This window comes from Schistocerca piceifrons, chromosome 6 (genome assembly GCF_021461385.2).
Source record: "Schistocerca piceifrons isolate TAMUIC-IGC-003096 chromosome 6, iqSchPice1.1, whole genome shotgun sequence".
NCBI classification, from domain to species: domain Eukaryota; kingdom Metazoa; phylum Arthropoda; class Insecta; order Orthoptera; family Acrididae; genus Schistocerca; species Schistocerca piceifrons.
Window position 1 is genome coordinate 27,291,179 of NC_060143.1, and position 72,089 is coordinate 27,363,267.

The 72,089-nt window shown below is 43.1% G+C and overlaps 1 protein-coding gene across 2 annotated transcripts; it reads right to left on the bottom strand.

Annotated features, from left to right (window-relative positions):
• Window positions 1-31,961: 31,961 nt before the first annotated feature.
• On the bottom strand, window positions 31,962-55,866 carry LOC124802462 (NF-kappa-B inhibitor cactus). Of its 2 annotated transcripts, none has more exons than XM_047263246.1 (6): window positions 54,798-55,866; window positions 54,588-54,693; window positions 54,054-54,306; window positions 34,835-34,926; window positions 33,987-34,244; window positions 31,962-33,183 (listed from the first exon to the last, which is right to left on the bottom strand). In XM_047263246.1, the coding sequence occupies exons 1-6, from the start codon at window positions 55,502-55,504 to the stop codon at window positions 33,106-33,108; spliced, it is 1,494 nt and encodes a 497-aa protein (XP_047119202.1). In that variant the 5' UTR covers window positions 55,505-55,866; the 3' UTR covers window positions 31,962-33,105. The 2 variants fall into 2 exon arrangements, with proteins under 2 accessions (XP_047119202.1, XP_047119203.1); XM_047263247.1 differs by having other exon boundaries at window positions 31,962-33,180; window positions 54,798-55,865.
• Window positions 55,867-72,089: the final 16,223 nt, after the last annotated feature.

Genomic DNA, 72,089 nt, shown 5'->3' on the forward strand with positions numbered 1-72,089 from the left:
CTCTAAACATCCTTCCACGCTAATGATTCCTTAATTCAGATACCACCAGAAGGTGCAGACAGTTCACACACTGGACTCGCTTTACGGGCGAGCGAGACTAAATTCCCCGTTCTGCCATCCAGGATTATGTTTTCCGTGGTTTCCCTTCTCTATTTCACGGGGAATGCCATGATGATTTCTTTGATAAAACTTTGGTCTGCCTTCCGTCGCCATCCTATTCATCGCGACGACGCATGGTTATGGTCTTCAGATCTGTGAAGGTAGATATACGGAAAAAAGTGTTTTCGAAGCAGCTTCTTTTATTTTCTGATTTGTTAGGACATGAATGGCTCCATTATTAAATGCATATCCATATTTTAATGTACTTGCCCGTTGCCAATTGACCCATTTTAAAAATTGTAATATGTTCGTTGATTAGTTCAAGAACGATGCTATGCATTTCATAATGGAACATACGTTCTGAAACCTTTTACGCTCTAAGAGATGTGAAACTAAGTTAGCGCTTGTGGTAAAAATTTTCACTTGTCACGATATATTCTTTACAACGAAAATTTGAATATGCAAGTTTTGAAAAAAGACAATGATAATGGACAATTAAATGCAAATATGACAATAATTGTAATTAAGATGTATAAGACATAGGCCGAGTCATAAAGTGAATTTTTGAAAGCCAAGAACGAAGCTCAGAGACCGGGAAGTGGCAGCTGTTGTCTATCAGCAGGAACAATCCCAGCATTTATCCGGAAGTACTAAAAAATAGTAACACCCAATCGGAGAAACGCAAGAGCACTTGTTGTGTGGGAAACAAAGATAATTTGACCATGCACTAGGTCAGCATACCACCAAATTCAATTCAAAGGTCTAAACATTATCACGTAAGAACCTTCAAAGAGTCAATGTTAATCCATGAAGATGAGCACAATTACAGCAAAATAGAAGAAGGATGCAGATACGTTGAATGACATCGTGTGTTGAGAATAATGTTGCGAACTAGATTCTTACTGTGCAAGTATGCACTGATGTCAGCTGTTTGCGACACTTAAACTTTTGTGCTGGTCTGGGGCTCGAACCCGGATTCCTGGTTAAACATGAATAGTCGACTTAACCATGCATTCCTGTCTGGTGGACATTGTATTGCGAAGATACAGGCAGTGCATAAACACAGACATTGTAACTATCATGAGCTATTCGTTCCTCAATGGCCTAAAGCAGGGTCGTCCAAACCGTGCCCCTGGGGCGCTAGCGCCCGCGATCGCCCGCGGCCACCGCCCCGAGCGAATTCGTATGTTGCTGCAGTGGCCCAGCCCTGCCGCTTAGCTGGCCGTGCGGACCGCCAGAACGCCAGCCGATAGATACACTCCTGGAAATGGAAAAAAGAACACATTGACACCGGTGTGTCAGACCCACCATACTTGCTCCGGACACTGCGAGAGGGCTGTACAAGCAATGATCACACGCACGGCACAGCGGACACACCAGGAACCGCGGTGTTGGCCGTCGAATGGCGCTAGCTGCGCAGCATTTGTGCACCGCCGCCGTCAGTGTCAGCCAGTTTGCCGTGGCATACGGAGCTCCATCGCAGTCTTTAACACTGGTAGCATGCCGCGACAGCGTGGACGTGAACCGTATGTGCAGTTGACGGACTTTGAGCGAGGGCGTATAGTGGGCATGCGGGAGGCCGGGTGGACGTACCGCCGAATTGCTCAACACGTGGGGCGTGAGGTCTCCACAGTACATCGATGTTGTCGCTAGTGGTCGGCGGAAGGTGCACGTGCCCGTCGACCTGGGACCGGACCGCAGCGACGCACGGATGCACGCCAAGACCGTAGGATCCTACGCAGTGCCGTAGGGGACCGCACCGCCACTTCCCAGCAAATTAGGGACACTGTTGCTCCTGGGGTATCGGCGAGGACCATTCGCAACCGTCTCCATGAAGCTGGGCTACGGTCCCGCACACCGTTAGGCCGTCTTCCGCTCACGCCCCAACATCGTGCAGCCCGCCTCCAGTGGTGTCGCGACAGGCGTGAATGGAGGGACGAATGGAGACGTGTCGTCTTCAGCGATGAGAGTCGCTTCTGCCTTGGTGCCAATGATGGTCGTATGCGTGTTTGGCACCGTGCAGGTGAGCGACACAATCAGGACTGCATACGACCGAGGCACACAGGGCCAACACCCGGCATCATGGTGTGGGGAGCGATCTCCTACACTGGCCCTACACCACTGGTGATCGTCGAGGGGACACTGAATAGTGCACGGTACATCCAAACCGTCATCGAACCCATCGTTCTACCATTCCTAGACCGGCAAGGGAACTTGCTGTTCCAACAGGACAATGCACGTCCGCATGTATCCCGTGCCACCCAACGTGCTCTAGAAGGTGTAAGTCAACTACCCTGGCCAGCAAGATCTCCGGATCTGTCCCCCATTGAGCATGTTTGGGACTGGATCAAGCGTCGTCTCACGCGGTCTGCACGTCCAGCACGAACGCTGGTCCAACTGAGGCGCCAGGTGGAAATGGCATGGCAAGCCGTTCCACAGGACTACATCCAGCATCTCTACGATCGTCTCCATGGGAGAATAGCAGCCTGCATTGCTGCGAAAGGTGGATATACACTGTACTAGTGCCGACATTGTGCATGCTCTGTTGCCTGTGTCTATGTGCCTGTGGTTCTGTCAGTGTGATCATGTGATGTATCTGACCCCAGGAATGTGTCAATAAAGTTTCCCCTTCCTGGGACAATGAATTCACGGTGTTCTTATTTCAATTTCCAGGAGTGTATATTTGTTCGCCCGTTTTCCCTTCGGGCAGAGGGCGTCTCACAAGTGCTTCAACTAGAGCTGATTGACCTACAGTGCCATATCCGCCTGAAGGACCGCTTTCTTTTGTGTAAAACTTTGGATGACTTTTACAGCTGTCTTCCAGGAGAGAAATATCCTGTATTGCGCAAGCACGCTGCCAAAGTTCTCTCAATGTTTGGTTCCACGTATATTTGTGAGGGCTTTTTCTCTCTTTTAAAGCTTGCTAAAACTAAGAACCGTTCATTCCTTGGCGATAAAAATTTGACCAATTCTTTGAGGTTAGCAGTCTCACAGAATATTGTACCAAGCCTAGACTAAATCGTTTCCTCGAGAAAGAAAAACGTGTAAAATGTTAATTGTCTTTTTTAACAACGTTGATTGTAAGAATTACGGAGCTTTATAACCTTAATTCTATTTTAATAAGATTTCAAACTTAGTCAGTTGAAATTATTACTTACAAAACAGCAAACTAAGGATCCGATTTCTAAACTCTGAAATGGGTTACAAAAAATTGTAGCACGAAGTACAACAAAAAATACTTACTTGTAATTACTAACAGTAAGAATGAGGCTCTATATCCCTTACATAAAATTAATTCTAAACTAGAATATTTTGTTTACGTTAGATCTGACCGCGGGACAGTCCAGCACAGAGCAGTGCTGTGCAGTCTCACTCGCTCTGCATCTATGTCTCCCTCTCTCTCTCTCTCTCTCTCTCTCTCTCTCTCTCTCTCTCTCTCTCTCTCCTATGTCGACACTAGCGACACACAGTCGCGGACGAGGCGCTGAATTACACTGTCTTGGAACAAAAAGGTTGTGACTACATGACATGTGGAAGTTTGGATCAGTCCTGGAAGTATGCTCGGATAGCTGAAGTAGTTAAACTGACTGCTTGTGATAAGTGGGAAATCTGGGTTCAAGTTCCGCTCCAGCACAAACAGTTGAGGTCAGTTCTTAGTCGCATAACGCGAATCTGTTTCGTGATGTTTATTACAGCTATGACAGTGGCTGTGTATGCTCCTTCAGTCGTGGATGGTTGTCTGAAAGACATTGTATTGTGAAGATACGGACACTGTGCAAACACAGACGTTGTAGTCATTGTAGGCCTCCCAGATCACTGTCGGCATTGTCCCCTCAGGTGGACTGTGGTGTTGGATGCTGGGTAGTCGTGCCGAATGCTGAACCTTGTCCGCCGGTACAGTCGGCTTTCAGGCCAGTGTGACACTGGAGTGTGGGCATCTTCAACCTGGACCAGAATTGCGTCGGTAAACTCTCGGACAACTACCATGTGGATGTCAGTGCTGGATGCTGGTCTCCATCAGCCATGGCTTCGGATCGGGGATTGTCTCGTCGGGGCTGCAAGTGCAAGCCCAACACTCGAACACTTCCACACACAAGATGTTACCATACCATGACGATAGACTCGAGTTTCAAACGACATGAACGCTATCAACCCTTTTGATAGAGTGCCAAAAGCTAGTGGGGATGGAGTATTTGTGTCGCCGAGGAAAGGCCCTGCTCTACAACATCATTCGTCTCGAGTCGTCAGCGGTCTTGAGTTCCGCTACATTTGCTTGACAAATTTGTTACTGGGTCTATACTGCGTAGTCAAACTCCTGCTCGACGTAGTTGCATCCCACCTAGTGTCTCTTATGTAATGTTACAGGAGTAGCGAACCTGGCTCAGTCGGCACTGTTGTAACCATATTCTGCTCAGTTGCTCGCAGTCTTCCTGACCCAATAACCGTACTGAAATGTGTACGTTTCCCATCTGCCGGCTGGTGACACTTGCACAGGATTGAGTAAAACTTGCTGTTCGAAAGTGGAAGAAATTGTACTCTCAAGTTTCCTTACTAATGTCTTGTAATGACAGAGAATAACCAGATGGTTATGCAATGGTGTGTTCTATCATTTAGACTGAAGTCCAATGTAGCTGAAATAGATGAATATGTAGCGCAACGACCATATTTGGTCATAATCGTGAGAGGTTGGAAGTGAATTGCAGCAGCACTAACCACAGGCAAATGTAGGTGTTATGCTTTACGAAATATAACACTGCAATGTTGCGATGAAAGCTGGACTGGAAGGGTGTGGAAACAGCTGAAACATCAGTACCCAAGCAATAGATGCTATAAGCCTTTCAACACCGGTGGCCGTCAGAATGTTTAGTATATATGCCGCAAGCCCAAACAGGTGCAGCTCGGAAGCACGTAAATACCTACCCTTTTATATTAGTCACTTCTGTTATTATCACAGATCTATCACCACAGGGCTGAGTCACCTGGCCACGGTTTGAAATGCTATGCGTGGAGCACAGTTCGACTCTCCATCAGGGTACACTACCCTGAGACTGCAGAACCTGGAACCACCACCACAACGGACCAGCACTGCCCATGGAAAGCAGCTTCCCAGCCATCAACTCGGGGGCAGTGGGTCACTGCTATTTTGTCATCAGCCTGCGGCCTTCTGAACAGAGATGGGTGTGTGAGCCACGCCACAACGCACATCATCGCAGCTAGTCAAGACTGCCTGCGGCTGAAGCCACCACTGACGGAAGGAGTTGTGTCATGGGCCACTGCCAAGCCAATACCGCACTCTTATCAGCATTGCAAGGCAGTAACACACATGAGGCTATTGAATACTGCTGCCAGGCTGTCGTTTCCTGCACTGAGCTATGGTGGGGCGCTGCATTAATGCAATTGGAATTACAGGTTGTTTAATTGGCGCTGTAACGCTTCCCTGCCCCAACGCATCTCCACGAATCCACTTACAGCTCTTGTCAGAAATAGGATACGGCATCCTATTTCTGCGCTGTAATACGCATCTGGAGCTGCAGGCTGTTTAATTCATCTGCATCTACATACATACTCCGCAATCCACCATACGGTGCGTGGCAGAGGGTACCTCGTACCACAACTAGCATCTTCTCTCCCTGTTCCACTCCCAAACAGAACGAGGGAAAAATGACTGCCTATATGCCTCTGTACGAGCCTTAATCTCTCTTATCTTATCTTTGTGGTCTTTCCGCGAAATGTAAGTTGGCGGCAGTAAAATTGTACTGCAGTCAGCCTCAAATGCTGGTTCTCTAAATTTCCTCAGTAGCGATTCACGAAAAGAATGCCTCCTTTCCTCTAGAGGAGGAGGAGGAGGAGATTAGTGTTTAACGTCCCATCGACAACGAGGTCACTAGAGATGGAGCGCAAGCTCGGGTGAGCGAAGGATGGGGAAGGAAATCGACCGTGCCCTTTCAAAGGAACCATCCCGGCATTTGCCTGAAGCGATTTAGGGAAATCACGGAAAACCTAAATCAGGATGGCCGGAGACGGGATTGAACTGTCGTCCTCCCGAATGCGAGTCCAGTGCCTTTCCTCTAGAGACTCCCACCCGAGTTTCTGAAGCATTTCCGTAACACTCGCGTGATGATCAAACCTACCAGTAACAAATCTAGCAGCCCGTCTCTGAATTGCTTCTATGTCCTCCCTCAATCCGACCTGATAGGGATCCCAAACGCTCGAGCAATACTCAAGAATAGGTCGTATTAGTGTTTTATAAGCGGTCTCCTTTACAGATGAACCACATCTTCCCAAAATTCTACCAATGAACCGAAGACGACTATCCGCCTTCCCCACAACTGCCATAACATGCTTGTCCCACTTCATATCGCTGTGCAATGTTACGCCCAAATATTTAATCGACGTGACTGTGTCAAGCGCTACACTACTAATGGAGTATTCAAACATTACAGGATTCTTTTTCCTATTCATCTGCATTAATTTACATTTATCTATATTTAGAGTTAGCTGCCATTCTTTACACCAATCACAAAGCCTGTCCAAGTCATCTTGTATCCTCCTACAGTCACTCAACGACGACACTTTCCCGTACACCACAGCATCATTAGCAAACAGCCGCACATTGCTGTCCACCCTATCCAAAAGATCATTTATGTAGATAGAAAACAACAGCGAACCTACCACACTTCCCTGGTGCACTCCAGATGATACCCTCACCTCCGATGAACACTCACCATCGAGGACAACGTACTGGGTTCTATTACCTAAGAAGTCTTCGGGCCACTCACATACTTGGGAACCAATCCCATATGCTCGTACCTTAGTTAGGAGTCTGCAGTGGGGCACCAAGTCAAACGCTTTCCGGAAGTCAAGGAATATGGCATCCGTCTGATACCCTTCATCCATGGTTCGCAAGATATCATGTGAAAAAAGGGCGAGTTGCGTTTCGCAGGAGCGATGCTTCCTCAAGCCGTGCTGATGCATGGACAGCAACTTCTCTGTCTCAAGGAAATTCATTATATTCGAACTGAGAATATGTTCTAGAATCCTGCAACAAACCGATGTTAAGGATATTGGTCTGCAATTTTGAGGATCCGTCCTTCTACCCTTCTTATATACAGGCGTCACCTGCGCTTTTTTCCAGTCGCTCGGGACTTTACGTTGGGCAAGAGATTCGCGATAAATGCAAGCTAAGTAAGGAGCCAATGCAGTAGAGTACTCTCTCTGAAATCGAATTGGAATCCCATCAGGACCTGACGATTTATTTATTTTCAACGCATTCAGCTGCTTCACAACCCCAGGGATGTCTATCACTATGTCCTCGATACAGGAATCTGTACGAGACACAAACGGCGGTATGTTTGTACGATCCTTCTGCGTGAAAGATTTCTCAAATGCCAAATTTAAAATTTCAGCTTTCGTTTTGCTGTCTTCCGTTGCCAGGCCAGATTGATCGGCGAGTGACTGGATGGAAGCCTTCGACCCGCTTACCGATTTTACATAAGACCAGAATTTCCTTTGGTTTTCAGCAAGATCGTTTGCTAAGGTATGACGGTGGTAGTGGTTGAATGCTTCGCGCATCGCTCTTTTTACAGCAGCACGAATCTCTACTAACTTTTGCCTGTCCTCATTCTCCCGATATTTCTCGTACCGCGAGTGCAACTGCCTTTGCTTCCTGAGCATTCTCCGAATTGCGCTGTTAAACCACGGTTGGTCTTTTCCGTCCGTAACCCACTTTTTCGGCACATACTTGTCCAATGCGTGATTTACAATGTGTTTAAAATTTGCCCATAATTCTTCCACGTCCATCGTACCGGAAGTAAATGAAGTCGATTCATTTACTAAGTGGGATGCTAACAACTGCTTATCTGCTCTTTCTAGTAAGAATATTCTCCTAGCCTTCTTGACCGACTTTTTAACTTTCGTAACCATAGTCGTAATGACAACATCATGATCACTAATCCCTGTCTCAACTCTGACAGTGTCAATGAGGTCTGGTCTGTTCGTGGCCACCAGATCTAAAATATTTCCATTACGCGTTGGCTGTCGATTTAGCTGCTCAAGACAGTTTTCGGATAATGTGTTCAAAAGTAATTCATACGACGGCTTGTCTGTACCACCTGTAATGAATCCATAGACATCCCAGTCTATACTAGGTAGGCTGAAGTCGCCTCCGGGTACTTCTGCGATACTGAATGTAGACTCCCTTTGAATGATTCTAGAACTGTCACGGTGGAACCTGGTGGCCGGTAATAACACCCAACAATTAACTATATTTCCCCTAGCCCTGTTAAACGTGTCCAGATAACTTCAAAATCACACTATACTTCGACCTCAGTAGACACAATATTTTTGTCAACTGCAATAAAGACACCACCTCCTACGGTGTCTAACCTGTCTCTCCGATACACGTTCCAACCCTCACTAAATATTTCAGAACTTCCTATGTCAGGGCTCAGTCAGGTCTCAGTCCCGAGAATAATTTGCGCGCCACACGCTTCCTGGAGGGCAGTAAATTCAGGAACTTTATTCCGAACACTCTGATAATTTACTGCTAATATCTTGATAGCTGAAGAGTCTTTACACTGAGCGCGTCCTGATTTCCCTGCCTGCACGTCGACTGGTGAGTGTTCATCAGGACACCTCGCACTACTGCCTAGCCTAAAAAAAAAACCATGTGCACGCCACAAGTACTCTGCTACCCGAGTAGCCGCTTCCTTTGTGTAGCGCACCGTTGACCTATCTAGGGGCGTCCTACAATTCCCCACTCAATAGTGCAAGTCTAGAAATCTGCAGCCAAGACCGCCACAGCGTCGACGAAGCCTCTGGTTGAGACCCTCCACTCGGCTCCAAACCAAAGGACCCCGATCCATTCTGGGAACGATGCTGCAGATAGAGAGCTCTGCTTGCACCCCGCGTGCGAGGCCAGCGGTCTTCACCAAATGCGCCAGCCGCCTGTACGAAATGAGGATCGCCTCAGAACCCAAGTGACAGGCATCATTGGTGCCGACGTGAGCAACTACTTGCAGACGACTGCACCCCGTATGCTCGATAGCCGCAGGCAAGGCCGCCTCCACATCTTGGATGAGGCCCCCCGGCAGACAAACCGAGTGCACGTTGGATTTCTTTCCAGCCCTGTACGCTATTTCCCTAAGGGGCTCCATCACCCACCCAACGTTGGAGCTCCAAATAACCAGCAAGCCTTTGCCCCCGTGTGCCTGCTCGGGCCCTGCTGAAGGAGCGGCCACCTGCCCACTGACAGGATGAACGGGCGAGGCCAGCCAGCCAGCCTCCACATTGGCCCTCCGCCTGGAGCGATGCGAACGCGTTGCAGTCCGCCACTCACCCTGAGGTGAGGGCGGCTCCAACGCGCCGGGTACACTAGAAGGTGCCTCGGCGGCTGAGTCAGCGGACGCACCAAGCGACACCTGCGGTGTCTCAAGCGATGCGCCAGACCCTCGGCCGTCGCTGCACCTCGAGGCAGCAGCCTGAAGGCGGCTGACCGTGGCCAACAGCACGCTCAGCTGATCGCGAACCGCGGCCAGTTCCTCCTGCGACCGCACACAGCACGCACACACCATATCCATCCTACTGCTAATATCTAACGACTCCGCGAATTTATACTGTACAGCTATCAATAAGCAATATTACTCCTCTCAAATACGAGAATACGCAAGGATTTTATGTAATTAAATATGCAAGCGCACAAACACTCGGAAAGACATTAAGAATCAAACTACAAAACAAATATGAAAGCTAAATATGCGACTCGCTACTGCACTGCTGCTGCACTGATACTTCACCAGCGGCTGCTCAAGGCCGCTTGGTGCCTTACAGAATTCCTCTCCCGACCTGTCTCCAACATTTCACTTATGATCAGTGCCAGAATATTGGCGTTGCCTTCTCAGCACAACATTTGAAGTTACAGCCTACAGTGCAGTGAGTCAAGAAATTTAATTGTTGTCAGAGTATGTTTGACATGGAAAAGAAGTTTGATTGCCCTGCTTTATGTAAATTATATTTTGTTAACGGTAAGAAGCCGGTGGATTTGTCACAATTTAAAGGCACTGAGGGACACAACTGGCCAGTACCTGTCAGATGTATGCAGCGTAACTTAGATGGTTTTGTACAGGATAGGGAGGAAGCTATCGTGTTCACAATATCTAATAAATCAAATTCAACAACTGATCCGCACACCCCAGGCAATGGTGGCAGAAAGCCTTATGATTTCATTTCGACATATAATGATTTATCAGGTATATGCAGAGATGTCGCCTCAAAAAAACAGTGATCTGTCTATCGATATGACTATTTCACCTAGTACACTTTTCTATTTCAAGCTATAGACAGAAAAACTGTATTTTTCGACAAAGCCACACCATTGGACAGGTGAATGAAATAAACTGGCTAATCCACATAAACACAGACAGTTGAAAGACAGCAGAAGAAAACACCACAGCATGATCTAGATTCAGATCCCAACAGCAGAAAGCGCAAAAATTTAGATTATCAGCAAATACCCCTATTTGTCTTGTTGAGACCATTGCAGTCTCAATGCGATACAATGTTGAATGAATAAGAAGTACACTGTTGCAATGTTATCAGACTCTAAAAGTGTACTACGAGCGGTATCTATTATAGAAGCCAAAAATCACCAATGAGTGCATGTTCCTAGTTCGTTTTTTGTAATATGAATGCCTAAGAAGATGGAGGCAAATCACATTTATAAGGATGAATCGTCGGCAATGAAGAAGCAGATGAATTGTGAAAGCAGGCTGCAAGCAGTGGAACATTACTAGACACAACGCATCCCTACGCGGAATACGAACAACTCATTCTCAAAAGAGCATTCGACTCACGGCGAGATGAATGACTTCAGAGATTCCGAAAAGACGTTGTATTCCCAGAGTACTTATGCTGATTACACATAAACCATCACCTGTCCGCGACTGTGAAGGTACCGCACAGGAAGATAAGAAAACCAAATCTTATTACAATGCCCAAAATATCTGGTAGTGAGTAACGGGTTTTATAGCACCGCAATCAACGTAAGTTATTTGCAACCAATATGAAAATCTATAGCAACATAAACAAATTCTTATGTGATGCAAATTCTGGACTAAAGGGACAATAATAAACTAAAATGGGCATTAAATGTTAATTTATATCAAAAGAAGTGAATTTTGTGGGCACAATGTATTTATTACGAGGGTGAGTCAGATGAAAACGTTAAATATTTTTTAAAAATATTATTTATTGTGCAGAAGTGCTTACAGAACTGTATCACTTTTCAACATAATCTCCCCCACGCTCAATGCAAGTCCTCCAGCACTTAGAAAGTGCATAAATTCCTTTAGAAAAAAATTCTTTTGGTAGTCCGCGCAAACACTCATGCACCGCGTGGTGTACCTCTTCACCACAGAACGGAACTTCTTTCCTCCCATTGCGTATTTGAGTCGTCCAAACAAATGGAAATCACATGGGGCAAGGTCTGGTGAGTATGGTGGATGAGAAAGACACTCAAAATGTAGGTCTGTGATTGCTGCAACTGTTGTACGGGCAGTGTGGGGCCTTGCATTGTCATATTGCAAAAGTACACCTGCTGACAGCAATCCACGTCGCTTTGATTTGATTGCAGGCCGCAGATGATTTTTTACGAGATCTGTGTATGATACACTGGTGACAGTGGTCCCTCTAAGCATGTAATGCTCCAAAATGACACCTTTTTCGTCCCAAAAGAGAGGCAGCATAACCTTTCGTGATGAGGAATGGCGCCATTCCTTGCTCGCTCTCTTCGTTTCCCGTTGGTGGAAGTGAACCCAGGTTTCGTCCCCAGTAACGATTCTTGCAAGGAAGCCATCACCTTCTCGTTCAAAGAGCCGAAGAAGTTCTTCACAAACATCAACGCGTCGTTCTCTCATTTCAGGAGTCAGCTGCCATGGCACCCATCTTGCAGACACTTTGTAAAACTGGAGCACATCATACACAATGTGGTGTGCTGAACCATGACTAATCTGTAAACATGCTGCAATGTCATTCAGTGTCACTCGGCGGTTTTCCTTCACTATGGCTTCAACTGCTGCAATGTTCTGTGGAGTCACAACTCGTTGTGCCTGACCTGGACGAGGAGCATCTCCCACTGAAGTCACACCATTTGCGAACTTCCTACTCCACTCGTAGACTTGCTGCTGTCACAAACATGCACATGAACCTTCGTTCCTCGATGAATTTCAGTAGGTTTCACACCTTCACTACGCAAAAACCGAATAACAGAACGCTGTTCTTCCCTGGTGCAAGTCGCAAGTGGGGCGGCCATCTTTATACTGATACTGCAACGGTATGTGTGCATCTGCACTATGCTGCCACCTACAGGCCATTCTGCACGCTGTTTGTAGCACACTTACCAACTTACAGGATAACGGCGTGAAATTTCGATTTGTTATTAAAAATTTAAGGTTTTCAGTTGACTCACCGTCATATTACATAAGAATGACTGAATGGTATATAACCAAAGTGAGACAAAAAAAAATAAAAAAAACGTGTCCTACAATCTCTGAACTGTTTGCATTTTGTTTCGTGTCTGTGTGCCATTTAAAGACGCAAATGTAGACTTATAATGACCCTCGGGGTTCTTTTTGCTGGAAAATCTCGTAAGCAACTTTGTTATTCTTTAAAATTTATAATTTCGGTCCTATTTACGGTAACACGTGACAAATCATACCTTATTTCTAGTGACATGAGGTTCAAAACGGACAGCTGTCTGCATCCAGCAATGAGTCCCTTACATGAGTCTGGTACAACTAGCGTTCGGCTGAAATCGGTCAATTTGGTCGTTGTGGCAGAACGACTAATATATACCGTAGCCCAAGGTCTAGGTTAGGTTGTAAGGTGATACTCTGTGAGTTGGAGAAGCCTAGGAATATGAACGCTAAATAAAGGTTGTGGTAACAGATTGACCTGTAGCATAGTCTAGAGTTTAGGTTCACGCCATATTTAATCCGTCTATTTCAGCCGAATGATATTTGTACTATACTGTCTTTAGTTGCTTGTCATCCAGGAAACTAAACCGTAACATAATCCACTCATCCACATGAGACAAGGGTTTAAGCCCTCGAAACGCATTGTGGATGTATTTTGCGTCTTACGTAACGGAGAGTTGCAGTTTACAAACCGCAGTCTAACATCAACGACAGAAGATGGTTGATGTTGCTACGTTTCATATAGTTTATTTTCAGCACAGCCTAACAACAAATGCACTCGCGACACTTCTGCTCGTTTTTGTTACACACTGCCATAGCGGAACGCCAAGCAGACAGTAAGCTATACGGTTGATCATGATGTCAGATGTTGCGTGTACTGTTGTTTGCATATAGTTTGATATGATTTGTACAAAATGGAGCGTATGTAACGCAACAAAGTGTTGCAATAACAAAACAGAATAGCGAAATTTTATGTTCTATAGGTTTTCTGAAGACCACGAAAGCTACGTAACCCTCAGATATTTACTAAAAAGATAGCGTATCTATTCACGAACATGAAGCAAATAGTAAATAAAACATGATATACAGGGCTATTACAAATGATTGAAGCGATTTCATAAATTCACTGTAGCTCCATTCATTGACATATGGTCACGACACACTACAGATACGTAGAAAAACTCATAAAGTTTTGTTCGGCTGAAGCCGCACTTCAGGATTCTGCCGCCAGAGCGCTCGAGAGCGCAGTGAGACAAAATGGCGACAGGAGCCGAGAAAGCGTATGTCGTGCTTGAAATGCACTCACATCAGTCAGTCATAACAGTGCAACGACACTTCAGGACGAAGTTCAACAAAGATCCATCAACTGCTAACTCCATTCGGCGATGGTATGTGCAGTTTAAAGCTTCTGGATGCCTCTGCAAGGGGAAATCAACGGGTCGGCCTGCAGTGAGCGAAGAAACGGTTGAACGCGTGCGGGCAAGTTTCACGCGTAGCCCGCGGAAGTCGACGAATAAAGCAAGCAGGGAGCTAAACGTACAACAGCCGACGGTTTGGAAAATCTTACGGAAAAGGCTAAAGCAGAAGCCTTACCGTTTACAATTGCTACAAGCCCTGACACCCGATGACAAAGTCAAACGCTTTGAATTTTCGGCGCGGTTGCAACAGCTCATGGAAGAGGATGCATTCAATGCCAAACTTGTTTTCAGTGACGAAGCAACATTTTTTCTTAATGGTGAAGTGAACAGACACAATGTGCGAATCTGGGCGGTAGAGAATCCTCACGCATTCGTGCAGCAAATTCTTCTGCGAAAAAAACGTTACAGGACATGCTGGAAAATTGGCTCATGCCACAACTGGAGACCAACAGCGCCGACTTCATCTTTCAACAGGATGGTGCTCCACCGCACTTCCATCACGATGTTCGGCATTTCTTAAACAGGAGATTGGAAAACCGATGGATCGGTCGTGGTGGAGATCATGATCAGCAATTCATGTCATGGCCTCCACGCTCTCCCGACTTAACCCCATGCGATTTCTTTCTGTAGGGTTATGTGAAAGATTCAGTGTTTAAACCTCCTCTACCAAGAAATGTGCCAGAACTGCGAGCTCGCATCAACAATGCTTTCAAACTCATTGATGGGGACATGCTGTGCCGAGTGTGGGAGGAACTTGATTTTCAGCTTGATGTCTGCCGAATCACTAAAGGGGCACATATCGAACATTGGTGAATGCCTAAAAAAACTTTTTGAGTTTTTGTATGTGTGTGCAAATCATTGTGAAAATATCTCAAATAATAAAGTTATTGTAGAGCTGTGAAATCGCTTCAATCATTTGTAATAACCCTGTATTGCTGGAAAACGTATACTACACAATAAAATGGAGATTTTTTCACAATACTTCGAAACAGACAAGTTTATGGGCGCGTAAAATAGGAAACTGGCGTGGAAAGCAGTACTCGGGCAAGGCACTTTCATGAGACATAAAAGAACACGTTTTTATACATATGTTACAGCTCATCATCTTTCTGCAATATACCATGTTTTCTGTTTCCTATGTATTTCTTGTTCATAAATAGACACTTTATTTCTTAGTAGATATCGGTAGGTTACATACCTTTTGTGGTCCTTGGGAAACCTACGGAATGACAAATTTCGGGAATCTGTTTTGTTATTGCAACACTTGAGCTGTGACATCCACCACATTGTGCCAAGCTTTAATACTAGTTGAAATGGTTCAAATGGCTCTAAGCCCTATGGGACTTAACATCTGAGGTCACACAAACGTGTGGTTCCTGAAGAGGGGCAGCAGCCTTTTCAGTAGTTGCAAGGGCAACAGTCTGGATGATTGAATGATTTGGCCTTGTAACACTAACCAAAATGGCCTTGCTGTGCTGGTACTATGAACGGCTGAAAGCAAGGGGAAACTACAGTCATAATTTTTCCCTAGGGCATTCAGCTTTCCTCTATGGTTTAATGATGATGGCCTCCTCTTGGGTAAAATATTCCGGAGGTAAAATAGTCCCCCATTCAGATCTCTGGGCGGGGACTACACAGGAGGACGTCGTTATCAGGAGAAAGAAAACTGGCGTTCTACGGATCGGAGCGTAGAATGTCAGATCCCTTAATCGGGCAGGTAGGTAAGAAAATTTAAAAAGAGAAATTGATAGGTTAAAGTTAGATATAGTCGGAATTAGTGAAGTTCGGTGGCAGGAAGAACAAGACTTCCGGTTAGGTGAATACGGGGTTATAAATACAAAATCAAATAGGGGTAATGCAGGAGTAGGTTTAATAATGAATAAAAAATAGGAATGCGAGTAAGCTACTACAAACAGCATAGTGAACGCATTATTGTGGCCAAGATAGATACGAAGCCCATGCCTACCACAGTAGTACAAGTTTATATGCCAACTAGCTCTGCAGATGACGAAGAGATTGATGAAATGTATGATGAGATAAAAGAAACTATTCAGATGGGAGACGAAAATTTAATAGTCATGGGTGACTGGAACTCGATAGTAGGAAAAGGAAGAGAAGGAAACGCAGTAGGTGATTATGGATTGGGGGGAAGAAATGAAAAAGGAAGCCGCCCGGTAGAATTTTGCACAGAGCATAACTTAATCATAGCTAACACTTGGTTCAAGAATCATAAACGAAGGTTGTATGCATGGAAGAAGCCTGGAGATACTGGAAGGTTTCAGATAGATTATATAATGGTAAGACACAGATTCAGGAACCAGGTTTTAAATTGTAAGACATTTCCAGGGGCAGATGTGGACTCTGACCACCATCTATTGGTTATGAACTGTAGATTAAAACTGAAGAAACTGCAGAAAGGTAGGAATTTGAGGAGATGGGACCTGGATAAACTGAAAGAACCAGAGGTTGTACACAGCTTCAGGGAGAGCATTACGGAACGATTGAGAAGAATGGGGGAAAGAAATACAGTAGAAGAAGAATGGGAAGCTTTGAGAGATGAAACAGTGAAGGTACCAGAGGATCAATTGTTAAAAAGACGAGGGGTAGTAGAAATCCTTGGGTAACCGAAGAAATATCGAATTTAATTGATGAAAGGAGAAAATATAGAAATGCCTTAAATGAAGCAGGCAAAAGATATACAAACGTCTCAAAAATGAGATCGACAGGAAGTGCAAAATGGCTAAGCGGGGATGGCTAGAGGGAAAATGTAAGGATGTAGAGGCACATATCACTAGGGGTAAGATAGATACTGCCTACAGGAAAATTAAAGAAACCTTTGGAGAAAAGAGAACCACTTGCAATAATATCAAGAGCTCAGATGAAAACCCAGTTCTAGGCAAAGAAGGCAAAGCAGAAAAGTGGAAGTAATATATAGAGTGTCTATACAAGGGCGATGTTCTGGAGGACAATACTATAGAAATGGAAGAGAACGTAGATGAAGATGAAATAGGAGATATGATACTGCGTGAAGAGTTTGACAGAGCACTGAAAGACCTAAGTCGAAACAAGGCCCCGGGAGTAGACAACATTCCACTAGAACTACTGACAGCCTTGAGAGAGCCAGGCCTAACAAAACTCTGCCATCTAGTGAGCAAGATGTATCAGACAGGCGAAATACAACCAGACTTCAAGGAGAATATAATCATTCCACTCCCAAAGAAAGCAGGTGTTGACAGGTGTGAAAATTACCGAATTATCAGTTTTACAAGCCACGGCTGCAAAATACTGACACGAATTCTTTGCAGACGAATGGAAATATTGTTGAAGCTGAAATCGGGGAAGAAAAGCTTGGATTCCGTAGAAATGTTGGAGCACGTGAGGCAGTACTGACCCTACGACTTATCTTGGAAGATAGACTAAGGAAAGGCAAACCTACGTTTCTAGCATTTGTAGACTTAGAGAAAGCTTTTGACATGTTGACTGGAATACTCTCTTTCAAATTCTGAAGGTGGGAGGGGCCAAATACAGGGAGCGAAAGGCTGTTTACAGAAACCAGATGGCAGTTATGTGAGTCGAGGGGCATGAAAGGGAAGCATGGTTGAGAAGGGAGTGAGAAAAGCCGTAGCTTATCCTCGATGTGATTCAATGTGTATAATGAACAAGCAGTAAAGGAAACAAAAGGAAAATTAGGAGTAGGAATTAAAATCCACGGAGAATAAATAAAAAGTTGAGGTTCGCCGATGACGTAATTGTGTCAGAGACAGCAAAGGACCTGGAAGAGCAGCTGAACGGAATGGACAGTGTCTTGAAAGGAGGGTATAAGATGAACATCAACAAAAGCAAGACGAGGATAATGGACTGTAGTCGAATTAAATCCGGTGATGCTGCGGGAATTAGATTAGGAAATGAGACACTTAAAGTAGTAAAGGAGTTTTGCTATTTGGGGAGCAAAATAACTGATGATGGTCGAAGTAGAGAGGATATAAAATGTAGACTAGCAATGGCAAGGAAAGCGTTTCTGAAGAACATAAATTTGTTAACATCGAGTACAGATTTAAGTGTCAGGAAATCGTTTCTGAAAGTATTTGTATGGAGCGTAGCCATGTATGGAAGTGAAAGGTGGATGATAAGTAGTTTAGACAAGAAGAGAATAGAAGCTTTCTAAATGTGGTGCTACAAAAGAATGCTGAAGATCAGATGGGTAGACACATGACTAACGAGGAGGTGTTGAATAGACTTGGAGAGAAGAGAAATTTGTGGCACAACTTGACTAGAAGAAGGGATCGGTTGGTAGGGCATATTCTGAGGCATCAAGGGATCACCAATTTAGTATTGGAGGGCGGCGTGGAGGGTAAAAATCATAGCGGGAGACCAAGAGATGAATACGCTAAACAGATTCAGAAGGATGTAGGTTGCAGTAGGTACTGGGAGATGAAGAAGCTTGCACTGGATAGAGTAGCATGGAGAGCTGTATCAAACCAGTCTCTCGACTGAAGACCACACACACACTGAAATGACTCGCCATACTCCATTTATTCTCGTAATGTGTTCCTACAAGTCAATAAAGCTATGAAAAGTGTCACGCCACTTCAGATTTCTGTTTTACTTTCACTTAAAATTTCCAGGCTTGTTTAAATTTAGCCACTGCGAGGCAAATACTGTCGAAAAACTTGTTAAGTCTTTAGGGACCCTTTGGCGAGAGTAATAACACACAGATTTGTTTAAGACATGTTATAAATGTTTGCATTCATTTTTAGGTTGTAATTGCCCTCAAGAAATCTGATGATATACATAAACTTGTTAGCCTACTAGCAATTATATAACTAATTACACTTTATAAAATCAAGAAAACGGAGAAGATGTGTGTAAAGTAGCCCCGGCTGACGGTATCTTGGAAATGTACAAACGTTTGGAACGCAAATATATAAATATTTTTTAAATTAAGTAGAGGGATTAACAATAAACAATCTTAACAGTCGCGACACTTCCTCTCGCTTTTTTTACTCAGTATGATAGCAGCGCCCCAGGCGACCAGCCACTTACCCTGTGGGTTCGGCGTGATCTTGTGAACGAGAATCGCAATTGTTTATATTGGCTTGTAGAATCGTTTTCACAAACAATAGTGCCCTCAGCGCAATAAGTTGCAGCAGCAACAGGAAGGTACCACATTTGTCGTTTTTTTTTCTTTTCTTTGTTTTTGCTTTCGTAAGGAGCGAGAGAGGTATGTAATATCATATTAATGAGCTGTATCATCAGGATTAACCTGCAACCTACATGCCTTTATTAATGATTAATGTTTATCTTTAGGAATGGAAAATGGCTAATGAATAGCAGAAGAGAAGACATCGCGAAGAAAGACTGTGTTTACTTATACAGGGTGATTCAAAAAGAATACCACAACTTTAGGAATTTAAAACTCTGCAACGACAAAAGGCAGAGCTAAGCACTATCTGTCGGCGAATTAAGGGAGCTATAAAGTTTCATTTAGTTGTACATTTGTTCGCTTGAGGCGCTGTTGACTAGGCGTCAGCGTCAGTTGATGCTAAGATGGCGACCGCTCAACAGAATGCTTTTTCTGTTATTGAGTACGGCAGAAGTGAATCGACGACAGTTCTTCAGCGTGCATTTCGAACGAAGTATGGTGTTAAACCTCCTCATAGGTGGTGTATTAAACGTTGGTATAAACAGTTTACAGAGAATGGGTGTTTTTGCAAAGGGAAAAGTTCTGGACGGCCGAGAACGAGTGATGAAAGCCTCCAAGAAGCCCTGATCTTACCCCCTGCGATTTTTTCTTATGGGGGTATGTTAAGGATATGGTGTTTCGGCCACCTCTCCCAGCCACCATTGATGATTTGAAACGAGAAATAACAGCAGCTATCCAAACTGTTACGCCTGATATGCTACAGAGAGTGTGGAACGAGTTGGAGTATCGGGTTGATATTGCTCGAGTGTCTGGAGGGGGCCATATTGAACATCTCTGAACTTGTTTTTGAGTGAAAAAAAACCTTTTTAAGTACTCTTTGTAATGATGTATAACAGAAGGTTATATTATGTTTCTTTCATTAAATACACATTTTTAAAGTTGTGGTATTCTTTTTGAATCACCCTGTATAACAATGTGAAGTTGTGTTCTCTACACTTCGAAACAAACCATTTTGTGAATGCAGAAAATAAACTCGTATGGAATGTAGTACCCATGTCATTTGACATACCAAATAAGCTACCGCAACAGACAGCAACGGAAAATGTATGAGAAGGAGGTACATGTAGGTACTTCTTATGTGTCAATCTGGGTGTTTATATTGTTTCGGTATGGATGTAGTAAGCTGCAATTTTCTCCAACGTCACATGCATTTTTTTCACGAGTACCTTGTAGCTTGTTAGAGGATTCATGAGTTCTGACGTGTTTGCGCGTGTTTCAGACCACGCTTGTCTTCTGATATCACACAAACTCTTGGATGCAAGAAAATAAAATAAATATTTCGTAAATAAAGTTGAAATGAGATGAAAAACAAACATTCTTACGACGCACGTAATTGCTTTTTCACCGTTTGGAGCGCTAGTGTTACTCCAGCTGTCAAAACGGTAACAACTTCCGCAGCAGATAATGTCGCACACAGGGGATAAACCAGTGATCTCTATACTAGTCTTGGCCACTGTTTCTATGTTTCAATACAGTGTATCGATACGTGGAACTGTTTCAGTGTTTCGGAACGGCTCTGGTTCACTGTTTCGAAACAGTGGTTCAAATGGTTCAAATGGCTCTGAGCACTATGGGACTTAACTGCTGTGGTCATCAGTCCCCTAGAACTTAGAACTACTTAAACCTAACTAACCTAAGGACATCACACACATCCATGCCCGAGGCAGGATTCGAACCTGCGACCGTAGCGGTCGCGCGGTTCCAGACTGTTGCGCCTAGAACCGCTCGGCGAAACGGTGGTGTTTCATTCCGCCCCTGTCTCGGATAATCACTGTGTCTTCCTACCAAACTGCCGTGATCATATGCGTGGGTCTTGCTGCAATCTCAACAGAGTACTGCAGATGCTCCAGCACACCCTATTGCTGTTGCAACAACGTAGCAACAACACCCGACGTTTAGCCCTATGTGATGTCAGTACTGTGGCCCCATCCCAAAAGCCCCCCTCTGTTGCTCAAGACATGGAACCACGTGCATCAATGCATATGACTCAACATACCAACCCCCTGAGAGAAACTAACGAATTTGTGAAGTGCTTCGAATATTTCTAACAATGTGATTTAGTGCCTCATTCTCAGCACAGTCGTGAACATTGTGCAATGTGCAAGCACAACTTGACGCCCCATGAACCTTGTTTTTGTTCTTAAATTTCTTTCTCTAGTGTTGTTTTTATAATGTATGTCATACCTTGTATGTGTTTGTGTTTTACACTGTAATTCTTATGTAACTGATAGAGTAGGGCGCACAAATTACAAATTACTGTATTGTTCTCCACACCATGTTGTTTTTTTTTGTATTTTGTATTTATTGTTGTGTGTATGCAAACAGTGTGCCTGAAGTTCGCATAAACTGAAGCAGATACCACCACTGTCATTGTGAATGGACCATCAGTTCAGGGAACATTTTGTAAAGGTTATTCTTGCTGCAGGGAGACAGAATGAATCGGAGGTAGTAATTAGATTCTGAAAGCTCACAAAAAGAGATTGTTAACTTAAATAGTATCATGTGTGAGTGAGTTCAGGTTAGTTTAATGATTCAAATTGTTGTAATATCTTGGGCATTTAATTGCGGAGCACTCCAACTCCGATTGTAAAGAATAAACTGCTCCATATTTGGCTCACATGCCCGGGCCATATTTAGAGCGTGAATGTCTGTGTGAATCGGTGTTTGGAAGGGGCTCCCTGGGTATGGATGTGTGATGTGAGTGTTAGAGTTCCATATTAAGAAGGTGAAGTTGGCTACATCATAAATAATCCTCCCTCTATGAGCTTCATTTTTCAGTTGCAGTGATTTTCTTTATAGAGTGCGGCATGTGGAGTCAGTTTGCGAGATTGTTCTTGGGCGACTGACACACTACCTTGCGCCTAAGTGAGCCAACCGCTCACCAATTACAATCTAAAATGGCGTAGGGGCTATGAGAGGTGGCATGAGCCCCCTCTCATATTTCTATCTTACGATTTTCCTCTCTAATTGCATGCGGTGAAAAGTCGCTATTCCTTCACACGCGGACTTCCCACGCAGCGTCTCCCGTCACCCGGGTGGTCCGGTGATAGGCAGGATATGCTGATCTTGAAAGGGTTAAGCCGATGGGTGTGAGGGAGTCGAGTGAATGCTTTCCAGACGCCGACATTGTCAAAAGACACGCCCGCAGGGGCCTGAAGTAGTGGCTGGGCTAGAGGTTCTGTTACTTCGCAGAAACTTAGCGAAAACACTTTCTGGCGGGCTACTAGCGAGGCGTGGGAATGACTTGTGTACCCAGACAGTTGTGGCGGGAAAATTCCCGCGCTTTCTGCAAAATCGTAACTGTGATTGGCTTGCTCAGGGCATAGCTCCGTGACGTAGCAAAATCGGTGCAGAAATTGGCGCCAAGAATCTCCATTGGTGGAATGGTAGTGCTCCGGCAATAGACTGGAATTTTCCGCCGGTTTTTGGAGTTGCTGATTGGAACGTTTAACCACGGCCACTGTCGTGGGGGCGGGAATGTTCTGTGTTCGGCCTGTACGGGTGCTCTACAGGAGTCGGCTCTCGCCTTTCGATCGGAGTAGGTTACAAGACTGAGCTCTCGCTGCTCTGGACAGCCTGCCTTCCGTTGGCTGTCTAATATACTTTTATTTAATCATAACTGTTTGATGAAGTTGCTGAAGTTTCGACTTCAACGTAACTTTCCGAGTACAGTTGGCAATTGAGCGTTCTGTGTACAAGAGGCCTATGTTGTCTGTCTTGAGCAGTTTTGGCTAATGTTGACTGTATCGGAGTTACTGGGTGACTTCGCTTGTTAAAATCAATCACTGTACCGTCAGTGATTGTGTGGCGAGCCTTCTTCGTCTCCCTCAAAGGCGCATTTGTATTGCTAGGAAGTCTTTAGTCTGGAACAACCAGACCAGGATAATTAGTTTCGGGCTATACTCGCGACATTATCATCACCACGACGGGACGTCGAAGCAACCAGCCACCGCCTCCGGTACGCCAGATCGTGTTCTTGCAGTTAAGAAGACAGTTTGGTAATGTATGTCCGCAGCACCGGCAGATGGGGATTTTCCTAGGTGACAATCAGAGCTCAGCAGAGCGCGCCCGTTTGTCTTTTCTAACTTTGATCTGTCTTGGGTGTTCATTGTCTGAGTTCTCATTAATGCAGCAGCAATTAATGCTGGGTTGGCTGTGTGTCTCTCTTAATACTGGAGTTGCAAGGAATTGGCTCCACATACCACTTCGTCATAAATGTCACAACCTAGTTTAGGGACAACTTCACCTTCACAGCATTTATTTGAGTATCCAATTTGAGCCAATGTGATGTATTATAAATGTTTCATGTGTTTTTGTTGATTATTTTGAGTTATAATAAATCATATTGTTATTTTGGACAGAACTTTCATTCTGTTAATCGGTAGAGCAACCCTATCATTTCTCACTACGTTAATGAAACTTTCCTTTATTTAACTTGTTTATCAAATGACATTATTGCAAGTGCCAAACTCTTTTCTACCCCACTTGCAGGGTCGATTACAGTCAGTTCGCGTTTCTTTTTAATCCATGTGCAACAACAAAAGCCGGAATTAGAATAGGGGGGCTTAGAGCATCATTTACATATGTAGATTCTAGAAGAATTTAGTATTAAATACACTGCTAGCCCCGGCACCTCGCATAGCCTACAACATTTTGAATAAAAAAAGGCGTACAGTGACAGTTATTAGACACATACATAAATTTGGTGTAGGTATAATTGCAAGCAATCTGTTTGACATATCACTGATAGTGTAATGGTGAACGGGAAGGGCTGGGAAGCATGGTGAATTTTTAGTAACGGTTTGAAACACCTTGAAAGACAAATTTTTATTCTGTTATACTTTGATATTTATTCGAATTATTTGGCATTATTTGTGAGTCTATAGTCACTGTGCCTATTATCCACAATGATTCCCTTTGTGTGCATGGAAATTAGCAGGATGGGTATATTGCCCATACTAACGGAATGTGGGAATCCCAGTGGCATATCCGTTGTTCCTGCAGTTTGCTCCCACCTCCAGTTCCGTTCGTGGTGGTTCTTCTGTCTTCAGCCACGGCTGTCCTCAGCCAATTGCAAAGTATGAAAGTCACACGAAACGAAAGCAGCGCATTTGCTGCATGAAATACGAAACTGCCAAGACGCCTAAGTTATAGTTTCATACTTTCTGCGATATGATTAGCGCTCTCGCACCTCATTTGTGTTTATGTGGACATAATTATACAGTAGACATTCAAGATGATAAAATGTGTAGGTTTATTAAATTACAAAACACAAACTGTTTCACTGTTTCGAAACAGCGTATCGAAACATTACATTGTACTGTTTCATTTGTTTCGAAACAGTTACGTGTTTCAGTTTGCCCATCTCTATACTATCAGAGACCACTTATAGTAATACGTCCTAGGTTCACTGCCATGCCACTAGGAGCGCTGCAAGTTCATCAATCCATCATCTCGCTTTCATATTGGCTGATTTTTAGTCTTCCACGTTCGTTTTCCTTTCATAGTAAACAGAAGATGGTTTCGTCACAATGCGCTTCTGATTACGACTTCTCGTGTGTATTGCCCTCTGAACTGCATTCTAAATGTGTTACTCGTATTATTATGGCGTTCTTCTCGCATCCTTCATATTGAGTGGGGTATATGATTCCAAACGTGTTTTTGTTCATTTAAAACCGAAACTGCTTCCGTTGCATGGCGTTTGGCGGACTTCTGTGAATCTGTTATTGCTTATCAATCTGAGTACGAACCGCTCGTTTCAAACGCATTGTAAGTATTTGTTCGTATTCTACGTTATTTTCGTTTGTTCCGTTTTCCGTGCTTTCTCAGATTTAATGGAGAACTCCACGTTAGCATTTTATGACGCTATTTGTATTCAACTTGACTTTGTCTTGCCACGGAACGAATATGTAATTCTGTTTTCAATGGTGTTGCTAATTGCCACTGAGTACCATACATTTCACAGTGTCTTGCAGAGTATGGATGTAGTTGAGTAGGCTCATTTCGTAGTCTTGGTGATTACAGTATTTTTTTCTTGCGAATTCTAAAAATGCAACATTAGTTACGCAGAAGTTTTCACGCGTTGTTAACAGGTAGGCCTACTTCAAACAGTACATTTTAACAGAAGTTAATGAAAATTTCAGTGCCCTCCATTAAATGCAAGAGTACGGAAAATGGATGCTAACAAACATAACGTAGAATACGGGCAATATACTTACAGTGCATTTAAATCGAGCAGTTCACATAAGATTTCATAAGTAGTAATAAACATTAGTCCACAGAAAACCATATGATGAAACCAGTTTCTACTTCGTATGAAACAAAAGTAAATATGGTTCATTCACCTCACCCAACAAAACGGGTGACAACAAAAATTAAACTGAATATGGGCAACATATTTACCTTGTAATTCAAAGACTGCAATACGCACAAAAGGTCGTAATCGGAACATAAATTCCATTAGTAACAGCCAGACGGTCGAAATTGCAATATTGTGTTTTAAAAATGAAAACTCTTTACCATAAAAAATAATTGAAAGTCTATTATTCAAAGTTCACCGCCACGCCGTCTGGAGCGCTGCTGTCGTTCTCTATTTCCGTGTCGTAACACGGATCGTAACACTTTCGATGTAACGGCCTTGTGTGTTAAGACTACATAACAGATATTCGCGACACTCACTGCTGTGAAAACGACACTAGCGTCCCAAGAGGCGAAAAGCAAACGTAAAATTAAATGGTTTTTCATTATTTTTCTGGTTACTTAGCGAAATAGTTATTACACTTTCGCATTTCAACATTAGCAAACTATCAAGAGACATGAACGATCATGAAATACATGTAAAAACAGCCGAATCTTCCCTGTGACAATACCTACAACTCCATAATGAAGAAATACTTTGGATTATGTGTATAACTGCAGCTTACGCCTCTCATAGTAAGAGAAAATAAACATATATTTCATGCATGAAGAATATATTTCTTATGTTGTCTGTTCTTATTATGACAGGAACTTTCCTTGACACGTAGTAACTTTGTAGGGAACCTACAGTTTCGCAGTCTTTCACTTCACTCGACTTCTTAATACAAAATATTTTTGTAGATGTAATATCTTTTGATTCAAAAGAGAATGTATCGCAGAATCAGGCTCAATTGTGGACTTGGTTCCTCCTCTGTTGGGAAACAGTTTTGTTGCTTTCTTCTTTTATTATCACGCCTATGTGGTTTTTCCTTCTACAGTCTTGGTACCGTAACTTATATGTTAAGTTAAATAATGTAGGTACTCTGGAATGTAAGTATAGCATTCCATACACGTTTGCTATACTCCACATTCACTGATTTGACATGCAGTATAGTAAAGAAAACTTCACGTCTTTGAGCAGCTACACGATGCCTTTCTGAAAAAGATATTTTCTTCTGCTGTTTACTAGAATTATTTGTTCTAAAGAATACGACATAGTTCAGTTAATGTCTGTAGGTTAGAAGATAGTCGTAAATAAACTGTTCTGTAATGTGGTGGTGCGCACCTCCTATGATCGTTTGGGGGAAAAAAAAGTGGTGTCTCTTGTTATTGCTGGAATTTATTACTCTACAGTCGCTCCCCTTTGTAAAAACCAATCTGTAGACCAATAACTAGGACTCGCTTTCGCAAGATCTCGCCGAACTCAACAGTGTAACATCCTGGCCGCTTGGCGCGCTGTAGTCGCAGTGGGTAACAAAACAAGAGACTGGAGTGCCGCGACTGTTACTTTAGATTGTGACGTTATGGCACATATGACGTGAAGTGCCGAATAGCTTCCTTGCCGCTGTGTCTTCAACTGTCAGACGGAAACTAGTTTCGTAGCAATTAGTGTCCTCGGTGATCCAGTATCGCGGCTGTTTGTCAGAATCTGGTGTCAGTATTGAAATATAGATGTTGAAACTCCCAATATCGCTATTTTCGAAACATGCTAGGGACGTTCGGTGTTAAATAGGAGGCCCGCTGTATGTCAATGCTACGACCCCGTGTAACTTTAAACCGTCTCTAGCTGTAAGGTCTTTGCTGGAGTTTCTTCCAGCGCTCTGACGGCCTGAGAAAGGCCAGGCAGACAGCAGTCGGTGCTGGGTTTCCCGGCGTGCTGCGGCGCTGGCTGGCTCTTTTGAACCTGGGGATTCCCGGGCCCAGCCACTGGCCGCAGCCGTTGCACAAGCGGCCGGAACCGCGCGGAATTTCCCTTTGGAAAGCCTCGCCTAACCACTCCGGCCGAAACGACTCCAGCCACAGCTACGACGGCTTTTTTGTCTTGTGCGTAGTGCAACCTACCTTCCCCGGCTCCAACTAGAAAGTAGGCGAGTGGACGTTGCGGTGCAATTCCCGACGAGGCATAAATACCTGCCGGACTGGGACTCGAACCATGATTCTATCAGAAGACGGGTACTGACAGACAAGTTTTGCAAGATAGGGGTATCAGAAGAAACAGACCCTATACTGCACAAAGAATGCCTAAGGTGTGGAGCACTTAAGTGTGAACGAACGCCGTTTCCGTAATGTACTATGGGACACACACTGAGAAGGCTCTTGGCGAGGTTAAATCCAAAGAAATGTAAACACGTCCAATTTCCAGTTGCTGGCAACACCTTTCAAACGCAGGCGGGCATTGCGTCCCAGTGAGAGTTAACTCCAGATGTCACCTCTACTTTTTCGTAGATATAGCTGCACTAAACAGTGTTATTTGCTAAAATGGCTGGCAGTGACCAGGACGTAACGCCCAAACGAAACAATACGCTGCTTGGAGCGCCAAGGTGAGGCCAGCGCACAGCTTGAAGATACGTGTGCAGTGCGGTTCACAATTATAGAGCCTCCCGTCGCGTAGACAGTTCGCCGGGTGCAAGTCTTTCGAGTTGACGCCAATTTGGCGACTTGCGCGTCGATGGGGATGAAATAATGATGATTAAGACAACACAATACCCAGTCCCTGCGCGGAGAAAATCTCCGACCCAGCCGGGAATCGAACCCAGGCCCGTAGGATAGACATTGTCTCGCTGACCACTCAGCTACCGGGGGGCGAACGCCCCTAGCGGTGACTGGAAACTATATACAATTCTATTTTGATCGGTTCTGCTATTCCGATCAGCCACCATATCGAGAATCTTCTTATATTAAACATGTAATGCAAGAGTATGCTTTTACAACACTAGAACCCAGTATTGTTTGGGTGCTAAGGTTGGCACTGACAGGCCACAAAATATCTGCAATATGAACTGCTCCAACTTCTAGCGAATAAGGAGACCTCTGGAGCCTACACTCTTAACCCTTACCCCATGGGGTGACATTTTGTAATGTACCATATACTACAAGATTTAAAATGAGATTAAGGAGATAAATCATTTGAAAATTTTCCTGTAAGTTATAAACATTTATTCCAGTGATGTTTAAATACTCCTCAGCGATTTTATTGCAACTTCCTGGCAGATTAAAACTGTGTGCCCAACCGAGACTCAAACTCGGGACCTTTGCCTGGCAGAAGTAAAGCTGTGAGGACCGGGCGTGAGTCGTGCTTCGGCAGCTCAGATGGTAGAGCACTTGCCCGCGAAAGGCAAAGGTCCCGAGTTTGAGTCTCAGTCGGGCACACAGTTTTACTCTGCCAGGAAGTTTCATATCAGCGCACACTCCGCTGCAGAGTTAAATTCTTATTCTGATTTCATTGCACTTTGTCAAAAAAAAAAAAAAAAACTTCCGTGCATTTTTTAAATATTACACGAACTGTTAGAAAACTGAATTTTACTTTCCAAACACTTACAGTATCTCTGTAGCAAATAAATTTTACCATGAAACTAAATTCCAGAGATGAAACTTGCACATAAAGACTGCAATCTGTAAGACAAAAAGAAGTCTGCAAAACTGACATTCACTACTGGGATCTACATTTCCCTTTGTCACCACTCAGGATACATTTGCTATTAACTAAAACTAAGCACCTCATTGGAGAAACAATAAGGTGCCCAACAACATTGTCTTGAAGTTCTTCCTTTGATGATACTCCAGTTTGCCAGCAGAATTGTGATCACTCACCATACAAATTGTTGTCTTTTTCGTCTATTTCTTGATCTCTATCACTTACATGTTCCTCTGTTCACCGACTACTAACTTCAAACCCAAGATTGTTAAAATTTCGACATTCCTGCAGACACGTTTTGTGCTACACTAAGAAAACATGTACGTAGTTCATGAGGCACGGTCAAGCAGACCCCAACATGTGTCAACAACACATCATGAACCTAATAAAGAAGGCGGTAATGCAACTAACAATAAAACATTATAGAATTGGTGATTTAAGGAGGATAAGTTAAGTACACAAGTCCTCCACCCGAATTTACCTTAAAGGTCTCCCACAGTGAGAGACCATGCCTTGCGAGTTAACGGTTATCAGAAAGCGTGCACATTGTACACATGCAGATATACTACTTGGCCTCGGGCAATTTTGCCTACAATCTGTTTTTCCTGTTGTCAACACACGTAAGTGGCATAAGAAATATATGACAATGTGCATAAGATTCTTCCTGCAGATGACCTGTTTAATTTTTCTAATTCAGGTGAATAATGCTACACACGTGGATGAAAGTAGGACAGCAGTATTATAATACAGATCTTTCAACACGAAAACCGTACAGCACTCAAATGAGTGACCCAATTACAAGTGAGAAAGGCAAAGAACAGAATAGGTCAACAAATTTTCACACCTGAGTAGCTACATTATATACCTGCCTGACACCAACACAAGCAGAAAGCCCAAAAATTCCAGAATGTGTGGTGCACAGCTGAAAGATTTTCAACACAGCCAGCAAATGACATTGATGTTTTACAGGTGTTACTTTGGACTACACTGGATAGGAAGTTAAATGGAAGATTTGCAATGTACTTTTCAAATAATACATCATTCATGCCACATACGCCAGGATCATGAAACAGGAATGAAAAGAACTGCAACTCCACAGGCACTGCTGAACTGCATGGTAGAAAGGGAAAAAAGGAACCTAGATGTTTGGACCAAAACATTTGAGGCTGCAAGAAAAAAAAAAAAAAATCAAAATCTTTCATGCTGATTCTGATGTGTCCCTAGACCAGCCGGAAAAAATATTGCACACAAAACGCAACAGTCAAATTTCTGTTTCAGTCAGTTTCAATCTATGACCAATTACTTTGATGTTATGTATGGCTAATGACTTCTCAAATAAAGAAAAAAATAAGAGATACAGAAACATCTGTATACACAGCACCTGCGCTGGAATTTATTCGCCATTTTCCTTATATGACTGAGTGAACAATTAGATGTAAATCAGAGGACTAGCGAGCAAGAGTGTTTCCTTAGGGTGCAGTCTCATAAAATCAAGAACAATCTGCGATTACTTAACGTAAGAAGAGCCACCATTCATTGTGTTCTGTTTCACTACTGTAAAGGTTTATGTTTGCTATTGGAACTGTTTCCTGTTATTACAAATGCAATGCACAACAATAAAATATGCCAAAGTGTCAGCTTCTTCACACATATTTCCCATAGAACTACTTCTTGAATCTTGTGACTTACCTCCACATGTGTAGCAGTCTCTGCGGACGAATTTGTCATGTTTGACGTACAACTTTACAGTGGGAGTATATAACAAATTTTTGAGAAAGCGAACATTCTTTCAAATTTCTTACCATACTTGTTGATTCCATTTTGTAACCATTTACCCTTAATCCCCCTGCTCCTTTTAGGTGTACAGACGTGTTTAGGAATGTCTGCATGCATGTTACAGCACAGCAATTTTATTTACAGTTCCTCATACTGATTGTTTTGCCAAATTTCTGACTTCCAGGTTGAGACCCCACATTATATACTTTTCCCATTCTTTTTCCAAACTCTTGCAAAATTTTTCAGAAACTTTATCTCCTCCAGTATTTTGAGCCACAAGCTGAAGGCTTAGCAGCAACATAATGTCGGCATATCTACTTCCAAGAAGTAAAACTGTACATGAAAACTAATCTCATAAATGCATAAATAGTTTAATTTGTTTTTTGTTTTTGGGCAGTCTAAGAGTTGAATTACAGACATTTGCTATGTAGAGGAGTATCTAGCACGGAATTATCCGCTGATTACTAATATCTCAACTATCACACCACACATTACATAGTGCCAATGACAGTATGACAATAATTACTATTGTCAAAAATTTATTTCCATCTGTAAAATGTCACTTTTGTTTTGCAATGATTGGGATCTTTTTTTCCTCCTTCTAAGGAAGCAGAAAGAGAGAGTGCTAACTATGATTCAGGTCATGCAAGCATGTACTGCCTGAAACTGTTTTTAATAAACATTCACGTATTAAACCGAGAAATACTAGCAAGGTACTTGACACGACACTATCTTCATCTATGTTTTGCAAACGCAAAAATATGTAACCTTCACAATGGTCGGTCAATATCATTCACCTTGGTAATGTGTCAAGATAACAGAAGATACTGTAACGTAACAAATAATGATTTTAAAAAATTATTTTCCCAGTCTTTGGACTAGGCCCCTGTAACATAGCTGAAAAATTAGTATAGTTTTACTTGGTGACATCTAGAGACAATATAACCTTTGTTAGAAAAATAAATGAAACTATGGATTGTGATACAGCACTTATGCTCTTCTTCGTAACAGAACAAATAATAGATAATTCAATGTGGGCACCTTATCAGACACTTGAAGTTACATACAAATAGATTTTGCCTCTATGACAACAACAGTTTAGGAATGGGGAAAAACAACACTCATTATAATTAACAGCATTTTATTCAATGCCTCTAGCTTCATCTTAAAATAGTTGCACTTACATACCAGTATTTACAAGATGATACACAAAAATATGTTATACTGACTGGCAAATACAAGTTCATATAGAAACCACAAAAATGTGGCTTCATACAACGTGTAAATATAGATTAACACTTTAACAACTTACTAAAACAAACAACAATTACTTTCCACAGGCAGATATCACAAACTTTAACAGTAATTCAGTCATAAGTTATTTCCCAAAGGTTAACAACAGTATAAGGCAGTGACAACTTCAAGTTTTGAACTATCATTTTGCCTGCAAAAATCTGCCTGCTTCCTGAACAATATACAATGAACTTTGCAACACTGATTGTGCATCTCAGAAAAAGACGCATAAGTATAGGCATTAGATGAGTAATAAATAACAATGAGCACCGAATTGTAATGGACAATGTCACTTTGAAATGCGTGAAAATGTACAGTATGTATATTAGTTTAAAATATGCAGGTACAGTTCTTAACAAGCAGAATATCCCTGCGAACAGTTTGCTGCTGAACAATATCTCAGGAAAAGTCACTGAATCACATTAGAAATATGTCTTTAAGACCCTTACAATTAATTTAAAATTACAACTTTCATAACTGCAAACAAACAAATTTATTGGCAGTGAAACCTTTTCCTAGTAATGAGCCAAATAGATATTTGTAACCAGATCTTTCATCCCGAGACTAGAATGGGATTCAAAGGGTAGGAGACGGATAGAGCAGTTCATTTAATGTGGAAGAGAATACAATACTACTTTCTCATTAGTGCACATTAAGCTGCCAGGATCCGGATAAGCATTCTAGAACAAACTAGAATGACATAGGTAACAATCCGACCATCTTTTCCACTTTTCTTTCCACTTTATTGGACCAATAATTTATACAATCTCTGTAGTCCTCTGATCCCAAAGTACATAGTTATTCTCAAATAGTGATTACCAGAGAATGGCTGCCAAAACACTGAACCAGTCCATCCACCACAAGACAATTTGAGTATGGCACAGGAGTCATCTTCCCCAGTTGCGTACCTCCTCAGTCACAACCGAGCTGGTGGCTCACTAAGCCACATGTAGCCCGCAGTCTTTTCGTGCCTCTCTAGGCAGTGATGTCGACGGGCTGCCCGTTCATTCTTAGACTGCTAAAACCAATGTCGCGCCCAACCTGGTACATCTGCTGGTCAGAAAAAAAAAAGAACACAATCAGTTCCTCAGATCTCAAAACACCCCCTCCTCCTCCCAACAGCCTAAAAGCAGCACTAACGGACAAAGGACCCATTTACACTGAACAAACACACTACATACAGGACAGTCAAATAAATAGGAATGGCAGATTTGCACAAGAAATACTGAGCCAAAACGTGAGCACAGATTACTTCGACCTTCATGCATATATATTACACACCATAATATATGGTAAATAAATATGAGAATGGTAACATTCTCAGGATGTGCAGCAGTAATTGCTATCACAGATGACAACTCAAGAGCCCTGTCTTTCAAACTCTTTCATTATATTGCTTGTACCTGTGGTGTTAATCAAATTTGTACTCTTTCATCATCAGGTACAACATGAAAGGATGCAAGCAGGAGTAGCTACTGTAACATTCACCACAAATGCATAATTTGTAGTAGTTTCAGCATCTCCTTTGTTCCAGCAACATTTGCTTAAGGAACATGGGACGTCTCAGTATTTTAAGCCATGTCTGAGACTTAGATACACGCCAAAATACTTCTGACCAAAAGCAAGAAAGACAACTCTTGGGAGATCTGTAAGTGCTACCGATGTAATGAGTTATATCTGTCCACACGTGACAGTCTCACTACATCAGCCTACCCATAAACCCTGAAGGGACACTAAAACCCTTCAAACTTTGCACGGGAGCCTCACGACTGTGCACAGAGGGACCCGAGACGGAGCAAAGGAAAGGGCACAGTTCCCGTGCCAGATCAGGCGGCAGCTCCAGCGCGTCTGCTCACCTCAGCGTCACTGTCTTCACTATCTTCTTCGTCACTCTGTTCGTCATCCGGTAGCGGCCTGGGCTGCGCGCCGTGCTCTCTCAGCTGCCTCGCGAGTGCCGAGTCTACGGCAGCTGCCAGTTGGTAAGCGGTGTAGCCGGCGTACGTAGCTGCCTCCAGCTGCAGACCGGTTGCCAGCTCCTCCACCAGGAAACGCGCCACATGCGCCAGGCCCAGCTCGATGCATAGGTGTAGTGCTGTGCGACCACTCTTCCCGTCCTACAAAACATACCAGAATTCACTGCTTAATTCTACATTTTTGGGTGTCAAATTACACTGTGGTGTAAACTGTCTCATATCTTCAGTCACTAGCACAAATACCACCAGGTAAAAATTGTAAATTTAACATTATAGTGCCCACAGAACTGGAACAACTAACACAATAGTGCAATATCACAGCTGTAAAGCTGACTATATATAGTCATCCGCCTTATTTTCCAGGACGTTTAAACAGTTTACTCCTGGAAAGGTGCTTGAAACTGAAGCCAAGCACTTTAAGAATTATGCATGCAAACAATGTGACGTAAGTACAACCTCAAAAACGTTGTAAAGTTAAATATGGAATTGTGTAACTTACACTGTGTTCAATGTTTTATAAAGTGTTACTAAGGAGAGAATATTTGCCTCTGTCTTTAATAGGAATAGAAATGCAGAACTGTCTAGTCCTTATAATAACATAAGAACTCTGATTTCCTAAAACAGCAATAGTTGCTGTATTCCTCATGAGTCTCAAGGAATATGTTTAGTTTAGTTACGCATTACTGTCAATTAACTTTTACAGAATTCACGCAAGTATATCGATCACTTACTTTGGCATTGATGTCTGCACCACACCAGACAACCAGATGCTTTATGACTTCCACATTGCCACTCAGTGCTGCCATGTGTATACACATCTGACCTGCAACAAAGGAGAAAAAAAAAACCACGTTACTTTGGAGTCTTGGACCCTGACTGAATTTAGGACAGTGTATGTCCCACTTAATTGGTTATTTACTTCTATAGAGAAAGTGTCACTGAACTACAACAATATGACAATGCAGTAGCTAGAAGGCTACTCTTCGATAACAGTTACCTGACCAAGTTTTACGTTATCTCATATTTCATTAAATGAACAGAGCTTTGTAACCAAGTATCAAGTGGTAAGAAACAACAATGGAAACTGAATAATGAACTTATTATAGTGGCTTCCGCCAGCTGAGGATAAGAACAAACGAATGGGGTACTGGGGAGATACTACCAATGGGCATCACCGTAACTATTAGCAGTTCAGGGGCAGCAGAAGGTGAGTTCCTTACTCAGCAGAGGTTCAAGACAAGAAAACTTAAAATTCTCCCGGTAATGACAGACGTGGTGAGCCATGGGGCACGCGCCATAACCGAATCGGAGTGACGTGACGAGGGCAGCATTCCAGAACAGGACGAACCGACAAAAGCACGCACCCGAAATAACACGCGCCCAACGATGCCAAGGCACAACGGGTAGCAGCAGCTGAGTCAGACACCCAGGTATTCTGGGACCCTCGCCTCTGCCAACCGACCATTTACTTCTACAACACGCCTCTCTCATCAGAAGTGATGTTATCTTTGTCGATCGGATGCACAGCGCGAAACTTTCCGATGGACAGACTTACTCCTACACGCTATAGTGTAGTAATATGTGCCGCTTACACGTAATACTAACGTAAAACATAACAAATGAGGAAAATACGTCGTTTTTCTATCACAGCACAGTTCCTGTTCTGGTAGAGGTAGTAGCCACACAAAACCTTAATGCTGACATGCGCTTCGTGGAAATACGCTTCACACCCTGTTCAATCTGTTTCAGAACAGATCGATTTTCACTAATCCAAGTTTCTGCAAGCAATGGCATTTGGCATTTGATTGTGCGTGCGTACGGATGAGGTGCTGGCGTAGACAAGCAAACGTCGGTTTTGACGTAATCTCCGTGGCGGAGTATGGCAAGAGACATGAAGCAATCAATTACTAATTGGTAGAAAACTTTATTCGAGTATATGACAGTCAGTTTTCGTTCGTGAGATTAAATCTCAACCGTGTCACTAAGGCAAAAAGAGTTGTCGCGTGCATAATATTTTTAACGAAATTCAATACAATTTACAGACATTGATTAAAAACAAATTTTCCTAGAACCAAATACAGAAGGGGAAGAAATTAGGATATCTACTGCAGGTAGTAAGATATGAGGTATGTGAAGTCGAGTCTTTTACGCGGTGTTACAGTGGTACGAGTGGCAGTTTCGAACAATCCTCCATCGACCTGAATTATTTATATCAAATCATTTGGATATATATTCAACCGAAGCGTAACTTTATGTGAAATGAGTTTTCCGTTCCATAAACCAGTCATTACACTGCACACTAGATTTGCTGCTCATCTTTCGCAACACAATGGAAAATCGTTATCGTCCACGCTCCACATATCTGAAGCACTCTGTTGGGTGTACAAGGATTTTTTGACGTATGGAGGCGCTGAGAATTTGCGCATGCACAAACCACGCACACTATACCCAATAATACCAATCTAGTGGGTCCGTCTGTCGCACGTATTACACGGGTAGTGTGAGTAACGGGAAACGAGGACACCCTTATCATACATAAAGGATTCCACTGAAGCAGTGAATTTATTCATAGTCTCAAGACTGCGCTTTATCAGGCTCAATTGGACAAGTGAGAGTCGGAAACAGAACTCCACGTGGAACATGCGCAAGCGTTGCCAACTGCTACGAAGCGGGAGCAGAAGCATGTGGGTACGTGAGCAAGACAGAAAACTGGCTACGCCGCATTGTATCCTCGCTCCCCTCGTGTAGCTGTCTTGAAAGCGCCAAGATCACAAGCGGTCGTAACACGTGTGAACTATTAAGATGTCGAGAAACGTGCAGACCTTAAAATCCACACACGTGCTTTTATTTTAGGCCATACGATATGAACGGCGTAATGATATGACGCTCTTAGTTAAAACTTTCGTACATACAACCAGAAAATGTGCATAAGAGTGTCGGTGAGAAACTGATGTCAAATCGGCCAATCTGTACTTGCCACTGGAGGAGAATCTCTGTTTCGCTAATACATTTTAGTGCCAACCCGTTTCCCTGCTGTATGTTTATACGCAAACAATGAGCGTTATATGGCTAAACGCCATAGTTACTTCAATATATCGGTAGATACACGTGTTAACAGCACATTCTCTGTAAGCTATCACTTTCAGAAAACAATAGCTTAGGGACACTGCTTCGGGCGTGTCCACATCGGGTGGCGCAATTAATGGTTACGCAGATCATCGAATTGCATCGGGACGGCTATTTGATTACCAATCGATAGTATTCAACACGCAAAAGGGTACGTCGCACTTCCACCATTTACTAGGGATGGGAAAAACATAGGTTAAAACTGATGCCGATGTTTTAGTTCTGAATAACGGTATTTTTCGGTAACTGTTTAATCTCCATTATAAGAGGTATTTTTATTTTTTATTGAAAACAGGGTATAGTATCGATATATCAATTTACCTCCGCGGTGATGCCAGAATTTTTGCTTTTCATAAAACTCTCTTTAAAAACAAAGTTTGGTTGGAGGTTCTGAGGCTTCTGGAAGACAGATATTGTCTTTGAATGATATTGATGAAAGGAGTCTACTTACGAACCAGGACATTATAGAGTATTTATAAACAGAATGGACCATAAATACTTGCCTACGGATTAATGGATTACTGAAAATTTAGCTATTGTTACGTTATTGTTCCTGGTAAATATATTCTGTCTACTATCTAAATTGTTTAACTTTTAGAAAGAGTATTTTTGGTTTTGTCAACAAAAAATCAACTGTATTCACATTCCCATTAAAAATCGAAGATACATATCTGACTAATAAACATCGAAGTAATAAAGGGAAAAAGCTGCACATTTTACCCGAAAGCTTATTAAACGTCTGTCATTTCTATGAAATAATACAAAACAAAGGGAGTTATGGCAACAATAACAAAGAATTCATTAGCCGCATCTCGTGGTCGTGCGGTAGCGTTCTCGCTTCCCACGCCCGGGTTCCCGGGTTCGATTCCCGGCGGGGTCAGGGATTTTCTCTGCCTCGTGATGGCTGGGTGTTGTGTGCTATCCTTAGGTTAGTTAGGTTTAAGTAGTTCTAAGTTCTAGGGGACTGATGACCATAGATGTTAAGTCCCATAGTGCTCAGAGCCATTTGAACCAAAGAATTCATTCATAGCTTGCAAGAAAAATATAACTTAGCTTATCTGCCGCGCGCGTATGTGTGTGTGTGTGTGTGTAATATGCTTTTGTCTGCTTGTATCCCTTGGAAATGGTTTTCAGCCTTTAGCATTGAATATTCGCTTTTCCATAGTAGTGATATATTCGATTACAACACTACTTTCGGACAGAGATTTAAAAAATTAGACTCAGAGGAGAACACTGGTGAATTGCTGTAGTGTTCACCCTGTCGCGAGGAAAGGAGCAAACACTGGACAAAGTTTTTTTTTCTATTTACCCATTTTATTTGATATTTTTGTTCTATATCTCTTGGAACTTACAACGTAAAATTCTGCAGGAGAACTATTAAATCTTTGTTCCATGTCTACTTTGCTTGAAATATCAGCAATTTCAGAAAACAGTTATTCAGAACGGTTTTTAACTGTCAAGTACTCGAGATGAATACAACAGATGTGAATGAAAAACGGTTGGTCAGAAATAACCGCCATCCCTGTGCTATGGGTGCACGGTATAGATTCGCAACGCTACGCCCTAGCGCTCATGTCCGCCATAGTTCGGGAACGCAGCTGCGCTGTTCAAGGTCCGGCCAGCACACGTGGACACCAGCTGCAGGTTGTTTTAACGGTGCAGGTGCGTCAGAGCCGCGCCATTCAGCTGCCTGTGGGAAGTCCGAAGCCCGCTGCAGGGGACAGGTTTCCCATTTCTGCGGGGAAGGGAGCGACGAAACAACAGCCGTCACAGGTTTTCCCACCGGCCGTCAGCGGCAGCAAACAAACTGCTATCAAGCACTTGCAATATTCCCCAAGGCTTGCCTGCACTCAATGGCCGGAACTTTGCAATCCACTTGCCGGTCAACAGATGGGTATCGCACACAAGTAACCGCTCTTCAATCTTCTCCCAAGTGACGTACAAAAGGCATTCTGAGTTGAAATTGTCCCAAATTATACACTGCAGGTGGCTTGAAATGACGAGTTACGCGACTAACAACGAACACCAAATGGCTCTGAGCACTATGGGACTTAACATCTATGGTCATCAGTCCCATAGAACTTAGAACTACTTAAATCTAACTAACCTAAGGACATCACACAACACCCAGTCATCACGAGGCAGAGAAAATCCCGGACCCCGCCGGGAATCGAACCCGGGAACCCGGGCGCGGGAAGCGAGAACGCTACCGCACGACCACGAGCTGCGGACGAACACCAAAGGAATGGTCGACTGGACCAGCATACCAAGGTTATTCGTAGTCACTTAACATCTGCTCTCAACAAAGGAACAAATATATTAAGGATAACAGTACGATTTTTTTTAACTTTGTTTGTACATACCAACGGGTTCACCCGGCAGAGTATTGTATTCTTTACATTACTTCGGCAGACTGAGTTCGTCACTGAGTAGCTTGTTTACATAGAACAGCCTGGACCACACAGCAAAATAAACTAACGGATTTGAAATACAAAAAAGCACTGTAATGTTGCTGGAATTCACAAATTCCTTTCTGATGATTTTTTCCCTTCATCTTCCATCTATTCACTTCTTCCTGCAATGTCACACGACTAGCAGTAAAGCTGGTTTAGCAACCGTGCTCCTGTGAAAAATTAACATCCAGACCGACGACAATACTGGGAGGGGCAAGTTGGGAAGAGGGGGCTACAATATAATACAAAAAGTATTGGCCGAAGTGAATATGACACTGACCATATAGCAAACAGCAATGTCGGGGGAATTTGCTATGTCCTGCACGTGGATATCAAAATATCCGTCAAATTGGCCTGTGTAAAATTACGTAAAGGTGCCACTTTATGTTGTACACAAACCTGCGTGTGTAATTATTATGAACTACAGTTCCCTTATGCCACATTTTGAGTCGAAGTTTATTTTCAGTACGGGATACCGAACTCTTTTTATTCTTTGGGATAGCAGAAGCAATCTGTTCAGACGCTATTTCTCTTTTACTTATACATCGTTACGTGTATGCGTGTGTGTTTCCTGTCAGTCATGACCTGCAGTACAGGTGTGAAGTCCAAAATGGAATTGAATGCCACAGGTCAAAACACATCGGCTCGTTCCTTGTATACCAGAAGGAATTTATCTTATTAAATGGCGCGTATGTTGAATTAAAACTGAAATATGTGGTCAAAATTTCTGGTGGATTTATTTGTCCTGTACGCGCAGGCAATCTTATGTTTAATTCCAGTCCTGCATCTGTGAAGAAAACAAATACCGTGATAACCAACCAATCGCCACCGCAAACTGAATGAAATCTTGCACAGTACACTCATGCGCCGTAGCATTCCACAGTACTACTAGTAGTCCACACTTAGCACTAGACAGTGTACGGGCAGAGAAGGGGGGCCGGGGAGGGGTGCATGAATGTGAGATGCGGCCGTGATGACGTAAGCCAGGCGCTGCGCCGTTCACATGCGCTCGTGAGCATGAATGACGCTGTACCCAGAACTCGTAGAGACAAACAGTGCCGGGAACTGTGAAATCCCACCGATCGTCAACATCCGCCGCGTCCGGAAGTGGCGACCGGACTTGGGCGGAACAGTTCTGTGGAACTGCCCTTGGGAGTGCCGTAGGCACGGAACGCTGGCTAATTAATGAACTGCGGCCGGTGTGTTGCGGAAGCCTGCCGGTAATAATTACGCGCCACAATGAGTTCCGCCAGGCCACACTGCAGAGCAGAACAGTGAATGGCTCCGCGCAGCAGTGGTGGCGCTCTGCTCTTCCACCCACGCACCTGGCGGACCCGGAGCTCTGGCGGAGGTCACGCTACATTCAGGGGCTTCCCTCCAGCAGAATCCAGCAATCGGCCTCTCTCCCAGAGCCTGTACAGTTCATCGGACACGGATACGAAACAGCGCGGTGGACGGTGATGCCAGACACTGCTATCTAACTTGGCTTAAATCTATTTCGAAAATAATCAGCATCCAGATGCATAAAAGAAATTTACTTTTTTAACCGGTTTTGCCGCACGGGATTAGCCGAGCGCTCTCGGGCGCTGCAGTCATGGATTGTGCTGCTGGTTCCGGCGGAGGTTCGAGTCCTCCCTCGGGCATGGGTGTGTATGTGTGTGTCCTTAAGATAATTTAGGTTAAGTAGTGTGTAAGCTTAGGGACTGATGACCTCAGCAGTCAAGTCCCATAAGATTTCACCCACATTTGAACATTTTAACCGGTTCTTCATAAGGTTATACCCATCGCGTTATTTGCGAGTGTTAACTATAAGATACATACAACAAAATGCCGTGGAGTGCCTGTACAAAATGGTATTTTCACCCAATGTCCAAACACGGTACGCACAATCAGATATACTAGCACTTGAAAGGATGCTTTCGGGTTTCATCGACTCACGACTATTTTCCCCCAGAGTTGCACAAAAATGAGTTGCTAATTACTGAGGAAAATACTGCAAAAGGGAATCGGTAAACTCTCGCATTTTTTGCGGCTGTGTATTAGAAACCTTCAACGCCTGGCCGCTGAGCGTTATAATCTAAGTTAATTAACAGCCGCTGGCTGTTGTAGCACCAACAATAGCCAAAAGAACCGGGAACTTAGAAATAGAATGAAAAAAAAAAGTCACACTGATTCCACCCTCTTGCCAACTCTCCTTCAAATCACCCTTCACGACGCCGTACCCACGTCTTTCACTGTTAACTACCAATGAAGAGCATATTCGGTCCAACTCGGCTCTTACATTAGATGCATCACTAACTGCTCTCGCTAGTGCCGTAACAACGTTACTCGTCCCGTCTTCCGGTAATTACCAGTCCAGGGCTGCCAACTACCAGCTCCGTTACCCGGTCGCCTTTCTAGCAGACGTGCCGCTAGCTCATCGCAGCGTAGCTTTCCCGTTCTCTATTCGGCTGCCAGGGATTCCCAGCGGACGCATAACTTTCGCGCCGTTGCTTACTTCCTCTCCTTTCTCCCCCGCTAGCCCGCTCACAAAAAATCAAGCCCAAGAGGCACGCCACGCTATGTCCGCTGTCAGACTCGAGGGGGCATATGCGCAGTAGGAATAGCGGAATTTTGTAGTGGCGACAACTTTTTGGCGCAAGCTACTTCCCGACATTGGCAATAGTTTGTTAGCATAGACCACATTTGGAGAGCAACCGGTATAGCCAAAGTGGTGCGCAGAATATTGAAAAAAGCAACAACAAACTTACCACATCTATACCACAACTAAAAGCAGGGTGAACACCCTTACAGCTCCTAAACGAAAGAATCCACACAGTAGCTTCGCTCATCGGCCGTACCTTCCATGGGACTGTTTGCGATAATGTACAACAATTATCTCGCTCGTCAGCTATATATATTTAGTGCTTTCTTTTCACTCCTTCCTTCCAATGATCAGTCAAAAGCAACACTGGAAACTGACACATTACTAAGAGACGACATAAAAATAGTCATAAAATGTAATCATATTCTCAAAGTGACTGTTATCGACTTCCCACCCTCCGTTACCTATTTAGCATTTGCACTCCGAATGCTGTCACTTATTAACTCTTGCCACTGCCTCAGAAATACGTCGACAGTGGTGGCACAGTACCGTGGCGACAGCCTCCTGACGGGAGTCTATGAAAGGTCTCTGGTGGGCTGCAAGCCGGCTCTAGCAGGCCTACTTTGGCGCAGGAAATCCCTGGCGCCGCGAGTGGGTGGTCGGAAAACCCGCTCGGACCTTGGTGGCCAGCGCACTTCCTTCTGGCGACCAGAATCACAATCGGCCGCCGCTGGCGTTCAAACGCGGAAAACGACCCGCCACCTACAAGGCAGCAGTCTCCTGAATAGGTAGAGCTGCAGCTTACATAATGCTCTGCACTTTTACAGCATACATGCAATGTAATCAACCAGTGCTTTGAAATAAAACATCTTACAGGCTAACAACGTTTCCAACGAAACTAAAAAATACAAGAAATACCCCCGTACTGACTTGACAATGCTAGAAGATGGCGCCACTATTCTGTACAGCTTTCTGGAGGATTCGAATTTTTTAAATACAAAATGCTTTTTACTGCAAACGTCTGCAAATTTGTGGTTGCCCATATCGTGATGTTAAAAGAACAACTAGAATCGTAATATTCCATTTACTTTTACAACTTACACTTTCAAGAATGAACTCTCAAACTGCCATTATTGTACAATATCAGCTGTGGAGTATTTCAGAACAAATGAAAATCTATGCCAGGCCGGAACTGGAACCCAGATTTCGCGCCTGTCGCGAGCGATCGCCTTAGCCACATCCGGTGCCTGAGCAGACTTCCTCCATCCTCGCGTCTCTACACTCCCTTGGGCACACATGATCCTCACACATGTAGAGATTGTTTTCTCTCCTCATACTGCCTTGCCATGGCATGAAAAACTTGCGAACAACCATGCATGAGCAGTAGTAAAGCAATATTTGTACCTTTACTTAACTACCAAAACTAAATTCTGGAGTGTCACTATGAAACATTTGGGAGTTCGCCGACTATTCCTTTTCGTCTCGAAGTCGCAGCTACGGCCTACATACAATATAGTATCAACAATTTGCCCGTCGCGATGACGGCAGCCAGTGAGACGCAGCGGGAAAAAAAACACGCAGGGAAATGTCGTTATCGAGCAGAATACATAGGTGCCGACCTCTTGCTCGAGCTTTGTGTTACAATCTTGCTTGTCTTTAAATTAGTGCTCGAATCGGAACAAAAGCCGACCTCAGAGAGAGGATCGAAGTGTTGATTGTTTATGATTAATGATACCCAAAACCTGATTACTTTATTAAGACTGATAGCTGTCCACGAAGGCTAGCATGTTCGTTTACTTTTAGTCTGAATAAGAACCCATCCAGTCACAATTTCTTTGGCTTTCTCACTTCAGTACATGAGAGCAAGATAGCCGTTAGAGGAGAATGTATAGAGCTGCATTTTCTATGGTAATTGCATCACGTCTTCTACTGAGCACTTGCAGGCGAACAGGAAACGACTGAACACACACACACACACACACACACACACAGAAATATCTATTACAGCAGGCGCAGGGTAGGGACCTTTTACAGCTGCTGGAAGCGGCAGATGTGCAGCGAGAGGCCTGGGGATTCCCGAGACCTCGTAGGGCTTTGCGGCGGGGAGGGGAAGTAGGGGAGGGCTCTGACGACCCCGCTCTCACCTGCACGCCACAGTGCGGTTCGCAAGTCGCGCGCCCGCCAGCGAATTGCGGCCACAGCGATCTCGGTGCACGTGTACCGCTCCGATACACCAACTGGCCCCACAACTCCATCAAAGACATCCATCTACTGCGGTAGCTTCACTTCCTTCACGCTCGTTAGCACAACAGCAGCCGTCAGCGAATACCCTCCCTACGTAGCGCTCGAAATATATCTGGTAGCCACAAACTATACTATCTCTCACCGGATGGTTAAAGTTTGCTTATTTGCGTTGGCAGCAGGTACCAAAAGGCCAGTTAAACCTGGACCTCGTTAATGAAGCGTTTGACTGGGTACCACAGCCGTACATGCAAGTGGGAGAAACTGTCGATTGGTAGTATTCCCGCTCGTGCAGCATGGATGTGTTAGCAACATATGTGCAACTGCACTGTGAATATCCACGCAGTAACGTGTGGCGTACTGAGTTTGCTTTGCTTGGATATAATAACCTTATCTAGTGTCTCTGTCTCTTTCCGAAATTCTATGGCATAAGTAAACCCGCCACACCGAAAAAAAACCTTACAACGAACAACAATCGTAAAAGGGGTTGTTGGGTTACTGCTATGGGATATTTCTGTAAACTGTTGTTACCCTGAACCGTTATAGGCAGCTGTACAGTCGTAATTCCGTTCTCGTTTGTGAAATGAAGCAGATGCCATGAACAAAACAAATTACCTTCAAATTCTTTCGCTGTCTAGTTTTCTATTTAATTCACGGTGTACAGATTTTCTGAATTGTCTATGGAAACGCCTTAACAACTTTATGACATGGAACACAGAATTAGCTAGAGCAAAACTCCAAAATATCAGCATCAATAGCACAATTCTACCATAAACATAGCATACAATGCTCAGTACAAATATAGCAAACGCCTGTATACTTATAAACTGGATAATACAGTGACATTCTCACAGAATTAAAAATTTGGAACTCACAAAACGTCAACGAGAACATTTAGAAATGTTTAAACATACGAGCATTTTCAGATATCAGAAAACAATAAAGATATTTGATGCCAGTACAACACATTCATCGTGAGTTATAGTGAACCGGCGTAAAACCGGGGAGAGGGGGTGGGGGGGGGGGTGTTCTATGTCCATCTTTCGAAATTGTATTCTGGTCAGTTACTTTATATATTAAGGTTTTCAAAAAATATTGTTTTTAATGAATTCTTCTACCAGATTCCATATATGTTTTTAATTTTTCAGATATATTTAACTCAACACTTGATGTGTCAGTAGCAGATGTGTCTTCCTCCAATGAATGTCGTGCTCAATATTTCCAGGTTCAGGTTCTTCCTGACACATCAGTATCTCTTTAAAGTATTTTGTGAGCGAAAGTCAACAACAATAAACGAAACTCCAATTTTTAAAATTTTTGTGGTGATCATAAAGCCGGAGTATACGTTATAGAAAGTTGACTGGTACTGCTGTGTGTGAGCTGGAATGTATTTTCAGGTTCTGGACTCTACTTTCACATCAGTACATCTCTACAAATTTTGATGTTAATATAATTCAACAACAATTAGCGAATTTTTAAAATTTTTTAGGGTGTGCATGATGTACCCACTCGGGTAATACGCGTTATGGGAATGCCTTGGTATTGCTAGTGTTAACCACAGAACTAGCAGGTAGCTCACACAGGCCTTCTTTCAAGTGTTTTGCAAATATCCTCCACTGCACCCCCACGTAACAACTGCACGCAATCTGTGTGTTAACGAACTGAGTCGCTCAGGTTATGCAACCACAGCGAGAGCCCGAACGTTGGAAATCAAATTCTTCTCTCCCGTGCCGCCCCTTCTCCTCTCCCATGACAGAAGTACCAATTCAGCATCAGTCTGAAGAAATTTAAGAGGTAGAATCGTACAGGATATAAGAAGTTGGCACGCGCATACGAAACCGTGTTGTGACCGCTCGGGTGACGGGTACGCCGTGGTCGAACGAAACAAGCGAGACACACAGGGTGTGCCGCAGAGGGGGTGAACGCCCGCAGCCGGATGCGGCACACGCCGCAGCCTGAAGACTTCTAGCCTCCCCAGCCAGCCCGTCTCAGCCCACCGGTCGATACTTCCAGCAGCGCGGCGCGGCCCATTGTATTGTAAACACGCGCATTCCCGACGCTTGCGTCATTGCCGCCCTGCCACGTGGGCGAGCAACGCCGCGCCAGCGCAGACACACGGCGTACGTTCCGTCGTACGTCCGCAGTGTCGGGTGCTTCCAACTTCAGCTTTCTGTATCGACAGAGATGCTTCGCTCAGCTGTTTACCCTGCGTTTCCACCCCTGCCTGGTAAAGCTCTGCATTACGTAAAAACTCTGCTCAAGTTAGGCATTTCTTATAACTTAATAAGGCCTGGCACCCGGGCAAGAAAGGAAAGAACCGTGCCCAAGAGTACCTTCTCTCATCCGTAGTAGAACTGTTAAAAGCCACTATCCTCAAATGTTTTGAGACTTTCCGCCAGTGCGGAGCTACGAACACTGTTTAGAAACATGTAGTGGACAATTTTTTTGGGGGAAGTGGCTAATCAAGGGCGCCTATACAGCAGGCAAGAGGGCCCAAGCACCCTCCTCCTCCCCCCCCCCCCCCCCCCCGTAGCTCATAGGGAAAGGATAAAAAAATATAGTGCAAAGTTATTTTCTTCAATAAAATGACTGAAAAGTCAGTATTAAACACCGTGCCCCAGGTCTTGCCCCTCCTCTCAACAAACGCGGCTTGCAGGAAAGGCGTTTAGTATCCATCAATATGTTGTGCAATGATGGCGTTATTGCAGGCTCTAATAACTAGGGTGTTACGACTCCCATATAACTATCGAAGGAAAGAAGGCGAGCGTGTGCAGTTTTCAAAAATGTATGTGAAATCTTATGGGCCTTCACTGCTAAGATCATCAGTCCCTAAGCTTACACACTACTTAACCTAAATTATCCTAAGGACAAACACACACAACCATGCCCGAGGGAGGACTCGAACCTCCGCCGGGACCACCCACACAGTGTGCAGTTTTACTGAGACGAAGAAGCATGTAACATAGTTGCGCTTAAGTTGAGGAAGAGGTGATAAAACTCACATCAGGCACTAGAAATACTGGAAGGTACTGATGAGTGAACAAAAAGAACCACGGGTTCTTGTGTGCCACATGGTCAATCAAACGATCGATCTGCACCAGATGTCGAATGGGCACAGTTAACCGCCAGTCTTAATTTTGACCGAACAACGTTCACTGCCTGTCAAGATCCCTCATCAATTGCTCATCACGCGACCTAAACTTATTATAACTTAGCTAAAATACATTGAAATCCAAACATGTCCTGCAGACGAAAGGCCAATTGATTACTTCCAGGAAGGTAAATAGTAGAATTTGTTCAGATAATCCACGTAGGAGGCTTCACTAGTTTAACAGGAAACTAATGGAACGAGTTACAATGGACAGATACTGAGACTATGCCTACCTTCCGCGTGAATAAGTAAACAAATCGATTCTGCTCTTATAACAACCACGGTGTCAAGCGCACTGGATGCCATACAGGAATACAGGCAAATTACTATTAATTCTCTCCTCTGAGGGAAGTGCTCAGTTGACCGTGTACCAGCAGTAAGTCAAAGGCTACACCAAAGTGGTACATCTCGCCAAGAAGACGAGAAATTGCTGAGTGAATCCCCCCCAACAGGCGCTGGATGGCGCCGCCTGGCGGAACGTAAAAAGCAAGCGGCGAGGACCTCGCTTCAGCGAGGCCTGGCTGACTTTGCGTCACGTCACGTCGGCCCGGGGGCACCCGATGGGTGGCCGGCAACCTCGGACGCGGCGGGGGATTCCCGCACTGCAACGGGACCAACCGGCGCAGCCCTGGGTCAGACCACTTTCGCAGTCAATTACCAGCCGACCGCCTTCTCCCGCACTCGTGGCACGGCGAAAATGGCTCATCGCCGTAACAGCCAGCTAACATGCCGGTATCGGCGACAGAAACCTGTTCCGCAGCCTTCATATCCAGGTCGCGGAGCGCAATGCAAAACTTGGCGACAGAAATACGCCGGCTCCAGATACCCCTGCCGCATACTGCGTTACATTACTCAGCAAAGCAACAAGCGTGAAGTTCCTGCTGGTATTATTACCATTAAATACCGATAACTAAGTAAATCATCTCGCTGGGAAGAACTGACAGTGAATTGCTGCTCCTCCGCGCTAAAGAAAACATCCCAATCACACCTATTATGTGGTGCAGCGGAAATTTTACGTCTAATTTGCCTAGAGCCTTCACCGCTTAACAAACATACAACAAAGAAACGAGTGCACAGTAGTGGGTCAGCGAGTTACAGGCGGTAACTTGAATAATAGAAGGGTTCGATTGACACAGGATCCGGAGGCATCAGGGAATCGTCAATTCCGTAATGGAGGAAGACCTATTAATAGGCATGAATGCAATGATCAGTTTCAAATGTGTGTAAGTTACGAGAAGCCAGATGAAGAGACTTGCACGAGACAGTTTAGTGAGCAACGATGCATCAAACCACTCTTCAGACTCATTTATAACATGTCAAGCGAAGGCCGAAGAATGCTAAAATATTTGAAGGAGGAAATAAGCAAAAGTATGGTATTATGTGGCATTTGAAGTACTTACGAGGGGTCGACTGATTATAATTTCAAACACGCTAATGAAAATTCTATACTGTGGAACGGCACAAGTAAACGTTGTCTTGTTTAACAATGTGCAGCGTGTTATAAACTGGAAGTAATTCGGTACCTTCTACAATAAAATCTGCTACATGTTGGAGAGCACATTTTGCAATCACATAAACGGGAAGCCAAGCAAAACATGATGCAACTGCCCAGAGACACTGGCCGGGACATGCGAGCATATTGGGAACGCAACTTGCGAGTCAGGCTGTAGCGAGCTCACAGGCCGTGGAAAGAGCCCAGGCACCATCGTGGCGACACGACCGCTTGCGAGAGCTCGCCGGGAAAACCTGGCTGGCGGGAAACAGCGCAGCAACTAGGTTATCCACGCAATGCCGAGCTCTGCGGCCCCCGTAAAAAAACCCTCTGGGCCTCTCCGCCTAGATAGTAACTCGAGTTACGTGCCGCGGACGCTTCCGCATCCACGCAACTTGAGTGGGTCCCAGCACAGACAATTAACATCCCACTCAGTGCCCTTGTCGCTACAGAAAACCAAAACTGCTGCAGTATGAATTGATGATCAGGTGTATTTCCACGATTAGTTTCTTATCTGATACTTTCCCATTTCACATCAGATAACAGCAAGGCTCGATAGACTTTTGACGAGGTTGGACAAACCCATCGTCCACCTAGAAACAAAGGAAAACCGCAGTGGAATAACAAGTTGACGTGCAGTGCATTTGGAATTCCCTGACGTCCGCTGGAAACGGCCCGGCCCCTTTGAGTCACCCAGAAGACAGATAACTGTTACGGTATATTAATAATTTTTACTTATGGACCGTCTGACAGCAACTGAATAAACCACAATTTTAGTGCCATACGCGTTTCGCCTTTATTTTCTGCAAGGCATCATCAGTGGCCTGGAATATGTACATATGTTAGCTATTTTATTTACATTTTTGTCATTGTGCCTATAGGTTATAAACAGTTCTGGTGGTTGGTATTTCCTATTAAGTAGTAATGTTTTGAACTGTACTTACAGGTTGTGTGGACAATTTCCTACATATTACACTCCTGTTGCATTTTTGGTGTTGTTGTTCTTCTTATGAACGCCAATTTGCGGTTTTTTCCCCATTCCACAACACTATGCACTCAACGCTTGTTTTAAAGCAATGTTTTGGTTTCTGTTGACGACTGTCAAATGTTTTTGCCAAAGATCGAATGTTATTGCCAAACTTATGAGTGTAACTATTGAAGTATCTGTGGTCTGTTCGTGTATGCATTTGTGTGTGTGTCTTTTTTTTTTGGTGTGATATACATTTTTTTGTGCTGTGTGTGTGTGTGTCTCTCCTGATGATGTGGGGAAGAGTTTTCTTTTTTTATTATTTTTTGTTTTATGTTATTTCCTTTACTATGTGTAGTAGGGAGCCTGTGCTGATGTGTGTTTGTTCATTTATCACATGTTTGTTTTCTGCTATGGCTTTCTGGATGTGGAAGTTTTCTTGCATTTGTATAAGATGTTTGTCATGGTTGCTTATTCTCATTATTTTCATTTCTTGTTCCATGTTTGTAGGATAATGGTTGTAGTGTTTTAAATGCTCTGCAAATGTGGAATGGTTTGTTTCATACTTCCAACATCTGATATGTTCTTTGTATCTTGTTTGAAAATTCCTGCATGTCATGCCTATGTATACTGCATCACAACTGACATTCAAGTTTATATATTCCTGATTGTTGGAATTTGTCTCTCTTGGTAGCTGGCTGGCTTAGGTGTAATTGAAGTGTTTGCCCAGGCTTATATCCTATTTTGAAGCCCTGTCTGTTTAGAATGTTTGCAACTCTGTGCGTTAGTTTATGTGTGTAGGTCATGGTGTACCATCTGGTTCTTTTCTGTGTGGTGTTATTGTGTGTGTTTGTTGTGTGTGTTTGTAAGTTTTCAGCTTGTGAGTTCTTTTGTATTGTGGAACTGTTGTGTTTGTTTTTTATTAGTGTTTTTATTTTTTGATTGAGCTTGTGTACCACATGTGTGTCATACCCGTTGTTCCTAGCTATTTGTATGATTGTACTCATTTCTTGTTCATAGTTTCTCTTGCTGAGTGGGATTCTGTTTAATTTATGTAACATGTGTCTCAGTGCTGCAAGTTTCTGGCTGTGGGGGTGGCTGTATGTGGAATGTATTATTGTGTCTGTGGCTGTTGGTTTTCTAAAGATGTTAAATGTATGTTTACCATTTTCTTTTTTAACTGTAATGTCAAGAAACTATTTGATTTTCTTTTTCTTTTTCAAGTGTGAATTTTATGTACTGATGAGCTTTGTTTATTTCTGAATGGAGTTCATCTATTTTTTCACTTGGCTCATCTACCAAACAAATAATGTCATCCACGTATCTGTACCAATATAAGATTTTGAAACTTTCATTTGTGGTTATCTTATCAAATATCTGATTTCCTAGGTGACTGATGAAAATGTTTGCTAGTGTTCCTGATATTGGGGATCCCATGGGCAGTCCATCAGTTTGTAGATAATATTCTTTCTCAAACTGAAAGTAGTTTTCTTCAGTTGTCAGTCTGAGCATATCTGTTATTTCTTTTATTTCATCTGTGGTGAGGTTGCTGTGGGATGAGAGATTCTGTTCTATGATTTCTATTGTTTCTGTGATAGGGGTGGAGGTATAGATATTTTCTATATCGAATGAAATCAGTGATACTGTGTGTGGTACCTGTATGTTCTGTATGTTTTCTATTAGGTTTCTTGTGTTTATCACTGTTCTGTTTTATACTTCATAGTGTTTTGTAACTAACTTTTGGAGGTGTTTGGCTATGTGGTATGTTGGGGCTTTCTTGAAGTTGATAACAGCTCTCATTGGCATTCTGTCTTTATGTACTTTCGGTTGACTGCGGAGTGTCGGTGCTTGTGGGTTTTTCTGTGTTAAGTACTATTTCTGTTTGTCTGTGAGTGTATGTTCAATGTTTTTCAGTGTTCGTTTCACATTTGCCTGGAATCGTGTATATGGATCTGACTTCAGTTTTTGTATGGCGTTGGTGTTTATGCATTCCTTGGTTTTTGTGATGTATTGCTCTTTATCCATGAGTACTGTTACATTTCCCTTGTCTGCTCTTGTTATTAATACGTTACTGTCTGTTAACTTTTGTGATTCTTTGCAGAAAATAAAGGCGAAACGCGTATGGCACTAAAATTGTGTTTTATTCAGTTGCTGTCAGACGGTCCGTAAGTAAAAATTATTAATATACCTTAATATTACATGCAACTGAGGAAGACAGGACTATAAAAGTTGAAGATGTCATAACTGTTGCCAATGACCACTGGGGAGTTCCTGCAAGCCGGCCGCGGTGGCCTTGCGGTTCTAGGCGCTGCAGTCCGGAACCGCGGGACTGCTACGGTCGCAGGTTCGAATCCTGCCTCGGGCATGGATGTGTGTGATGTCCTTAGGTTAGTTAGGTTTAAGTAGTTTTAAGTTCTAGGGGACTGATGACCTAAGATGTTAAGTCCCATAGTGCTCAGAGCCATTTGAACCATTTGAGTTCCTGCATTCTTGGTCGTCTAAGGACAGGAAGTGGCGGGCATTGTGGAAGGCGACGCACCATTACTGCGGTACTAAGAACTCGGGTTGACTGCTACCTCTTTCACAGTTCCCCCGGTTACTCACGCACCGGTCATTTCAGCTCTGGGAAGTACACGCCTACACACAAGCTGTTTTTTTCAATCAATTACCTACACGTGGCTTGTTTAACTGCAGCTAGCCATACAGTTGATGTGTATTCCCAGCTAATGTTTAAACTGGTAAACACTATAGTGTAGCCTCCATCTGTTTGGAATGATAAACAATGGCCGAAATAATAATATCAACAATAGGGAAGAACGTCTATAAATAAAATACTAGGGAAAGAACACTGTGGGTCTGAGGTTGTTACTGTTTCAAACGCTGAAACTGCAGGGAACAACTGCCAACAATGTACACAACATACAGAATTAATAGCTTCATTGGCGGGTATGGCACGAATCATTTCTCCTTGCAAGGAAGGCCAACAATATATCCTCCTACTACCAAATGAGGCTCATGTCAACAATTTGCACAGTGCTGTTTCATTTCCACCCACGAGTTAATCCACTATAGCACGATCAAAAAACAATAAAAAAGCGTTCTCTACGTATATTTCAAAGCTGTACCACACTTTTTAAGAACATCTCTGATGATAACGGTTACTGATACACATAATATGAAAGAAGTACAAATGTACTGGTCAACTACGCAAACGGAAGTAAGAGAATGTATGAAATACATTAACAGGTGTGGAAATAACTGTTCACACAGCTAAAAGTTCCGTAGTGGCCACTACTTTAAACATTTCGTAGTTTATGTACGATATAAGTTCATGAAAATTATCTTCGGACACTTGGCCATTATCTAATATACGATTATTGAATTCACCTGGCAATATTAATTTTTGTGATGAAATGTGCATATGAATCAGTACGGGGTAGTCTATTACCACAAGCGGTATTTGGCATTCACATTCGGTGGCTTCTCCAGTTCTCAACCACATAAATACCTTTCAACCTAACCTACGCCTCGGTCCACTCTACAGAGCAGTCACCACAATCAAAATTTCAGGAGGGAGGAGCAAGGGGGAAGGGTCTGGAGGTGATGTTGCAATATCACAGTATAGTTGTAAACAATGTACACAAACAACAACAACAAAAATAGCAGGTGCTACTGAGCTCTTTTCCAGCTCTTTGGAATGCCAAATTGCTTTTCCCCACGAGGTCGAAGTCTGTCGAGGAAGTTAATGTCAACAACACAAAACAATCAACATGTAGCAATTATGCTGTTGTGAGAATGAAATAAAAAAAAGCTACGCCATACCCAATCGAAGGCGTGGAAGAACAAACCTACTACACAATTTCCCATAGGCCCTTCCAAAACAGATGCGACATGTGATAGATAATGCAGTGGGGTGCGGGCGTGCTGTGGACTCACCGTCGTAGTTTCTCTCCTCTAGGTCCTGGGGAACATGGTGCTGGTACGTGCGATACCTGAGGCCTGCCATCGTTTCTTCCGCCACAGTCACAGGCTCAGTAAGAGCGCGAACACAGTCAATGTCGCCATTGAGGCACGCTAAATGCAGAGCAGTGTTTCCCGAACGATCACGAATATCCACCGTCGCACCCGCGACCACAAGCCTCCGGACTATCCTTGGCTGTCTCGTAAGCACTGCCAGGTGCAGTGCCGACTGTAAAGAAATGGTAAAACATTGTTACTAATACCACTGATTTGGGATAAAAACAACTGCTGATGGAAGCAAGACGTTAGTTCTATGCATCTAACCTTCTTAACCTGTTTAAAGTAAAACGGCAGCACCATCTTAACATTGTTTACACAATACGACCAGTCTATCGTTTTAATTCACACGATAACCTAGCCTACAGAGGCGCAAGACAGGAAGTCTTTAATGCCAGAACACTAAAACAAAATGTCTAAAGACTAATAACGAAAAAGAAAAGAGAAACATACCTGACATTCGTAGTTTACAATATCTAGGAAGCATGGGTGAGGTGCCATTTGGATGAGAGCGTACACAACTTCAATAAAGCCTTGTATAATTGCAATATGAAGTTGCCTGCAACCAAAAAATTACAGTTAGTATCTCCCCACCTTCAACACACATGACAACAAAACTAAGCGGCTAGAAAAAAACAAAAGAATTACATTCAAACAACTTACGTGTCGCCATCTTCATCCTGTTGATAGTACAGTTCCCACGCAGGTGCAGCAACAGGTTGCTGCTGCTGATGATGATGCAGCTGTTCGGAACTCTGTTGCGGCTGCGTGAGAGATACTTTACTCGTCGGAGACAGAGGCGAGATATTCGTAAAAGTCGTCGCCACCGCCGAATCCCGACTCCGAGACTTAGAGAACGGGGCGTTCAGGTCATTTGAAGGGCCAGAATTCAGATCGTTCGTAGGGCTTATACTGAGACTACTGAACTGCTCGTTCACGTCAACACCACTGTCCAGCCTCATGGAATCTTCCTTGTCCAGTCTCATACGGCTCTTTGAGTTGTCCTCTAACCTGTCCTCAGAAACTGACTCTTGTAATGCACTGTCTGTAAACTTCCTCGAACACGAAATGTCATCGGACGACAAACACTGTTCAGAAACTATATTCGCACCCGACAGAAAACCTGAATCAGTCCTGCCTGAATCGTAGAGGCAAGCACCGCTGTCCCCGTAGTTCTTCATGCAACCGGCAGACGACTGCTCTTTGCTGGACAGCACATCTTGTCGTTTTGCACTCGAATACAGATGAGGTTCCACACCCGTCGATGGCTGAACTCCATGGGGATACGCCTTGGCTCGAGCGGAAGCACAATCTGAAACCAATTCCGCTCTGTCAGTACGACCAGACGACGGTTGCTGTTGCGGCCACATCGTTACTATTCACTGCGCAAGCATCCCAAGAAAACGCGCTGCACACTCAAACTCCTCTCCACACTGTATCACTACAAAGCAGGCACTATCTCGTTGCAGCACTTCCAGAACAAATGTACGAAAACGGATGTATAAGGTAGCACAGCCGAAATTTCATAGAAAGAAACACTACGAAGCTACTGCACGCCTGGTCATTCTCAAGTCACAATGTACACAAAGTGAGCGAAACACTTTCCTGTCCTCCAACAACACTACTGCTCCCTTCCGAAGTCAGTAATGCTCTGAGCAGCTCGCCGCAGGTCCGTGATATTTTTCTCCGACCTTCGGGACTTCGCACGACCTTTCGACTATAGCCATGTACGTCTGCGCCTATGGATCGCTCGGGCGGCGGTAGTGGGGGAACTGAGGATGGAGGGGAGGGCGGTACGGGAAAATCCCACCAATGGGCGGAGCTACGCGGACAGCTCGCTGCAGAACTGTCGTCATAATCCGAAACTCTTAAGTGGCAATCATCAGGACAAGGGCATTTCGCAGAGAATTTTATAATCGGTATTTCCACTGTCATCAGGTAAATACTATTCATATTGCGACACAAACAGACAATTAATAAACGCTCTTGGCGCGTAATTTGAAATTAACTGCCTCGCAAGAAGACTACTTGGAGATTATTACTATCGAATGTTCAGTCATCTACCAATTTTGGTGACAAATTCCCAAGGCTTCAAACAAATGCAACGCTGTTACCTGGTGAGTACGGTTACTCCTTTCAAGCTATTACACGTACAAAACTTCTGCATTTCATGTTATTTCTAAATTTTTTTAAGGAAAATATAGCATTGCCATAAATCGATGGTGACTATAAGTAGTTTTTAGATGAAATGTACTGTGCATTATTTTAACATAGCGCGAATTAAACTCGTGTTATCATGAGAGAGTAAAAAAACACGAAAGGAACTTTTAGTGCACGAATTCAGTTATTATTAGCTTAAGAATAATGCAGTTGTGATAAAGTAACGTGTCAATTGTTTAGCAACTATAAGTAAACATTATTACTTAAATGAACAACAGTTCGTTAACGACTCCCGTGCCGTAGTGTCTCCGCGACGATGCAGTGAACGCCGCTGCCATCTCTCGGCCGCAGCGTGAAAACTGTGTACGCGGACGGACGGAGAGCTGATGCGTGCGCCATCTCTGAACGAAGAACGTAACTATTCCGTACCGCGGTAGGACTGAAGTAGCTATGGACAGAGCCTAGCGTTAATGCACATCAAAACAAATAATGACGATCATAAATGGCTTCCGCGATAATACAGAATTATGTGAAAATTTGATGTCAACTACTGAGAAACCACCACACTGTAACAGTCAAGAAGGAAAGAAGTAGCAAATTTTAATGCTTTTGCAGACAGAATTCTTACATGGCAGTGTGATACAAAACTGAGGTTCCTACCTGTAAGTAAAATGTTCATAGTTTTGCGACGTGTGTTTTAGAAGTCTTTAGTAATGATTTCTCCTTACAATGAACTCTTGAAAGACGTCCTACAAGTAACTCTAAAAATGAATTTCTTATCAATACGAATAAATTACCAGAGAATAAAATGACAATGGCATGCGCAATAATCACGCAACTTCATTCTCACAAAGAAGTTGACAAGCCGCTGTGGCACTTAAAACCAAGGTACTGCGGAATACGGGAGAATCGGAATGTAAAGAGAGAAAATGTATATAATCAACTGACAACAACATCTATAATATTATTGGCGACTTCGTCGCACGCTGCAGAGATTAGTGATATTGATGCAGATTTACAATGCTGTAGCAAATTTGTATACCGGTACCAAGTGGGGCTTAAGAAACATTAGAAAATAATTCAATTCAAAATCGGCCCCAAAGCTTTAGATGTCAACATACCATATTGGACTTACGTTCTTCTTCTAAAAGCCGCACAAATTAGACGTGAAGCGGAACATCTCACAATGCTTAAGGTACCAGGATTGATCCGACGTATGATGCTGCTATACCATTATGGCAAGACGCGCATACCTGAAGTGAAGTGAACCTTACGGGTTTTTTAAGTATTCGGGGAGTCATCGAAGCCTCATACTAAATATTGCATTCTATACACTGATTAATAACCTGTGTAATCACATGTTCTAGAACTTCAAATGAAACTTAAAAAAGGCGACTAAAGCCGGCCAGAGTGGCCGAGCGGTTCTAGGCGCTACAGTCTGGAAGTGTGTGATGTCCTTAGGTTAGTTAGGTTTAAGTAGTTCTAAGTTCTAGGGGACTGATGACCTCAGAAGTTAAGTCCCATAGTGCTCAGAGCCATTTGAACCATTTGACTCTGGAAATGGCGTTTAGAATTGTTGGAGCTATTATTGTGTATCGTTCTAAAACACAGGAGATTGGCGTAAAGAGAAACGAGTGTGAAACTACGTAGGGAGGAGGTAGATGTAATGAGAACAATTTGCTAAGTCATGCGGTGAGGCCATGTACAGCAGACAATCAAAGAAGAGAGGCCGAAGATGACAGGCGGTTACTTAGACTTGGTAGAAAAGAACAGGCCGATTCGGTTTGGACATTTAAAGAGAAAGGAACAATCACGAGCAGTAGGCGGCTGGTACACGAAAATACATATTACGTAGACATTTTTATAAATGCTGTAAATCTGTAGCATAAGCAATGCCAATAAATTGTAATACATTATCTGCTTCACTTGCACTAGGTAAAATAAAAACGAGTGTCAATAAAGACAGAAACAACTCTAGAGAGAGAAACCTCTTTATGGTCATGTTTGGTGCCACCTGGAGAATTGAACATTTGACTGAGGGCGTAAATACGATGTGAATGACACCCGAGAACTTATACCCTCGTAATAGGCGTACAAGATCTACCTTCAGCCGCCGTTCACGACCAATTTATTTGTCAAATTCGCTCTTATCAATCGACGGATTTGTCAAACAAACTGGCACGATCTAGATCTACATCTGTTTCTACGTGTACATCTCTGTTAACAAGTTTGTCAATTCAGCTTCACCGTTAAAGCAGACATAGTTCGTGTGTACTGTAGTTGACACCAGTGGGAACGGCTACGAATGAGGGTAAAGCATTTCTAGCACTGTGTTTAAATAATAAGAAGAAAACAACATGCTGGTCCAGGGTATGGTTTCAAATGAGACACACACGCAGGAAAGCCTGTCGAAGGAAATGTTATACTCGTAACGTCAATTACCTGCGAAGTGACAGTGAAACATTTAATAACTCGTTTAGAGTTACTTCGTCTTCGTATTGAAAAATAAAATTATCCTCTTGTACTTGGTCTTCTAATGACAGTTCGTTAAAATACCACAACATGGGAACATTAGCCGGTATCAACCGGGGCAGAAGCGGAGAACTTCGATTATTTTGTATCTCTAGCGCTTGCATGTTGTGCTAGAATATTGATTTTCTTCTTAAATTCTTCCTTCCGACATGTATACTATTTTGGCAACTGATAGTGCTGTTTTGCTTTTAGCCTTGGTCGTAGTACCCCATAGTTGTGGAAAGTCACGATACAGTCAGACAAATTGTAATAAATCTCTTATTCACTAAACATATGCGGCGAAACGTAAACACAAACAACGTCCGCTATCTTGTCAAACTGTCCATCAGTCAAAATTTCTCTTAAACACTGATTTTGACGAACACATCAAACAGCACCGTAAACAGTCAAACATTGGTAAACGTAGAAAAGTTTGACTACTTGTTTGATCGTATACGGAGGTCTTTATAAAATACTACGGACGAGTAAACATGAAAATAATTGAAGATGGTGTCGACTTCATGGCATACATTTAGAACGCACAGACCACATAATATCAGGCTGTATGTATAATCTTGGCGAAGAGCGAATATTTTAAGGGGAACAGCTACTACTTTCGCCGGCAGTTATGCAAAGTACCAAGGCGCTCCAAAAAAATGGAACGGCCACACATCTACACCAGCAACAATGGGACGGCATAAACTATACTTTATGACCAACAAACATTTAGTGAATTGTTGCGTGTATGTAGCTGACATTTTACTACAAGCAGAAAAAAACATGAGCTGTCTTATATTTCCTGGGTCCGTCGCATTTTACGCTTACCTTAATCGCAAAAGCGACTCATAAAAAGGTGAGAGGGACCGAGGGACACAGGTCATGGCACGTAACCATCTCGCTCTACTTTCTCATAACTGATGATCCGAGAAGAATACTGACCATCTTCAAGTAGGTTCTGTCTCAGTTTCTACGCTGGAATAGAGATACAGTCTGCAACCGTACACACCGCCGAAAATATTGCACGAGCACCTAAACAGCGGAGCTACTCCTGAGGAAGTTAGAATCTAGCTGAAGATCAAGGACAAGAAATGACACCGCATGATGCGAATACAAAGATGTTGACGACAATAATAATAATTACGAGACAGATGAAACCGCTAATGATGAAACAGCAGACAGTCTGACTGTTTGCTGTTATTTCCTGCATCGCTTCGCAGCAGTTTGTGTGAGTGCACCTATCCGCAAAATGTCCATTGGTGCGACATTTTGTAATCTATGAAGTGTTATTCGCAACGGAGTCGTGGATTAGTCATTGTCCGCAAGCTCTCGATAAGCAAGGAAATAACGTGTAGCATTCCCGGAGAAGAGGGCGTTGCAACTTTTTTGATAACGACTGCAGACGAGCTTGGGGAAGTTGCATGTGGCAAAAAGCATGGCGAGTGCTGTACTGTGAACACAGGTACGGAAGGCAGTGCGTTCTTGGGGCAGACCCACCAACGGACTTCCCTAATTGCTTTTGGAAACCCAAAGCTTAAGTGACTTTTCAAAACTCCTATTCTGCCCTTGTTGCTTCAGTTTTACTCAGAGTGTGGCAATAAGGAATGTTTCAGCAACTCAATTTTCGCTATCGGACATTCTGGCCTACATTATAATATAAATTTGCCACGGGGTAGTCGTCTTACTGATGTTAATGATTTGACAGAAACCGCTGAAAGACAAGAGACTACCAGTATGCAAAACACTGTTGAATCTTCGAAAATATTAACGTACAGATTGTATACTTGCACGCTCCTTATTGAGTATGAGAGGTCGTAAATTTTGTAACAAATCTTAAGTCCTTCCTAAAGCTGAATGAAACAATGTCGGAGTCGCTTCTCTCAAGACCAACATTTGTTCCAGTTTTTTTTGTTTTTTTTGTTAAGGAATCCTTCTCTATTAAGCATCATGATGGCAGTATCCTTCTCAAATTACACAGTTTTGTCCATTCTTCCACTGTTGCTTCTTTTGTTAGGCTGTGTGTCGCTCCTTCATAGTTAGCAACGAGAGGTAGTTGAAATGATACTTTTTTAGTTGATTCCCAAATCAGTTTGTTTGGAGTGGTAAGGAGGAAAACCTGGAACAGAAGCACCCGTTGTCTTTTAAAATACCGCCGAAGGTGTACACAGGATACGGTTTATTTGAACAATTTCGAAGAGTTTTCGTATGATCACGTCTTTTATCACTGTTATGTCATTTTTCTCAACCTCGACAGAACATTTTCTTTGGTAGTCGGAACCATTTGCACGTAAACTATCAGTATACTGTTCATTGTATCATTTTTCTATAGGGGGTTAATGAGCCCTTTGTGTGTAATCTTTCCAGTACTATGTAAGATGCGTTAGTAAGATGCATATTACACATATCTAAGTTAGGGAAATTGAAGTTATTGTGCCGTTTCGTTAGCTCGTGATAGTATTCTCGACAAGCAAAGGTAGCTTCACACAGGCAACAGCAAATTAGACTTAGGTACAATAGTATTCGACACTCGGAAAATTGATGCCATACTTCTGTCCATTCGCGCAGACAGGTGAACAATGAAAAGGACCGTCTCCACAATCAAGTAACAAGCGGACATACAAATTAAAATTGAATGTTAATTCAACCAACTTTGAGGTTTTTAATGTAAACTAAGCATTCTATAACGTTAGAGGTCCAAATCACAGAAAAAAAATCCCTCCGACCGACGACACAGAACCACGAATTTCGTATTTTTTAAATCAAGTAGCCACGCATTATGTAAACAGGAATATGGGGTCGTCGTACAGAGTGATCGCAAAGTCCCCTTACCCCCCCCCCCCCCTATATATTACATAGATGTTAATGTATTGTTTCTCATTGTTGCAGGCGCTGATATACATCTAAATTGTAGCTGATGACACCACTTACACCATGGAGGAACGGATCATAAACGTTTTGCTCAGGACGACCACCAACACAACTGGAAACGTGTGTGGAGGCTGCAGCGCATGGCGAACGTCCGCTATAAAGTCCATTCGTAAGCGGTCACAGGAATTGGGACATTACAAAAACATATGAAGAATGATTTAAAGACATTGAAACCTTCGGACTGAGTGATAATGACATGCAAAAACGGCATGAGGCTTGTGGAAGAATGCTCGATGTCTTTACAACTCTTCCTTCAAGGGGAAGTGTTTTTTACTCAGGGGAGTGCAATATATCGCAGTGCAAAAGCGAAAAACTTATTTCTTGGGTCAAGGAAATCCACATTTATGAAGAACTTTAACACAACCCACCACACATGATCTGGAATGCAGTGACTACAACCCACTACGTAGTTCTATATTTATTTGACGGCACTGTGAATTACTGTGAATAGATCTGCAAGATCGGGGGCTATTCGGTCGTGTACGATCCCAGCAGGATGGAGCACCAGGCCATTATGCTAGTGCCGTTAGAGAATAACTCAAAGAGGTATTTCCTGACCAATGGATTCGACTTGGTTCTGTCCATTTGCCTGCACTTTCAAAGTGGCCACCTCGAAGTCCTGATCTGTTATCTTGCTACAATACATTATGTGCGTTCATTACACAGAAGGTTGCTACCACACGTTATGAGACAGTCGACGAACTAAAGCATGCTTTTCGACGTGCATTTACTGCTATTCATGCCAGCAACGTTGAGAATTTCACATTGTACATGGAGGAGGTCTGTTATGAACATGATGAACTACATACAGGCACTTAGGAATAAATAATAAAGAATAGTCACACTACCTCAGGTTGTCCTCTGCCATTATCCCACATTAATACAATGCGCCGTCTATGAATGTGTGTGCAGGCGAAAAGGGATAATGGAACTTTCTGATCACCCTGTACACTGTTGTTATAAGTTACAGTTGAAACAGCCTAAGTTGATCCCTGGCCGTTACACTGGGCTAGCGCGGCGGCTTCGCGGGATTTACTTAAATGATGTAATGCGATTTTGTAAACGTCTCTATGGCAACGCTTCAGTGTTGTCACTTCCCTGTAGACGGTTACTGTTTCCGCCTCCAGTCCTTAACGCTTCGCAGTTGAAAGCGCGCAACAGCGCTACGAGCTGTCTGGGATCTTCCACCTTCTCGATTACTAGTAGTATTTTCTGTTCGTTTGGCAATAAAGAATAATATGAAACGGAAATTCTTGTTTTCATACAGCTAAAAACTATTGCTTTGTGACCATAATAAAAAACCTCATACATATGAGGCAGTATAAGTATACTCCCTTTAGTTTGAATATTAGACAGTAAAGCACGTTATTGTTTAAATGTTCACTACGACATTGCGGCTGACCGCAACTGTACGTGGGTAACTGAACACGAAACAGCGCTAGTTGCGCAGGATTATATACCGGGTGATCAAAAAGTTAGTATAAATTTGAAAACTGAATAAATCACGGAATAATGTAGATAGAGGGGTACAAATTGACACACATGCTTGGAATGACATGGAGTTTTATTAGAACCAAAAAAATACAAAAGTTCAAAAAATGTCCTACAGATGGCGCTTTACCTGATCAGAATAGCAATAATTAGCATAACAAAGTAAAACAAAGCAAAAGTGATGTTCTTTACAGGAAATGCTGAATATGTCCACCATCATTCCTCAACAATAGCTGTAGTCGAGGAATAATGTTGTGAACCGAAATGTAAAGCATGTTCAGAGTTATGGTGAGGCATTGGCGTCAGATGTTGTCTTTCAGCATCCCTAGAGATGTCGTCCGATCACGATACACTTGCGACTTCAGGTAACCCCAAAGCCAATAATCGCACGGACTGAGGTCTGGGGACCTGGGAGGCCAAGCATGACGAAAGTGGCGGCTGAACACACGATCATCACCAAAGCAAACGACGCGCACAAGAAATCTTTCACGCGTCTAGCAATGTGGGGTGGAGCGCCATCCTGCATTTTGGTTCTAATGAAACCCCATGTCATTCCAAACATGTGTGTCAATTCTTACCTATCTGTTTACATTATTCCGTGGTTTATTAAGTCTTCAAATTTATACTAACTTTTTGATCACCCGGTAGTTAACTCGAGACCACTTCCGATAAGGCCGGTCCACACGCAACGATTTGTCTACGCAGATATCGGCGCAGATGTCTGTACATGCAAAAGATCGCTGCAAATGTGTGTTCACACGACACAAACTCCAATCTACTACTAGCCTGCCATCTGTCGGTGTAGAAAAGAAATATCAGTGGCAAGCGACTACGCTCGCCCAAAACGTCAGAAGTTTAATTAATTTATTTTGAAATTTAGGAATTGAAGAAATTTTGTTGTGGTCTGTGTCCGCAACTTGTGTTGCAAAAAATATTCAGACAAAACGCAGGGAACAGAGAGAGCGGTCAAAATGGTATACATAGTGGCTGCTAAAGCGAAAGCATTTTTCGCACGTACATTTACTGCGGGAGTTGCAGGTCCACCCTAACCCCTGGCGTAATTATTTACAGATGGATGTCGAAACTTAATTGTCTCTTAACGCTCGTAACCTCTCATATTATACGAAATAATAGTTGAATGGGAAGAGCAATTTCTGTCCATGAACGGCTGACGGTGACATTAAGATTCCTGGAAGCAGGAAGGAGCTATAAGGACTTCAAATTTTCAACTGCAATTTCTAAACAAGCATTGAGGTAAATTATACCCAACACAAGTGAAGCTATTTACGCTGTCCTGAAGAATGAGTTCATGAAGGCAAGTCAAGTACATTAATTCTGTCAAGTTACAAATAATAGTTTTGCTGATGAAGAATCACAATATTTTTGCTGTTTTAGACGTGTTTGAATCACAAAATACCACAAACTTGGCCGGTATATTTCATCCACTGCAACACCAGACCTTCGAGATTTTTGAACTTTTGGTAATTATTTACAGTAAACAGTCCACAACGATTTTTATTATTACCGTTTCTGAATTCGCCGGTGCGTCAACTTCTCGCAATTTTTCAATTAATGCACTGTATGCAGCTGTCTCTTTGTTCCTGTCACTGTACTCTTTACTTTTAATCTTCCACAAACATGGGTCATTTCTATAAACTTCAATGAATTCACTGATAAACTGTCTAGAAAACTGACGAGCGTCAGCCATTTTAATGTTTCGTGCGCACAAAGACAAACACTAGACTGAACAAGCAGCTGTTTCGCGCCAGATTTGCGGCGATCTCCTGTCCACACGCTCCAACTTGTCTGCGCAGATGTGGTTTGAACCCACAGATTTGAGACGATTCGCTCAAACCTCCAACTCCAACTTCCAGGTTTGCACACACCTCATGTCGGTGCAAATCTCCTGTCCACACGCAACGATCTGTCTGCGCAGATGTGATGTGCACAGATATTTGCGCAGACAGATCGTTGTGTGCGGACGGGCCTATAGACCTCGGTTGTTATAAAGTAGCAAATCGGTGTTTTCAAGTGGATATCGTCACTAGAACCGGTAATGAATAAATAAATACTGTGAAACTTGCAGATGTGCAGTTTCGTGACATTCATGACAGTCCCCTTTCATGGTCCTCTTCAGTACGCGTTACACGTTTCGACTCTTCCATTCACTCGCCGCATGACCTACTTAACGCGTTATTTTCACTTCTTATCACCAGGAAGCATTATCCCCAAACAAGCGTACACAATCGCTCTAGCAAAGTCCATTCTTTTATCACCAGTGAGTGTAATCTAATACTATTAGACTTTCACCCATTTCTGTATCTAGTATTGGCGGAGACGAATGGGAAATTGTAGTGCCGCTGAACGGAAACTGGATCTTGTGACGAATTAGCCGAACCGGCTAACGCTAGCTAGACGATACAGCTATGCGGCAAACGTCGAATTGGTTTCAATTCCTTGGAGTTTCAGAAACTACGTAGAAACCACTTGCAGAGTATCAGACGCAATGGAGAGCCGGGTGTCTAGTGAACAAATGTCTGATATACTATACCAACAGATTAGAATTTATAAGCCAAACTACAATCCGGGCGGTTTTTGATTGGTCTATTCTGGTATTTCGACAACGTACGCTAATCTCCTGTTACAAGGAGCAACGTCTAGCCTTTATGTTATCGTCCCGGGAGTGTAGCAGATTCTGGACGTCCATACAAGCTGCGTGCGCAAACACTGCGGATGGAAAATTTTTCATTAACGCACTGAAGAAAATCTTGGGAGACTGCCAGTTTAAGGGATTTTCCTAAGATAAAAAAGTTGAGTGTTGGTAATTTACATTTCGTAACAGCACGGCAAACTAAGTAGACGAAAGACAGAGATAAGTATCTGCTGAAACTCTTTATCCTATGTCTCCCGAAGAAAGTTTTCTCTGTCTCAAAATTCCAAACCGAATTTTGTATTGGGATTTCTGCATAGACCTTTGCTGTCGACCACTCTACTATCATGAATTCTTGTTTTGTTGCGCTAGATCCGGATGACGAAGTAATTAACTTTTTCGTCTAATCAGGTGGCTTGAGATTCATATCTCGATTTCGACGTAAGACTAAGTATCCCCATATCTGGCAAGCGTCGTTTTCTCGTTTACATTTCGAGCATTTGCCTCAAAACAGGGAAACTGATATACTGAACACAATTTCTAACTCGTGAGACAGATCAGTCACTAGTCAAACGGATGTTCTTAGATCTCCCCGTATCTTACGATATTCCGGCTCTGCAAGAAACGCAGATCGAAATAGGCTTTTAGAAACTGTTGGAACATAAGTTACCTGAACGATTTACTTCGTAAATAAGTAGCATTATTAGTCCTGATACAGAGTAACTCTGTCGTTCTCTTTCCTCCATCTATATTTCATCCGCAACTTGCAATGCAGTGTGGTAGCAAGAGTTGTATCGTACACCGTAATTATTTTGATTTCTCGTATTGCATTCGCTAACGAGCTTTGTAAAAACACCGTAAAACCTGTTTTATCCTATTTTGCAATTATGGTCAACTTGCGACGTATTTGTGGGAGAAAACGACGTATTGCTTGACTCTTCTTAGGACGTGGGTTGTAAAAATTTTAGTAGCAAGACTATGCATGATCCAGAACGAGTAATTAGCAACATATGTTACGGAATTGATTAAACTCTGTGGCGATATTGCGCAGCTTTTCTTTGAATACTTGTTTTAACCTAAACTGGAATTGACAAGCAGTACTCAGAAACATATCGAACGATGGTTTTGTTAGCGACCTCCTTCTAGTACAAATTAAATTTCCTTAAAATTATTCAAATAGAAGGCCCACTACTGTACTATAAAGCGCTCATATCATCGTGTCTTGTTTCGGAAGTCACTATTTGATCGGTTGGGGTATCTACACGACAGTGTGTCCTTTAGAAATGAGATGGAATTATGTAGGACAAACGTAGTTGTTCGCAGAAATTTACCCAGGAAGACGAATCTCTAATATCGTCATTTTTATGTAAAGGAATTGATCAATTTCGAGTGTCTCACGCCGCAACAACTAAATCTTCTACGTGACACAGAAACTTATTACATTCCATAGGATTTATGGTTATCCATTGTGTATGAGAGTTCAGTAATATTTTTTGTTTTGCTTCAAAGCCTTACAGACACCACCAGTGAGTAAAAGTGAGTAAAAAAAAAAAGTGGGCCCCTCATGTCACCCCATCCTTGCAGACGACCATCAAGACAATCTCAATAGTCAGCATCTGAGGGCCAATTGCATAACGTCTATTAAAAGCTAACAGCGGTTATGTCGGCATTTAACCCTGCACCAACCTCGATTAAAGTTAAACGAGGGAGCTGATAACCAAGTTCAGCGAGATCGGAGGCTCGTTTATCTTGAACTGATCGTGATCAAAATAAAGACGTACCGTATTAAGGCGGCGGCGCATTTTGATGTTTTAGACTTGTGGAAAGGGGAAAGCCTTTCGAAGATTATGGGGACAGGAAATTTGGAGAGAGATTTTGTCTTTCTAAAGAAACAGCATGGTGGCTATTACGTCAAATCAATGGGAGGTCGGAATTTCCTACTTATCAGAACAACCCTCTCTCGGCCATGCACAGATTTCTAATGTCATTAAGGGCATACGGAACTGGTGAATTTAACATAGTGATTAGTGACAGTGTTAATGTACATAGTAAAACAGAGCAAAGAATCACCAGTGATGTATCTGAGATCATGGCAACAATGTCTCCACAATAAAAACAGTTTCCTTCCCGAGCAGAATTACACTCCGTGGTAGAGGGATCAGCGTACTATATGGATTTCCTCCCAGAGTCATTGGTACAGTGGATTTGAATGTTGCGGGACATTGATTGTCTTTCAAAAGCGCGTCGTTTTGATACAATTTGTCATTTTGAACCCATAGCCTAAATGTTCTCTGGTTCATTCTGGTATGTGATATGATTACGTGATAGTGCTAAGTATTGCTTGAAAAACAATTAATAGCAGCGTGAGCTATGAAGAGAGAGGTAGGACGTTCGTGTCCACTTCCTTCCAAATACTTTGGTTTCACCTTTCGTTTTATAAAGATTCTATGTCTTCCTTCTTAATTTAATGGAAGTGTTACATCCAACGATCAATATTATTTATTATAAATAACGTATTTGCTGCAATTCTTGTTGCAAAGGCCAACGTTTGGAATGTTACCATAGTGGCCGGAAACATTAACGTAACTAAGTCTATGTAAAAAAGTAAACTAAATTTAGACACTGGAAGTTTTTGTTGTTACGAAACGTCGATAAATCTCTTAGTTTTGTGGACTGGCTCATGTTTGTATCCTACCGGTAAATATCTTTTTCAGTGACGATGAGCAGCTTCGAAAAACTCTCCCATTCAAATGAAATTAGGAAACGAATCTCGATTTTGAAATCTGTGTAATGAAGTGCGTCACTTCAGTGACGATAATCAATGCAACAACAGAAGTATGGATATTATGCTTGCGCAAACTGACAGACTATAGTTTATGTATACTTGATTTGAAACTGAAAGTGTGTTGATTCAGTTGAGTTAACGAATATCTTCTAGCATGTGTATCAGATCGTTATACAGTATTACTTGCTGTTCAAGCCATCGACGAATCCCACCTCTTCTTAACACTACACCAACCCGTTTTTTTTATTTTTTTTTTTTGCGCGCATTCTTAAATTTTCAGATTACAGCCGACCGCCTCTAAAAGGGTATCTGTTTCAAATTTTGAGAAAATAGGACTCCTTTTTTCTTCTCCAATGTGCAGCAATAATACATTACGATAAACTAGAAAGCGTGTGTAAGTACCACAGACAAGTGTTATCATTATCTTTGCATGTACAACGGGTGCTTTCCTTTGTAACACACAGAGATAACCGCAGTCAAATTCCCGGTTAGCTGAACGCGTTTTGCTAACCGGTGTTTAACGCTGGTGCAGCGTGGAGACAATCGCGATTAAACTTTGACCGTGATCATAGGACCCTCTGTTATCTTGCATTTTAGTCGACGTTAGTACAGCCGGTCATTAGAATTCACAGGAGTAGCACAAACTGCTGTCACGTAAAGTTGAAGAGGGACGGCATGAATCATCACGTCCTCCTCTTCTCCTCCTTCTCCTTCTTTGGCCTTTCCCCCTAGGAATTAGCCGTTTTCGACCTCAAGCCTATTTCGTCCCAGTCACCCGGTTGGATGCTTCCTATATGTACCTTTGCCATCTAAGTCGTAGTCTCTTAATGCTTTCTATCAGAAGGCTCCGTTTGGGACTGAAAGCAAGTGAATGGGGTGCAGGCCCGTCGCTCCAACCCAGTCCAGGATAGACAGGTGTTTTTTTTTTTTTCTCGGGCGTTTCTTACTTTACATTCTTAGCGAAACAAAACAAAGATGTAAAATTCTGTTGGGAGTACCCCATGGGAACGTTACACGGCCGGTAACGCTTAAAACTGAGATTGTCTATAATCCGAGAGAGAGAGAGAGAGAGAGAGAGAGAGAGAGAGAGAGAGAGAGAGAATATTCAATGAATAGCGGCGCGTTTCTGTGTGTGTGTGTGAGCGTGTGCGTGAGCGTGAGCGTGTGCGTGAGCGTGAGCGTGTGCGTCCTCAGGATAATTTAGGTTAAGTTGCGTGTAAGCTTAGGGACTGATGACCTTGGCAGTTAAGTCCCAGAAGATTTCACACACATCTGAACATGTGATCTGAGACCTTTACTGTAGAGGTTCCGAGAGCCCACGTTCTAGGAAGAGTCGGAAAACGTGCTTCTTTCTCCCACACACGTCTCGAGAAATGATTGCGGCAACAAAATGAGTTAAGTTAGAGCTCATACGGAAGTTGCAGCCGTTCTTTCCATGTACCATTCGTGAATGTAGTAGCAGAAATACCCTCCGCCAGACACCGTAAGGCGGCTTGCGGAGTAAAATCAACCGATACAAGTCGTGGACAAAGATATGGAAGCACCACAAATACAACACATTAAGATGCCCGATACGGTGGAGGAAAACCATTGGCATCCAGAAGAGCTTCCAGTCGTCTCGAGATGGATAAAGGCAGCTCCTGTGTGGTTTTCAAGTGAATCTTGCAAGTTCAGGCAACGATGATGGAGGAGAATTGCGATACGCACCCCCAACTATCCAAAGTACACCATAAAGGCACATTAAGACTAGAATCTGGCGATTGTGGTGGCCAGGGGAGATGTGACAATTTATCCTCGTGCTCACAAAACCAGTCCTGGATGAAGCGAGTCTTGTGAACCGGGGCCCTGTTGTCTTGGAACACAGCATCACCATTGGGGATCAAATATTGTATCATCCGATGGACCCGATCACCCAAAATGGTCACCTAATCCCTGGCAGTAATGCGACCTACCGATGGGCCCCATGGAAAGCCACCATATGGCTGCCCAAACCATCACCGTGCCAGCCCCATGTTTCACTCTTAGAATATAAACTCGGCAAAAGTTGGCAAGAATGTGAAACAAGACTCATCCGACCAAATGACATTCTTCCATTGATCCTGTACAGGTTTTACGGCTTTGGAACCACGATTTCCTCTTACGGGCATCTGCTTCCCTGATGAGTGGTTTTGGAATTCCAGCTCACCTTGCAATTCCCTGCTTACGGGGCTCCCTTCCCGTGTCTTGGCGCTGACAAGGTACGCGGATGCTACATACAGTTCTGCGGTGGCTTCTGTAACCATCGATCTCATGTTTTTCGTCACAGTCCTCTTCAGTGACCATCTGTCATGATCAACACACACTTCCGTTTGCGTTGTGGCTCAGCGGGTGATGATTTTCCGTTTTCCGTGTATGCGGTGAAAATCTTCCATACGATCTCTCTTGAAACACCAAAAACTTCGTCTACCTTAGTTGCGGGAGCACCCACGAAACGAGCACCATCAATTACCCACGTTCGAATTAACTTAGCTCCGACATAACGCAGTCACAACAACGACTGACATTTGGAATGTATTGAGAACACAGCCCCCATGCTCCCCACAAAAAATTTTACAAATTATTTTGGGCAGTGGACAATACTGATGAAAGTAGGCTGTTCAGGTTTTTATGTTTGTAACGCCACGTAGTGCTCTGTATGAAAATCGCTGACTGCACTGTGTGCAGTCTGTGGCTGGTTGGACTCATTGTTGGAATATTCGCTTGTGTAGTGTTGGGCAGTTGGATGTGGACAGCCCGTGGCACTGGGCAGTGGGAGGTGAACCGCCAGCAGTGGTCGATGTGGGGAGAGATATGCCAGAGTTTTGAGAACGGAAGATCTGGACGTGTCCGTCAGAAAAAGGGAATCTGTAAGACTGGATGTCATGAACTGATATATATATATATATATATATATATATATATATATATATATATATATATATGACTTTTGAACACTATTAAGGTAAATAGATTGTTTGTTCTCCGTCAAAGTCTTTCATTTGCTAACTATGCCTATCAGTTGTTAGTGCCTTCAGTAGTTAAAATCTTTTATTTAGCTAGCAGTATTGGCGCTCGCTGTATTGCAGTAGTTCGAGTAACGAAGATTCTTGTGAGGTAAGTGATTCATGAAAGGCACAGGTGATTGTTAGTCAGGGCCATTCTTTTGTAGAGATTATTGAAAGTCAGATTGCGTTGCGCTAAAAATATTGTGTGTCAGTTTAGTGATGATCAGAATAAGTAAAGAGAGAACTGTCTGAGTACGTTCAGTTTTGCTCAGCTGTTTGAAAATCAAATAACGTAGAAGTTTACCAGCACAGTCATTCTTAATTTTTGAAGGGGAAGTTTCAATACCTATACATATACAATGATTACAAAGTATATGTGCATAATTATATTCCACGTGCTGCCCAGAATT

Coding starts and splice junctions, on each gene's coding strand:
- LOC124802462 (XM_047263246.1), bottom strand. CDS start 55,504: ATGTGGCCGCAACAGCAACCGTCGTCTGGTCGTACTGACAGAGCGGAA. Junction 54,694..54,797: donor CAGGATGAAGATGGCGACAC/GTAAGTTGTTTG, acceptor TTTTGGTTGCAG/GCAACTTCATATTGCAATTA. Junction 33,184..33,986: donor GTGAAGACAGTGACGCTGAG/GTGAGCAGACGC, acceptor TTTTCTGACCAG/CAGATGTACCAGGTTGGGCG.